Source organism: Sinohyriopsis cumingii, chromosome 4, assembly GCF_028554795.1.
Source record: "Sinohyriopsis cumingii isolate HCF-2022 chromosome 4, ASM2855479v2, whole genome shotgun sequence".
In the NCBI taxonomy this organism is placed as follows: Eukaryota; Metazoa; Mollusca; class Bivalvia; order Unionida; family Unionidae; genus Sinohyriopsis; species Sinohyriopsis cumingii.
This window is the reverse complement of record NC_142964.1, coordinates 148,457,965-148,530,053: the sequence shown is the minus strand read 5'-3', so window position 1 is coordinate 148,530,053 and position 72,089 is coordinate 148,457,965. Positions and strand designations below refer to the sequence as shown.

The 72,089-nt window shown below is 35.4% G+C and overlaps 1 protein-coding gene across 1 annotated transcript; it reads left to right on the top strand.

Annotated features, from left to right (window-relative positions):
* Positions 1–28,099: 28,099 nt before the first annotated feature.
* LOC149802308 (uncharacterized) lies at positions 28,100–64,838 on the top strand. The gene is made up of 2 exons (XM_089956735.1): positions 28,100–28,332; positions 61,872–64,838. The coding sequence occupies exons 1-2, from the start codon at positions 28,243–28,245 to the stop codon at positions 63,012–63,014; spliced, it is 1,233 nt and encodes a 410-aa protein (XP_089812861.1). The 5' UTR covers positions 28,100–28,242; the 3' UTR covers positions 63,015–64,838.
* The last annotated feature ends 7,251 nt before the right edge of the window (positions 64,839–72,089 follow it).

Here is a 72,089-nt window from a genome sequence, read left to right as displayed (position 1 = left end):
GTTTTCGAATACTTGTATCCAATTTGAAAATCCGTCTGAAATTAACTCTGATTTTTACATTAGATTAGTGATACATTTGGAGAGAAGATTGCTAAGACTGGTTGTTCACCGTTGTTTAAGGAATCATACTCAATTCAAGGTATATGTAACTACTTATACGTAAAGAAAGAAGTTTCACTCTAATACGTTTTTTCGCTATATTTAAAAATGTCACGTTAAAATACAAAAATTATGTTAGATGTGGGCATTTTCTTGATACATACAAATATTTATGTCTGAAGTGGGCATTTTATTGATACATACAAATAATCATGTCTGAAGTGGGCATTTTATTGATACATACAAAAAATCGTGTCTGAAGTGGGCATTTTATTGATACATACAAATAATCATGTCTGAAGTGGGCATTTTATTGATACATACAAATAATCATGTCTGAAGTGGGAATTTTCTTGATACATACAAATAATCATGTCTGAACTGGGCATTTTCGCGATACATATAAATAATTGGTTGAGAAGTGAGCATTTTCTTTATACATACAAATAATCATGTCTGAATAGGTATTTTCTTGATGGATACAAATAATCATGTCTGAAGTATGCATTTTCTCGATAGATACAAATAATCAATACTGATTTGGGCAATTTATTAATACATCCAAATAATCATGTCTGAAGTGGGCGTATTCTTGATGCATAGAAACAGTCATGTCAGAAGTGGTCATTTTCTTGATACATGCAAATAATCATGTCTGAATGGGCATTTTCTTAATACATACAAAAAAGTCATGTCTGAATATGTATTTTTTATACATGCAAATTATCATGTCTGAATTGGCATTTTCGTGATATATATAAATAGTTATTTGTGAATACACGTACAAATGATCATGTCTGAAGTGAGCATTTTCTTAACACATACAAAGAATTATGTCTGAATAGGCAATTTCTTGATACATGTTACATCAATACTTCTCTGAGACGAAACTATTGGACTATGGGAATTTGAAAATTTTAATTTGGAAGGAACAAAGATGTAACACACATACAGTTTGCAGCACATCTACATCTCTTGAGGAAAACTCAGTTTGAATATGAATTACTCTCAATATGTGTCTTGAGGAAAACTCAGTTTGAATATGAATTACTCTCAATATGTGACTTGAGGAAAACTCAGTTTGAATATGAATTGCTCTCAATATGTCTTGAGGAAAACTCAGTTTGAATATGAATTGTTCTCAATATGTGTCTTGAGGAAAACTCAGTTTGAATATGAATTGCTCTCAATATGTGTCTTGAGGAAAACTCAGTTTGAATATGAATTACTCTCAATATGTGTCGTGAAGAAAACTCAGTTTGAATAAGAATTACTTTTAATACATGTAGTGAGGAAAACTCAGTTTGAATATGAATTACTCTCAATATGTGCCTTGAGGAAAACTCAGTTTGAATATGAATTGCTCTCAATATGTGTCTTGAGGAAAACTCAGTTTGAATATGAATTACTCTCAATATGTGTCTTGAGGAAAACTCAGTTTGAATATGAATTACTCTCAATATGTGTCTTGAGGAAAACTCATTTTGAATATGAATTACTCTCAATATGTGTCTTGAGGAAAACTCAGTTTGAATATGAATTGCTCTCAATATGTGTCTTGAGGAAAACTCAGTTTGAATATGAATTACTCTCAATATGTGTCTTGAGGAAAACTCAGTTTGAATATGAATTACTCTCAATATGTGTCGTGAAGAAAACTCAGTTTGAATAAGAATTACTTTTAATACATGTAGTGAGGAAAACTCAGTTTGAATAAGACTTACTTTTAATACATATAGTGAGGAAAACTCAGTTTGAATATGAATTACTCTCAATATGTGTCTTGAGGAAAACTCAGTTTGAATATGAATTGCTCTCAATATGTGTCTTGAGGAAAACTCAGTTTGAATATGAATTACTCTCAATATGTGTCTTGAGGAAAACTCATTTTGAATATGAATTACTCTCAATATGTGTCTTGAGGAAAACTCATTTTGAATATGAATTGCTCTCAATATGTGTCTTGAGGAAAACTCAGTTTGAATATGAATTACTCTCAATATGTGTCGTGAAGAAAACTCAGTTTGAATAAGAATTACTTTTAATACATGTAGTGAGGAAAACTCAGTTTGAATAAGACTTACTTTTAATACATATAGTGAGGAAAACTCAGTTTGAATAAGAATTACTTTTAATACATGTAGTGAGGAAAACTCAGTTTGAATAAGACTTACTTTTAATACATATAGTGAGGAAAACTCAGTTTGAATAAGAATTACTTTTAATACATATAGTGAGGAAAACTCAGTTTGAATAAGAATTACTTTTAATACATGTAGTGAGGAAAACTCAGTTTGAATATGAATTACTTTCAATACATGTAGTGAGGAAAACTCAATTTGAATAAGAATTACTTTTAATACATGTCATGGCCTTTTTATATTCACTTGTTCCCAATTAATGACCAAATTTGTTGTATATATAGAGAGAGATTTTTTAGAGAACTTAAATCTTATAGCCAAACAAAAGGCATCTACTAGGTATTGTTTTCTGCAAGAATTTATTTCATTTTTTTCATCAGAACATCATATACGTTGTTGATTTTATAACTCCTATGATTCGTTTCGGACGCTAAGAAATATTATTTATTAGTTAACAGTTAATTATACATTGAAGTTATAAAATTAAGTAAATGTTAAGGTGATGCCATTTAAGATTTCCAAAATAATATATCTATGTTACACAGTTTATTACAATGAAAAATCTATCGACTTACTTAAAAAAGTTATAAATAAAGACTACTTAGATAAAGTCACGATAAAATTAATTAACAGTCAAACAAAGGACAGTAAATGTGAAATTTCACGCAAGATTGTATTTCACTACACATTTTATTATACTGACATATATTCGATACAATCAACTGAGTACTGTCTTCTCAATGTAAAGTAAAGGATGGTTTGAGACCACTGAGTTTTCGGGAATAATCGAATATCTGCCCTCTATTCCCGAGATTACAGAAACGCTGGATCGGTTTCCGAAATGAATATTGCATTTCTGACGTTGATTTAGAACACACATATATTTTACACAAAAACCTGTACATATTTCAATACGCGGCGATGGGATGCATTAATGCTTTCTCATATTTTGTGATTTCTACTCCACCTGTGGCCATGTTTCATTTTACTGCCAATTTACATGACAATTTTTTATAAAAAAAAAAAACAAAAAAAACACCCTGAATAAACAGCCACAAAACATAGAGTAACAAATATAAAACTGATAATATTTAAAGCAAAATAACGTTTGACTATCGTTACATTCTGAAAATGCAGGTGTATTTTTATTTTCTTGATACGGGGTTCAAATGTCAGGTAAATTACAACATTTTACGAATTGATGTCAGGGTAAAATTAGGAAATTTGCAAGCGTGTCGTTTGGACAAGAGAACCAGAAGCAGAAAAGAAACCAACACTTTCGACAGATATTTATGCCCCTCTTGTTTCTATGGATACAAACGGGCACCAGGTTTAATGGTACCCAATCTTTTTCTTTGCCTTTCTATGAATGTTAATACAAATTCACGAGTTGCAATAATCAGTGTTTCCTTAACACTCTGTCATACTCATACCTCCAATATTATATATATCTGAATAGCAGAGAAAAGGCGGGCGGAATGAATACTCTTGTTCATACAAGTTGGAAATTTAGTGTATGTAACGTCAGTAAAATTTATCTAACACAGAAACAATATATTCATAATCTGTAAAAACCGTGACAGCACAGAAAGTAGCACAGTCTACAACCAAGACAAGATGGTTGATGACCATAAAAGGCTAGAAAAGAGAGAGATACAGACAGATATACAGAGACACAGAGAGACACATACAGAGAGACAGAGACAGAGATAGACACAGACAGAAAGACAGAGAGAGATAATGGCAGAGAGAGAAGGAAAAGAAATACGATAACACTGATATATCACCAACAGTGATTTGGAAAAGACCGGAAGTAACCAGGTGTTGCTGACATGCCTGCATTTTAAGCTAGATCAGACACTCGATTATATAATGAAATTTGTTCTATGGGTATAGCAGAACGGCTAACTGCATTTCGCACGAATTTTGTAACTATTTATAAACGAAAGAAAATCATTCAAATGTCATATTCAATTTCATTTTATATATTTTATTGATAGAATCATTATACTTTACGTACGAGTACTTGTGTTATTTAATTATATATCTCTGCTTAGATCTCTTTTATTCCACCCATTATTTTCATATTTTGTTTTAGTGCTGCCTCGATCCGGGAAATACAACGTGACCGTTCATCTCCTAGATAACGATAGCCAAAACAGCATAAGGTGTGTGAGATCAAACATCACCATTCCCCACCTCGTGACATAACTCATTTCTGTGTATGAGTTTTGAAATAATACACGTTTTAATTTGTATGCCATTTCTTTAGCACATTTTATCCCATACATGGCAGTCATTATATTATGTGGAAAAAGAACCCGGGAAACCCAGGAAATACGCACTGCCCCAAAGGGAAGATACGGTAACTTTCCCACATACCCACGCTGCCAGCAGTGGCGTTAGGTAGTTTGCGTCGTAGGAAAATCTTCCTCCTCGCGCACCCCCACCCCCAGGTAAAGCTTATTATAAACATTTGGAAATGAATGCAGCATAATTTGACATTTTTCATTAGTATTAATATGCATTCGGCTTAATAACTTTATAATTTAATTTGGTATATATATTTCATGATAATAAATGGAGTAAGCCGAAGCAGTGACTAAGTCAAAATGTAAGCTCAACTACACGTTCTCTGTTTCTTTATTCATTCGCTGTCCAGCTTATACGAGAAATGCATTTGGCGCCCCATCCCCATAATCTTGGCGCCCTAGGCGTCCGCCTATTTCGCCTAGCGGTTAAACCGGGCCTGCACATCTATCTATCTATCTATCTATCTATCTATCTATCTATCTATCTATCTATCTATCTATCTTGCATTGTTTTCAGTTTGGTAAACAAACAATATATAGCTAATAGTTTCATTATGAGTGTGGTTTGAATATTAGGATCATTATCAATAGAAATGAACATATTTATAAGGGTCTCGGAAAATTATTGGAAGTCCCCCAGTAAATTTCTTAGCCTAAATGATGTTTACCACATTCTGTAGCATGATTTTAGTAACAGGATCTTCTAGAATGGAAGTTTCCATTAAGTAGAACTTTTTTGAAAATGCTAATTGTGACTTAGGTAAAGAAGATGGTTTTATGACCTTGTTTGCTGGAAAAAATATTTATTCCTGCGAGTACAGGAATCTTGTTTACAATTTGGTGTCATTTTCCATTAAGATGGCAGGTTAATTTCAGAACATGGTAATTGCGACATAGGTCAGAATATAAAGTTGTTTGTGTAGGAAATTACTCATTCTGATCTTAACATCCAAAGTGGAATCAATATCAGTGTTGTGTTCGCAATTCATTCGGAACTCTACACATTTTAACTTGTGATAGAACTTTTAAGACTATTTAGAGTTAATCCACAATATTGTAAGTTTTTGTTTAAATTGGGGACTTTATATTCTAGTCAAATACAATATTTGTTTAATTTTATAAAACTTGTATGTTTTCGCTCTTTTCTGTTACTTAGTTTCAGACTGTAGAGATGTAACAATAGACATGTGTGTGTGTGTGTGTGTGTGTGTCATTTATGTTAATCCCTACAAGGAAGGGGAGGAAAGTATGTGACAGCACAGAATGATGGATACTGAGTACCATTTGAGACCAAGGGAAATACAGGTATATCACTAAACATTAAACTGGTAACTCCACTGACCTCTTTAGATATATTGCCATTTGTATTTCTGTTTCTAGTTTGCATTTCAAGTATATCAATAGACGTTTTCATCAAAATGGCCTGTGCTCTCTACTTCAACTACTTTCCAAATGTAAACAACATAAACACTGATCTACCGTCGTATAATGTGCAGGCAGATTAGAGCCTAGTTTTTGTTGTTCGATTGTTTATACCTAAGACACTGCATACAGCTAGTTCTGCCGACGCATTATGCGAAGGCAGATCTGGTTCTCTGCTCTTTGTAGTTGGATCAAAGTTTAATTCCAGTAAAAATGGTATTTGCTCGACGTCTGTGCAATCTCAGAGACAAGGTCTGAATTTCTTCCATTTATAAAGGAACTGTAATTGTTGGAATTTCGAAAAAATCGACGTAAGAGAAACTTACGAAATCAGTGACATTGTCTTGCTCGAAATTCTTAATGTGCTAAATTTTTAGTTAAGCTAAAAATCTGTGTCTACTATGACTCAAATAAACAAAAAACACCCCATCCAATAGATAATGCATATGAAGCCTCGCACGTCATTATTAATTTTGTTAGATCACTCAATACAAGAAATGATTTCTAGAATGTGTGCTGGTGTTTGATATTAAAGGAAGACATCTCAAATTCATGTTTCTATATGATCTCTATTATGCATCAACCTTTGCTTAATTGAAATGTAAGCTAACTCATTACAGTGGGATAAAAGTCATTTCCTTCTTGAAGTTACAAATATAACGATCAGAATCCCCATAGCATACAATTAAGTACGCTAAAATGTTAGTGCTAGATGATCATCACGTTTAGAAAATCATTGTGGAGCTCTTCAGAAACTAACAAGAGATAAATCGAAAGAATGTCCTGATAAGTTTAAATATAAAACGGATGTGCCACAGTGCATTAAACTTAAAGAAATATCGTTTACTGCAACTCCTACAACTACACACACGCAACTCATGTAATTAAATCACTACAAAGAGTTTAGCGTCTCCTTTGACCCTATGCCTGCTTAGAATGCGTGTTGTACCAGTGTGTGTGACTAATAAGGTTTCAAATGATTTACTTTCACATTGATTTGTCATGGCTAGTTATTTCTTCCAAAGAAAAAGCAAAAGATCAGACCATTGAAAGTAAAACGATATAGTCTGAAAACATTCTCCCGGGATACGATAATGTTATCACAGGTTTATTCCCCCATCAAAAACGTCAGCCAGTTATGTGTATAATAAATGGCATCGTTCGCCAAAGCCGTTGTCAAACGATACTAATGGAGAACATTAGAAAGTCTTTAAGTTCATCGCCAATGTCTGGTAGCATGATGTCCCACCCTGTCACATTATTCTGACACCAGGACGACCAGTCCTAACACTAACACTAACCTTTTAATGCTGCGCGGCAAGCTAGGAAACTGTTAGTATCATTTTTATGTCTTTGGTATGACTCGTACGTGGTTAGAACCCGCGACCAGTCGCATCCATGCATGCATACAGACAGACAGACAGACAGACAGAGAAACATACATACATACATACATACATACATACATACATACATACAGATAGATTCAGAAGCAATACATGATATACCATACAGTTACTATTTTATTATAGTCCGACCCCCCCCCACCAACAAAATCGTATCATTAATTTGTTTCTTCGCCTCCCATGAGAGTTGTTACTAACAAAATGATGCGATAGACATTCGCACGAACCGAAATGACAACTGCACAAACCGAAATGACACTGTCAGTGTAATGAAAATAAACTGAGTCCAATAACTGGCCGATAATCCTCAACTGATCATTATATAGTGAAGGTGCACTGATCACATTTCAGTAATTACCCTCTTGGGATGAGTGGCAATTTTACAGACCTTTCTTGCAGCACCACACATTCGATGAACATAAATGATAGGCATGTACCTTTGAGGGTGGTACGTTCCCTATCATTTCGTCCCCATGACACTCACCACATGTGCTGCATCCAAAACGCAGAGAAATGTGTTTGGACTGAATTTTTCTGCAAACCTATTAATGATTAGATGGTGTTATCTCTTTTTTATATAAATTTGTAGCATGCATTATTTGGTCGCAACATAAATACAAGCAAATAAAATGTACAGTTTTGTGCATTTACTCTATCTTTCGCAATCCTGTTCACCATATTTGATAGACGTCGTCATAATTCATTCGGAAAGTGTCTAAACTAAGCTCAGGAAAACAACAATGACAGACATATACTAGAAGGCAACAATGTTTCCGAAATTTGTGAGGACAATTATTGATGGTATGCATGCAAATATGATAATAGAGTTTTTGCTCTCCTTTTATTTACAAAATCCATATGAACTGACCGATAAACAAATTTAAGCTTTAGCAAGGTTTGCATAATTGCTGTTGTTCCTTCGAATTCTCCAAAATTACAATCTTACAAGCTTTGAATACAATAAATCCAGAACAAGGCAAATTTTGTAGTTGAATTTGTTTTGTGTGATATTGATTTTAAAAAATGTTAAATTAAAACCGTATTCCTCGCCAAAACGTTTGCCAACAGATGGGATCGTTTTATTCCTACAAGGTACTGTTTAAAATTAACTCGACCTAATAAAAATAAACATCTTTATATTTGATGCAGCTTTGGAACATTGGAGGCAAATCCATTTGATTAATTTTTAGGTTATAATCAAACCGTCATCGTTAAGATGATCTAAGAGCTATTATCTGATAGGATACATCTAAGTGCCACATACAGGCCGATATCAAACTTTATCATCTTCATGCCATATTCAGGTTGATAGCAAACATTATCATCTTCATGCCATATTCAGGTTGATAGCAAACATTATCATCTTCATGCCATATACAGGCTGATAGCAAACATTATCATCTTCATGCCAGATACAGGCTGATAGCAAACTTTATCATCTTCATGCCAGATACAGGCTGATAGCAAACATTATCATCTTCATGCCATATACAGGCTGGTAGCAAACATTATCACCTTCATGCCAGATACAGGCTGATAGCAAACATTATCATTTGCATGCCATATACAGGCTGATAGCAAACATTATCATCTTCATGTCACCTACAGGCTGATAGCAAACTTTACCATATTCATGCCACATACAGGCTGATAGCAAACTTTACTATCTTCATGCCATATACAGGCTGATAGCAAACAGTATCATCTCATTGCCATATACAGACTGATAGCAAACTTTATCATCTTCATGCCATATACAGACTGATAGCAAACTTTACCATCTTCATGCCATATACAGGCTGATAGCAAACATTATCATCTCATTGCCATATACAGACTGATAGCAAACTTTATCATCTTCATGCCATATACAGACTGATAGCAACCTTAATCATCTTCATGCCATATACAGACTGATAGCAAACTTTATCATCGTCATGCCATATACAGGCTGATAGCAAACATTATCATCTTCATGCCATGTACAGGCTGATAGCAAACTTTATCATCTTCATTCCATATACAGGCTGAGAGCAAACATTATCATTTGCATGCCATATACAGGCTGATAGCAAACATTATCATCTTCATGTCACCTACAGGCTGATAGCAAACTTTACCATATTCATGCCACATACAGGCTGATAGCAAACTTTACTATCTTCATGCCATATACAGGCTGATAGCAAACAGTATCATCTCATTGCCATATACAGACTGATAGCAAACTTTATCATCTTCATGCCATATACAGACTGATAGCAAACTTTACCATCTTCATGCCATATACAGGCTGATAGCAAACATTATCATCTCATTGCCATATACAGACTGATAGCAAACTTTATCATCTTCATGCCATATACAGACTGATAGCAACCTTAATCATCTTCATGCCATATACAGACTGATAGCAAACTTTATCATCGTCATGCCATATACAGGCTGATAGCAAACATTATCATCTTCATGCCATGTACAGGCTGATAGCAAACTTTATCATCTTCATTCCATATACAGGCTGAGAGCAAACATTATCATAGTTATGCCATATACAGGCTGATAGCAAGCTTTACCATCTTCATGCCATGTACAGACTGATAGCAAACTTTACGATCTTCATGCCATATACAGGCTGAAAGCAAACTTTACCACCGTCATGCCATATACAGGCTGATAGCAAGCATTATCATAGTTATGCCATATACAGGCAGATAGCAAACTTTACCATCTTCATGCCATATACAGGCTGAGAGCAAACTTTACCACCGTCATGCCATATACAGGCTGATAGCAAGCATTATCATAGTCATGCCAGATACAGACTGATAGCAAACTTTATCATCTTCATGCCATATACAGGCTGATAGCAAACATTATCATAGTATGCCATATACAGGCTCATAGCAAGCTTTACCATCTTCATGCCATGTACAGGCTGATAGCAAACTTTACCATCTTCATGCCATATACAGACTGATAGCAAACTTTACCATCTTCATGCCATATACAGGCTGAGAGCAAACTTTATCATCTTTGTGCAGCTCGAGTTGTTTTTAGATCTTAAAACTCTATCATCGATAGTTTATTAGTGCTTTTAGTAAAAATTAAACTGGTTTGAAGCAATCCGATTCTTACATACACCGAATCGTTTTATCTCTAAAGTGTAACACCTTACGTAGATTTATCTATTCACTGTATATGACTCAGACAAAGATGTTCGACCGAGACATCTTTGCATGCTATTAAACATTCATCTTTTGCATGTTTATGTATTATAGTATAGCACAAATGTTATAGCGACATGGTATTTTGGAAGGTTTGTCACAAATATGCTTATGTATGGTAAAATACTTGTTCGATGTGCATTGTCGTTGTCATTGTCAGGATTGAAGTTTCAGATACTGCACCAGAATCACAATTTTCAGTGCCTTTATCTTGTTGTTTTAAGTTCACAGAAGACTCCTCAAACTTTAGAAAGAAAATTGTTCTGCCATGAACTAATGAAACACAACTTTTGCAAATGAATACTAACCAATCTGAGATTTAATAATTACCGTCATGTTCGTCCAACGAGGCAACAAGTGTCACTTTTTTAGCACAAATTGCTATTCACACGGCAAGCATAGAAACAAGTAGGTTTAACTTTTTCATTCGTTGTATTAGTAAATTAGAGACGATGAAAGGTCCTTCCCGGGTGAGAAGTAATTTCCGAACTCGTTATATTTTATCGACTTAAAAAAAACTAGGAAAATAAAATAAATGACAACCCAATTATCTGGAATGGTATTGTGGTTAATAAAACTTACTAATCTTTGCCTTCCTTCTTTCGTAGGCTGCAATTTTAGTATGTGCCCGATGCCTTGTTGCTATATAATACATTTTAAAGCTTATTTTATGAGTTTGCTAATAGGATCACCTTAAAAGGAATGCAATAATACTTAAAATGTAAACTTCTTTGACATAATGATTTGAGTAATTTGGAGAGAAGATCGGTTTGAGAAAGTGTTATGCCACATGCAGACTACAAGGCCAAATTATACTGCATATTTAATTTGTATTGTGTTTTGACTTTTCTCCATGGATATCTGGAATGTCAGTTTTTATTATGTGACTGACCTTGGTCAGTAATGCAGTGCCGGGCCGATCTGAATAAAAATCTTGTTGTTTTGTTAACAACACATTAAATAACTAATATTTCCTCTGTGATCTTGGATTGTATGTTTAGATCATTATCACTGCAGGTAAAAATAATTAGTTTTTCACTTGAAAATTTCTGATCTCGTTGACAACTTAGAATATTCTGGAAGCAAATTGTTTACAAATTTGATTTCTAAGTTAACCCTCATCGCGATTCTATTGTTGTGTCTTAGCATATTATATTAATGCTGTTTACTTATAAAATATTACCCATTTCTACCTTAAAATCAGTAGCGGAATCAGTCTTATTGTTGTGTTCGGTTTTAATTTGAGAGGATATATTTATTTACATTATTCAGTGGAATTACCTAATTGTTTTTGATTTTAGAATTTAAGGATTTTAAACAAACAAAGCAATTGTCCTTCATTAAATATCGATCTTCTTTTTCTGGCTTTTGATGTGGTCACGTTTACTCCTTGCTTGGATCAATCAAAAGGTATTGGTCACAGTGATCCTCTTTTAACTATTCATTCGCTTACTTGCAATCAGGGTAACAAATGACAATCAATTGTCCTCGAACAGGAAAATGATTCTGGGAGATTATGTTTGTTTTAGAAGGCTATTAGTGAAATTGAATCCACAGAAGTATTTGTAATTTTGTTAAGAATGGGGTCCTTATGAGAAAATGGAGACCACCTGAGGTACCTGCCGGTGACGAGTGGTGGGTGAACTATCAAATTAAAGCTCCAAAATCGTATAGACAGGAAATACTTAGTCTGATCTATGAAGCTTCTTTGGCTGGTCATTTAAGGGTCAGTAAGACATATCACAAGATCTTTAATCACTTTTGCTGGCCAAAGAATTGAATGTGATGTTTGCAAATACTCTTCATCTGGTCACACTTATCAAATGGTATGAAAACCCAATCAGAATATATCTACGGCTCATCTGCAATCTACTCCTGCATTTGGCAAACCATTTAGCAGAATAAAGATATATTGTGTCGGTCTCTTACCTAAGAAGAATCAGGCAACCAATACTTTTTGACCATAATATGTACGTCTACAAGATTCTCAAAGGCAATTCCTTTGAGGACTAATAAAACTAAAATAATAGTAAAAGGTTTAAAAAAGTTGTTTAATACACATTTTGGCCTTCCCAAATCTGTCCAATCTGATCAAAAGTCTAATTTTGTGTCTAAAATTTTCCAGCACGTGTTATGCATGAATTAAGCATCCAGCAATTCAAGTCTTCTAATTATCACCCTGAAAGCCAGATGGGCTTTGGAAAGATTTCATCGAGCATTAAAAACTAGGATTCGGTCACATTGTTTTGATACTCAAAAGAATAGTGGGATTAAGGTGGTCATTTACTGTTGTTTGCTGTATGGGAATTTGTTCAAAAATCTCTATGATTTAGTCCCTTTGAACTAGTTTTTGACATTCTATCCTTGGACCATTGAAGATGTTAATAGAAAAACTTCTTTCAAATGAAGATACAGAGATTTATCTTCTCGAATATGTTTCTAATTTGAAATATAAGTTGTCAAAGGCTTGTGAAGTTGCAAAAACCAATATGCACTCTAGTCAGTCCAAAATGAAATTAAGGTATGACAAAAATACAAGGGTAAGGAGAGTTTCTATCCTGGTGATAGAGTTCTGGCTCTCTTGCCCATACCACAAAATCCTGTTCAGGCTAAACATATATGGCCCTTAAATTATATCAAAAATACTCATGGGAGTTTTTTGTTTTTTTTAAACTTTGCCATATAAGCATGTTAAAGCAGTATCTTGATAGAAATAGCCAGAGTAATCTTGCAATTAATTTAGCTGTACCTGTCCCACATATTGAGGATTTAAGCAAAGGAATGCAATCGGACTGTAGTGACGTTGGAGTAACCTATCTTCGGAATTCAGAAATTATAAACAATCTGGACCAGAAACTTTAACATCTGCAACAACAAGAAAATAATGAACTAAAACAGATGTTACTTGGAAATAAGCATTTGTTTCCAAATGTTCCTACACGAACAAATAAATCGACCATGACGTCGAAATTGTAAATTCCACACCTGTGAAACAGCATCCGTACAGCATCAATAAGTGTCGTAACGATACGGCCTAAATGACCGTACCGGCCTACTTGCACCATTGAACCAGAAAAAAAGATGGCACTAACCCTCATTCAAGGTAAATTATACGGATCATACCTCGACTGTATATCGATAGCTTCCATCCCGACAGAAATAACCGACGTAGTTCCGAATGCACTATTACTCTGATAATTAGATTTAATGAAATTCCAAAGTGAGTTAACAGCATAAGGAAACATAAGACAGCAAATACACTGAAGGCGCAAATTCTGACTAACAGTGAGTTGGGAAAGAAACAAGGGCCAGCAGGCAACTGAGTATTATATTAACTTATACTCTCCATTTGAATAAATGCATATACTCGTGAACAGCATATGTTACGTGTTTTTACTTAGACTTATCATTTCAATATTTGTGAAAAAGTACGTCTGCATAATTCCTGTTGGAACTAAGGTGGTCACACATTAATTTATTTACCAGCTGTGGTTTTGTCTAATTTATCCCTTGAATTTGATATAATAGGCTGCGACATACGAGATGTAATTAGGTTTTCTTTAAATCTAGCAGCGACGTTTCCTTCGTTTTTGAATAGTTCAAATACTTATTAGCTCTAATATATTGCAACCAGATGAGTGCGGGGTCTTCTAGCAGAGGAACTCGGCACCAGATGGATGTGGATCGACCAGACATGGTTTGGTGGAACACCATGTTGTGTCTCTGGGGATGGACCCTCACTACGATTGTTTCAACACGATATAACCTTTCATCTGTTTACGTGGGTTTATGTAATGTTACGTACCGAAGAAACAATGAACATATCAGGGTATGTGAGAAGATAAACATCGTATAATGCACTGGCAGATCTGGGTCTTTTTAATTTGCTTGAGGTAATCACCAGAAAAACGACATATGACCCAGTCTGCCAGCGCATCCTGGTTTATGTTGTTTGCAGTTGGACTTAAGTTATAAGCGATTATATATTGTAATTATTACAATGATGTAATGGAGGATACACATGGACCAAAATTTAAGATGGAGAAAAGGTATTCAAAATGTGATGACTGGTAACTGGTGCAGTTATCTCTCAATACATGCACGTAGTATGTCGCCATGCAACAAGGCACATAATGATGAAGCATTGGCTTATTGTTCTCGTCTTTCTCTTGTTTTTTATTTTTTATTTTATTTGGTGAGTAAAACAGAATATGCAGTGATGTTTCGGGTCAAAAGGAGATAAGCAAGACGATCTGACACATCCTGTCAATAGATCAGTCAGTGTTCTCAAAAAATTGTGAAATTTGTTGAAGATTAGCATGGTCGTAAAATAATTATGATCGACCCGATTAACTTCAAAGGGCCACGGCTTCTTATAATGTAAGTAATTGGACGACTTTTGTCTCTGAAATATAACTGCCGTAAATTCTCAGGTGTCTATAATAGTACAATTATTAGTTCTTGAAAGATTTTCACATAGAAAATTAAGTTAGTCTCTTGAGAAAATGGTCATGTTATCACATGGAATCGCAATCGAAATGATCGTATGTAGAATTAATGAAAGACAGTTTTCGATATGATAGGAGCAGAGGGCAGATGGCCTACTTGTTAGTGGTGTACTTTATACAAATGTAATTCCTGAAGCATATTATGTTGTGCCCTGGGATATTTAGTTAATAATACGAGCTGGAACTGAAGCAAAACTCAGAAAACAAATTTAAATAATGGATCCATACAAGTTCATAAATCTACAATAGTTATAAGCAATAAGTTAATAATTACAATGGCTTCCACTCTCGCTTTTGTAACATTCTTTTCCTGTTAACATTAATTTTTAATGTTTTCATAAAAACTCTCTAACGATACTACTACTACTACTACTACTACAATGAATAATAATAATAAAAATAATAATAACAACAACAAAAATAATAATAATAACACAGTAACCGATAGTATGATGATAATATAATTTCTAAATAAACGCTAAAAAATTATTATTATTATTATTATTATTATTATTGTGTATATTTGAATTAACTATATCTGATTTTATATATATATATATATATATATATATATATATATATATATATATATATATATATATATATATATATATATATATATATATATATATATATATACACACACACACACACACGGACATATATATTTATTTCAATTTAATTGTTTGTCAGTTTTAAAAATTTTATTTTTCATTACATGATATTGTAAAGTAAAATTTATTCACTAGAGATGATATTTTTTTAGAAAATAGTTTGACCTTGACTGTTAGTTTGTAAACACCAGGTGTTAATCTAAATTCTGACCTTGTTTCAGACTTTGTAGCAACCTTCGTAAACAAGTTCTATTTTATTTTATAATGATTGGTTGTTTCCAAGGTCATGACGGGACCTTGTCTTTAAGATATAAACACTTTTTTAAATTTTATTTCTTAAGTAAAAACTGATTGGTTTTCGTCAGGGTCACACTGGTTAAACGTGAGCTGTAACAAGTATTTGCTTCGATAAACTTCTAGAAGATGATCACGTGATCCTTTTTTACATTTTAGAAAGCCCATATAACCCATATTTTGGAGAATTATTCAGTAGAAATTGCGCTGTTAAATTGTTAGTTGTATGTTGTGCTGTTTGGAGTTATTTCAAATTACTTGGTTTGGAGTTGTTTCAAATTACTTGGATTCAAGAGGATTAATTCTATTATTTTTCTGGAAAATACGTGTGCTCATGTAATATTGTGGAACAAGGCCAGTTTGTTTATAAAAATGTATTCAGCTATCAGAAACCGGAGTGATAATTCTTATTTCTACAAGGAACTGCAGACTTAAACAATACAGATTGTAGCATCGTCTTCCATCTTGGATTCTTCGTCAGGATTCGAACGCGAAATTTTATTCTCGGATTATTTTTGGATCATTTTTGGACTTGATTTTATAAAACCGTAAGTTCATATTTTTTTTCAATATTTAAAAAGTTATCCAGAGACATAAATTATTGTAATTTTAAAAGTTTGTTGTTTTCACTCTTTCTTGTGTTACTGTTTATTCGAGCCTAAACAAGTAACAAAAGATTATTATTATCGGTAGAAGTAGTCAATTGAGGATGAATGTGATTCTGATGATAAGTTTCTGTTATGATTCTTAGTCTGATTAATGCCTTGCTAAAATAAAACAAATGTCAAATTATGGGACGAGGTTATGGTCCTCATCAAGACCTATGTCAAATTATGGGACGAGGTTATAGTCCTCATCAAGACCTATGTCAAATTATGGGACGAGGTTATGGTCCTCATGAAGACCTATGTCAAATTATGGGACGAGGTTATAGTCCTCATCAAGACCTATGTCAAATTATGGGACGAGGTTATGGTCCTCATGAAGACCTATGTCAAATTATGGGACGAGGTTATGGTCCTCATCAAGACCTATGTCAAATTATGGGACGAGGTTATAGTCCTCATCAAGACCTATGTCAAATTATGGAACGAGGTTATGGTCCTGATGAAGACCTATGTCAAATTATGGGACGAGGTTATGGTCCTCATCAAGACCTATGTCAAATTATGGGACGAGGTTATGGTCCTCATCAAGACCTATGTCAAATTATGGGACGAGGTTATAGTCCTCATCAAGACCTATGTCAAATTATGGGACGAGGTTATGGTCCTCATCAAGACCTATGTCAAATTATGGGACGAGGTTATGGTCCTCATCAAGACCTATGTCAAATTATGGGACGAGGTTATAGTCCTCATCAAGACCTATGTCAAATTATGGGACGAGGTTATAGTCCTCATCAAGACCTATGTCAAATTATGGGACGAGGTTATGGTCCTCATCAAGACCTATGTCAAATTATGGGACGAGGTTATAGTCCTCATCAAGACCTATGTCAAATTATGGGACGAGGTTATGGTCCTCATCAAGACCTATGTCAAATTATGGGACGAGGTTATGGTCCTCATCAAGACCTATGTCAAATTATGGGACGAGGTTATGGTCCTCATCAAGACCTATGTCAAATTATGGGACGAGGTTATAGTCCTCATCAAGACCTATGTCAAATTATGGGACGAGGTTATAGTCCTCATCAAGACCTATGTCAAATTATGGGACGAGGTTATGGTCCTCATCAAGACCTATGTCAAATTATGGGACGAGGTTATGGTCCTCATCAAGACCTATGTCAAATTATGGGACGAGGTTATGGTCCTCATCAAGACCTATGTCAAATTATAGGACGAGGTTATGGTCCTCATCAAGACCTATGTCAAATTATGGGACGAGGTTATGGTCCTCATCAAGACCTATGTCAGATTATGGGACGAGGTTATAGTCCTCATCAAGACCTATGTCAGATTATGGGACGAGGTTATGGTCCTCATCAAAACCTATGTCAGATTATGGGACGAGGTTATAGTCCTCATCAAAACCTATGTCAGATTATGGGACGAGGTTATAGTCCTCATCAAAACCTATGTCAGATTATGGGACGAGGTTATAGTCCTCATCAAGACCTATGTCAAATTATGGGACGAGGTTATAGTCCTCATCAAGACCTATGTCAGATTATGGGACGAGGTTATGGTCCTCATCAAAACCTATGTCAGATTATGGGACGAGGTTATAGTCCTCATCAAAACCTATGTCAGATTATGGGACGAGGTTATAGTCCTCATCAAAACCTATGTCAGATTATGGGACGAGGTTATAGTCCTCATCAAAACCTAAGCACAAGAATGGAAAACTTAACTTATGACATTAAATCGACGTGAACTAATACAGCCAACAAATGCATAAAATGTCAAAAATCAATAATATTTTTAAAATGCTGTTTCTTTGACTAAGTTATTCATTACAGAGTTAAACATTAATTTGTTTGCTTATGTTCCACTGAGCATATTATCGGAATGTCTTTGTAGTCACCTTTACATTTACATTAAAGCCATGTCATCAATTGTATTTCATAGCATTAACTGCACTTTGCTATCTTTATACATTAAAAAAGAATAAGTATCAGAAGAAAAGACGATATATAATCTTTCCTATATCTAACCATAAATATTGACCAGTAAATCTATGAAATGTACAGTGGATAAACGAATCGAGTCTCATAAATCTCAATCCTTTCTGGTGTTGGTATGCCCTTTACTTAGAACTTTATTATCTTATCTTGTTGAGATACATACAACCAATATTGTGACACATGTTATAACTCTATCAGGAATGACGAACACTTATCGGAATAACCCGTCTTCTTAATTTCAATATGACTCCACGGTATATCACTTCATTTCCATTCAATTTTCTAGTTGTCACACAATGCATGCAATATCCAATATGTTCTTCACAATCTTTTATATCGACTCAATATGCGTTTTGTTTTGCTTGAATATACTCTTTGTTTTTACTCTCAACATGGAGACCGACAATCCAGACTTAATACAGGTGTACTCTAATATTTTGTCCCGGTCTAAAATCATCCAGAGTCTGATTATGCAAGCTTAACACCTGACTGCATATCGAATACAATATGGCTGCATCAAACATATCGTTAGAACAGTCACTTAGTGACTTTGGACAAGCACCATATCATTTCTTCAGTAGTTTGCCGACAAAATGCAATTGACTTGACATTTGGTCGCAAAGCCCACGTTTTATAAAAGGTCTCGAACACTGGAGTTTGATCATTAATCTTAAAGCAGGAAAAAATGCCAACTCCTCTAGCAGGAGCAAAACTGAAAATCATTACTTTGCAAAACTAGAAAACAAACATTATGAATTTTCTTTCAGTTATAAATCAAAGATTCGTCAGATTCAATAGTTGAATTTAACATATTTATATTCGGATATTATTAAGTTGCAACTATTTATGATCGGATAAATAGATTACATGTCTCATGAAGAAAAATCCACATTCTTCTCTCATCGTAATCCCCTTCAGTTGAATCTACTCAATAAAAAAGAACTCTTAAATCTCGTGATATCCTTTATAAGAATAAAGAGCTGACCTGTATGGATTTAGCCACATTATGACTGACTATATGTGGTCATTAAGTCGATTATCTTAATCCAATCTAATTTCTTTAGCATTTAACGATGAGAGGAATTTCTTCTTAATTATGTTAAATACTTTTCCACAGTATAATCCTTTTCCATTTCGTTAGGTCCAGCCTGGTATTGTTGTTCACATAAACATTTCATGCTAACAGGCTGTTGATACCTCGTACACTTAACTTTAAAGTATATCAAAATGGGGGTAATAAGAGAGTCGATAATTTTGTTAATTTTGTCTGGAGATCTCCAAATTAGGTGATGATGGACACCCACCTGAATATCTCTCTCTCTCTCTCTCTCTCTCTCTCTGTAGACAGACATACAGACAGACAGACAGTATAACAGCGCAAATTAAAAATTTACCCAACGTTTCGGGCTCTTCGTCAGGGGAAAAAACAACATACTTATACAAAACATAGAGCTAACACAAAATCCACGAACATTTCTCGATTCCTACATGTTAGAATCAGTAGGGTCAATTTACGAAAAAAGATATCACAATGCCATGTTGCACACAAATATTAGACGAGCGATTTCTTGTGTCTAGCACACAACAAACTAAATCGTTTTGACTAGATCCTATGTTGCAAACAAAAGACTGAAACACAGTGTGGCGAGACATCAACTACACGCTTAGTTAAAGAAATTATATCCCAGCAGAGTCATACAAGGATGTTCAAAAGGAAATATGTTAAGATAATTGTCTATCGCGATAATTACAACAAGAGCAACAACAACAATAATAATAATAATAATATTCTTTTATTATTATCATAATTATTATTGTAACAATTATTTTAATAATAATCATAAAAATGTATATATATATATATATATATATATATATATATATATATATATATATATATATATATATATATATATATATATATATATATATGTATATATATATATATATATATATATATATATATATATATATATATATATATATATATATATATATATATATATATATATATATATATATATATATATATATATATATATATATATATATATATATATGTGTGTGTGTGTGTGTGTGTGTGTGTGTGTGTGTGGAAAGGAAATAACCTGGTTCAGTTGACACAGTCATAGTGACCTTAAACATTGTATATTTTCACAAATTCCGTTCATTTTTAGAAATCCCCCTCGTCAAAAAATGGAGATCTTACTTGCAACAAGTTACAGCTTTGACATATTTAATATTGTGGTATTAGCGCTTCAAGGTCGGTGTGTGAGGTTTGTATATTTCACTTGAGACAACTTGAGTTATAAATAATAAATCTAACGAACCTATATCTCGGTAGAATGTGATTCCTGGAGAAAATATCAATTTGAACACTGTTTAGCTAGCATATATTTTGCGGTTTTGTTGCCATTTGACTACTAAATGGTACTAGATCTTCCAGTCAAAGAGTTAGTGTGTTGTCCACTTTTTTGTCGTAGTTGAAACCGACTTGAGCTTAGTGTGATACCGTTCCATTGAAATAAAGATAAATTTATTTGCGCGTCATCCTTTCCGAAACTTTCCAGACATTATGTGCTGTTGAGCTGAAGTTCCAAGTCCATTCAACGCCCGAGGGATATGAATAAAAGACGCCAAAATGCTTTGAGTAGAGTGCTTTTCTGATAGCTGGATTCTAAATTGTAATTCGTGTTCTGGAGTTAATGTACAAAAAGGTTGTAGTTATATTATACTGCAATTGTGTTTCTTCTTTCTAGAAAGTGATAAAGTCATGGGGATTACCAGTTTCATCCACTGAGAACTTGTATTTAATTGATATCAGATTTTTAAAATACTAAAATCGATAAAACAATGAATTATAGCTTAAAAATTGAATTTTTTATCAGCAAATGCATCTTCCTCTCGAAAGTGTATTAAAGCTGAAAGTACAAAGATAAATCCAATTATTGGGAAGAGAGCACTAACATGCGATTGTAGTAAAAAGCGTTGCCTGTCTATATTAAATAAATAACATGGCTATGAAACTGGCAGAACATTTGAAGTGCTTTTTATGTAAGAATACCAAGCTGAGTCCAAATCATGTTCCCTAACAATGGCTTATTTATTTTTGTACGGTGGTTAAAGTATATTCAGATGGTAATGTAATTTGAGTGTTATCAGAAAGCTATAAAATCGGAGTCAACATTTTCAATTTATGCAATTTATCGTTATTACTTCGATTTGCATGATGATAAATATTCAAGGGTTTTGCCACAACAAATTAGCAGCTAGCTAAATAGGATTTCTTTTTATTCCTATAATGAAATGAAACATATTTATTGCTTATTTGCTCGAAACAAATTTGATCAGATGTAATTATCGTTTTCAGATGATTTGCTGATAGCACACTCACCAAATTTGAATTTTATAGATTTTCAGACAAAAAGGCGCTTTTCAAGACCTGATGTTCAAGTCTGGTTCGGAAAAAAATGTCGGTGACAATTTCAGAGTAAGACTATTGGTATAATAGATATTGGTTTATACAATGTTTTGCATGGTTGACCACTCCCTTTCTTTTTTGTGTAAGGTGCTGAGAATGCCAATGGCTTCTCTAATCTATCTCCTCTTTGACATTCTAGCGTAGAGATGTCAAAACTGATTTATTCTAAGTTTCAACGTCTGAATGCTGGCTATGAGTTGGAATGATCAAACGATGGACAGATAATTAGGAAAATCATTTTTAATACAATGCCGAGCCACTCATAATTTGAAGGATAATTTTTTTAAAAAGCACGCAAAATACTTCGCCACCCAGAATTACTTGTTATTGCATTTTTCTGCAAGTCATTTGATTACTTTCTTTTTATAGGTCGATTTGAGTCCTTTTAATTTTACATCTTTTATAGTTTACTAAGTTTACCTGTTTTCAAAAGTTTTGCTATTTGTCATGTTTACCCCGACCCAGAGTAGCCCCAGTTGAAACATGTATAATCAAGGTAATTCTGACAGGCCATTGTTTGATGTCAAACATTGCCGAAGGCTAGCACTAATCCGTTACGTAAGATTGTTGTGGCTAGAATTGAAGAGCCGGACATAGGAGTTGTGAGGCCGCCCGATAGCCAATTATCACCTAGGTGTCGAAATGTTTCCAAGATCAAAAGAAGTTGCCTGAAGAAGTGGGAGTGTCTTAACTTCTTTCCCTGCAAACAGACAGACAGGTTGAACTGGTAGCTAAGACGACTGGACAGGGGCACAGCACCACCCAATCAGAATCGAGATAGGGGAGAGACCTTGATTTGGGTAGAATGATATCCCCGCGTCTTCCGGCAAGAGTTAGTTCGCTGAGAGAAATTACCCAGAGTGGAGGTTAGCGTAACTCCGAATAGGCCATTCGTTATTGGCGGGAAAATCTTAGAGCGGGAAATTCTAAGTACAGAGAGATTCAAATAAGGAAGCTTTGAGGGACAGACCAGTTATAGTTTGGTCCCGTAGTCTCAGATAGAGAGACGGAGGAAAAGAGAAGAAAGGAGAGAACTCAGGACAAGTTGAAGTCTAGGAGCGAATTGGAGGAGGAGATCGTAGAGACGGAAGAAAGGAGAAGAAAGGAGAGAAGTCAGGAGAAGTTGAAGTCTGGGAGCGAAATTGTAGGAGGAGATAGTAGAGAGGGAAACGGAGACAAAGGAGGAGTTAGAGGAACGGAAAGAAGGAAGGAATCAGCGGGAAAGAAATAGATGAGTAGATGCAAAGACAGGGGGAAAATCGAACTCACACTGTAAATCACGGGATGAATTAGGCTGTCACTTGGTCGAGGTAAAGACGAGTGATTGGAAGTTATCGTTTTTAAATTATCAAATTTATTAAATTGTTATTGATTGAATTTCATCTTCGTGTTCTCTATAATTTAACCGTCGGCATTGCTGACTGGGGGCTCAGAGCTGTAAAACTACCTCGTCACTAATTTAACCTTCTAACCTCACGAGCCAGGGTGGAACTTTCATCATAATTTAATTAAATTATATTGGAAGAACCCTACCCCAATACGTGCAAACGTCACACTATTGGTGCCAAAAATGCCCATTGTTAATCAAACTAATATTGTCGCACAGATAGAAAAATAATTTTCGAACAAACGCAAATTTAATACATTTTCCATTTTCATTTACAATCAAGTAATTTGCTCCCCCTGCTAATTGTTTTAACGATAACAGTTCATTGATTCCTTACTTGAACAGGAACTAGTATCTCCACCAGAAAACTGGATGCAATAAAGTTAATTATTAATCTTTAACGAAAGAGCAAGTTCCTTTTCCTTTACATTTTCTATGACTTTCTTTTCCTTTCATTTTTAGCAACACACCTCCTAAAGTCGAAACAAATTGCATTTTTACTGAAAACCGAACGATGTTTCATTTTGACTGAATGGTACAGAATTTGTAATAAGTATGCAATACAAGCTTATTTTGAGCCCTTTCACATCAAAAACACAAAAATGCGGTTCTCTGTGATGAATATATACACAACAAACAATTTAATAATTACATGCATAAAAATCACAGCGCATACAAATGAGAATCATAATTAAGTATGCAAGCAACATTAAATGCATTTAAACATGAATAAAGCATTTAACAAATGACAGCAACATTTTCTTCCTTTGACATCTACATGAAAGGGATGATTTGGGCTTGAGAGTTCACAGCTAATCCTTACTTTTGATCAATTGCAACATCCTCGACTATTTATGTGAGACCCTTAACTTGAAATATGAGAACGATGGAAAATCAAACTTATAACCCAACAGTTCGTTTTTTTATCATTATGGAACTTCAGTACTGCTCAAAACAAATTGTTAATACATGTTTAACGTCAATACAATGAAGCGATTCAGAGAAAATCTTAAAATCGGTACAAATGTGAAATCCCATTAAAGATATTTCCTGTTGAATCAAAGGTTTGCTCTGTGGATTTTCAAACTTCGCCTTCCGAGCATTTTTTTTTAAAGATTACTCGCATACTCACAGTGCGTGATTTTTTATGGATGAATTCGAAGCGTCTTAGAGGTTGTGAAACCGGGGAAGTACTCTTCAAATGTCGATCATAATTGCTGCTAATGATATACTTAGAACTATTTTTAGAATCTGATGATCCATCAAGATCTTGATGAAACAAACATTTTTGCTGAATAGATTACGCATTCCAGTCATTAGTATAATCCGGGTGTAAAATGCCATATCCGGTAAACTGCAACCACTTACACTGACACCGTTAGAGGGAAACAAAAATAACACGTATCAACAAAACAAACATTAACACAAAAGACTAGAGAAAATCTGGATTATTACCATTTCTGAATGATAGGGGGATGCAGCAAATAAAATGTTATATAATAGATTAAGTAAAGAAGGAAAAAACATGTGGAAATCATTTTCTAAATAAGTAAACTGCATGTATATTGTTGTGTTGCAGTCTGATTATAAATATTCAGAAATTGGGTCATCTGTGTGTTTATGTGTTTATGGAACGGAGAACAGCATTGTTTTGACCATATTCACGCCTAAGGACAATAGATGGTAAAAGCAGTCAAAACCAGTTTCTACAATATATGATCAATATATGATATCATGGTACATGTATACCTGGATAAGGTAACAACGGACATCTGTCATGATCATGTTGAAGTAGGATATAAAACAAAAGATGAAAAATATAGTATTAATTCACGTAAAGAGTAAGGACTATTCACTTCGGTAAACAGTGTCGCAAGATTTATGTACCTGCGCTGAACTGATGCCTGATAGAAAATGGGGTAAGACTGTTTTGAAAGGCGAGATTGTTGGGGGGGGGGGGTGTAATAAGGGCAGTTGAGTTCTGATGGTTGACGAATTGACAAGTTCTCTTATCATATTCATTCGTTTCTACAAATAACGTTTTCATCAGCTGTAATTCTACACAGTTTGCCATCGAGTTATTGGTAATATATCTGACATCATCTGTTGCCAGTCTTCAATATTTTTTTATCATTGTCTACACCGTTAACATCACAGGATAAAACTTATTTATAAATAAAACGCGCGACCGTCGAGGATACGATGTGTGTGTGTGAGAGAGAGAGAGGGACAGACAGAGAGAGAAAAAAGAGAAATATCTGACTACCGTAGGTTCAACTAGTCTTTTGCGGTGGTATAAGGAATGAATGTCTTTATATCACATTTGTTTTGTGATAGGGATACGAATGGGACTGTATCAATTACACGAATATACATGTATCAAATACACGAATATACATGATCTAATCCACGAATATACATGTATCTAATACAAGAATATACATGTACGATCGGGATATTAATTACCAAGAGATTGACATTAAAATCCCCATCGTAGATTATGTCTACACTACAGTCATGTCTTTAACCATCGAATTACAGTGAAAAGAAAGTGCTTGCTGTTTGGAAAAGATAAGATCTGATCACACATGGCTATAAAAAGAATTTTTTTAAAAAAAATTCGCTTTGATCAAATAAAATTATAATTTGACTTACAGCATTTATGGAAACGGATGCAATATTAACATCTATTATCACCAAGTAGACGAAGATCGACATGAAAGGCAAACCAACACGTGACAGTCATTGCTATTTTAAGGACTTGTTTTCATTTATCAATGTCGACTCATGCCTCGGACTGTTTTTTCATCGCACAGTAATATTTTTGGATAGCCAAAGAGGTAGCAGTAAATATTATTGAACATCATCTATTCTTCCGTAGATTTATTGATTGATGTTTAACTCTTAAAATAGCAATCACGTGATGTGTTGTTTAGGGTAATACAACCGTATCATTTTTGTTCTGTATGTAACACGTATAAATAAAACCTAATTACATCACAGTCGAATTTCATGACATTATGTTAGGCACAGGCATCATGACAGAGGCACCCTAATGTATTTCAAAGTCATAGGAATAGGTTAGACTGGATGTTTCAGATTCCGGAAGCCTTGGCATGAAAGAGAGGTTGTTGGAAATCAAATAAAAAATAAAGATGTATTCAGCCTTTTATAATTTTTTTTAAAATTAATTATAATATTGTTAGCTATGCTGTATTAAATCTTCAACTGTACATACTGTTCCACCGTATCAATTGAATTGTATTGAAATTATGTGACCTTTGTGTTTAAGGTTCCTATTTTATTCTTGTTATGTATCTTTGATTTAATTATATCTGATTTAATTGTTTTTAAGTTTTAAAATCGTTTCCTTTTATTTTTTAAATGTCATTATATGTCAAAATAATGTGGTTCTGGTTGTTAGGAACTTAATTATTCTTTTAGAAAATAGTTAACCGTGGCTGTTCGTTTTAGTAAACATCAGGTGTTTACCTAGATCCTGACCTTGATTCAGAATTAGTAGTAACCACGTAAATAAGTTCTTTTTTATTTTAAAATGATTAGTTGTTGTCAAGGTCATGATAGGACAACGTGATTAAGAAGCAAACAATTTTTTTTATTTTTTTTTCTTAAAGTACACCACATAAACATGATCATGTGACCCCCCTTTTTTGTTTCGATTTAGCAACTTGGGGATTTTCGCAACTGAGTTTTAGAATACAAAATAACCTTTGTTTTGGAGAAATAATCTCAGTTGTGCTTTTTCTTTACACTGGAAGGTGTTGTGTCGTTTGGAGTTATTTCAATTTGTTTGATTCAAAAGGATTAATTCTTTTCTCCTGGAAAATACGTGTGCGCATGCGAGATTCTTGAAAAAAGCGAGCTCTTATAAAAAAAAAAATTATTCGGATTTCCAAAACCGGAGTTATGTTTCTGTTTCTACAAGGAACTGTTGACTTCAACACTAGAGGACTTGAAATCAGTTGAACAATTTGTTATTAGGACTTCTAGAATTTTATTCGTGGATTATTCTTGGATTATTTTTTAATATCATTCTTAAAACTGCAATTCCATATTTGTATTTCATTATTTTACAGAATTTTTCCAGGGAAATAAATTATTATATTATTTCAAAGCTTGCTTTCACTCTTTATTTGTGTTACGGTGTGTCCTAGCCTAAACACGACACGTGACATAAGATTCTACACGTGCCACCTTTTGCTCTCATAGGCTGAATTAAGGCGGTAGGTGGCCCTAGATCAATATCAAAAGCTCACCCCTCCCATAAAAATTAATTTAAAACTTAATCTTTTTGTATCAAAAAATCAACATTATATTGCATTGCATCTGCTGCATTTTCTCGATTTAATTCCGACCTACCAATAAAATCTAACTTTAAATTGTAATATATTTTTCTGTGACTGATGACGTCAGTAGATTTTATAAAAAAAAATTTCTTAGAAAACATCAAATGAAAGCGATTATTCAATATTTGATTATTTTAGGTTTTATAATCAAGATTTTTCTCACTTTATGAACTATTAGTAGGAGGAAGTAGAAATAAATAAGCCCACGATCAAGTCCCGTGGACAGTGTTCAACACATTGCTGTTCCTATTGATTGGAGAACCGATTCACGCAACACTGTACCTAACAACACACCAAAGCTTAGGACGTAGACAATGTAGTACGGAGAAGTAAGGGTTACAAGCAGTTGTGCATGGAAACAAGTCTAACCATCGTACAGTCGTCTTCAGGAATACTTGGTACATGGTATTTAGAAACAGCGACTTCGACTTCCATGAAAAAGGTAAAAGCATCTTTGCACTTTTGTTTGATAGAAGATATCACAACTTATATTTTAAATACGATATTTGACCGTCCATTTCATAAATGTATGAAGACTGGTTGATACGTTAGCTTACTTGGTATTTTCACAGAGACGGTTAACTTATTTCTATTGAATTTGAAAGTATGACAGAAACTTTGTTACCTTTGTAATGCACTGTATCAAGTTAGAGGCTTTGTGATAATTAAACAAATGTAAAAAATATCTAGTAATACTCCGTTGCAAAAATTGTATTAATTATAAATTTTAAAAAATTATAGCTACTGTTTTCCCAACTGAGGTTGAATGTTAATATTAATACAGCGTTTTCGCTCCGAACAGACATTAAACTTTTTAGCATGTGTAACCTCGTTCGAGAGGTGGTTAGAGTTTATTGGCAAAAAGAGAATGATGTAAATGGATACTGAACAAGTTGAATACAGAGTGCAGACAATGAACAACATAATATTTACTGTATTGTGTGCATTATACCGGTAAATCCTTCTTTTGGTCGAGCGTGCTGTGTATGCATCGTTGTTGTTACTTTTTCCGCTAGTAGAGTTACTCATTTTATCTACGTACCCGACTTAAGTCTAAACAAAATTAGGTACATTTTTCTACCCTAACTAGTTATATTTTTCATCTTCTGAGTGCCGTAAATTTTATACGATGTATTTTACAATTGTATAACAAATATACTTCATAGTTGTGATGGATCTGTTTGCATGAGAAAGATTTATTTAAATATCTCGATTTAGGTAAACAAGACTCAAATCATATAACGTGAACTTTAAGATAAATATATGAACAAATAATCAAGCTTAATGTCACATGTAGCTGTGCCGCCTTAAATTCGAAAGAAATATTTATATTCTTCTTCTTTTTGATAATAATAATAATAATAATAATAATAATAATAATAATAACAATGGTGTATTTATTACCCTTGACGTTTCGTGTACACTTGCATGGATCATAAAAGAGTATCTGAATAATTTTAACTCCATATATATATATATATATATATATATATATATATATATATATATATATATATATATATATATATATATATATATATATATATATATATATATATATATATATATATATATATATATATATATATGGGGGTGGGGGTTAATATTAATATTCATTATGAACTTCTGAGAAAATGAGACTGTTGGTATACCTCTGTGTTACTTTTATGTATTGTGGCTGAACTTTCTTTGGATATTGTGCTTTTGGAAATTTAGATGATTTTGTGAACACACAGCAAACCAAAATTATTCCTCCTATGTGCTCGAAAAATCAGTCTGAAATATTGTAAAGCAGACTATCTTTAGTAGTTATTAAAATAGGGAAAACGACTTTTGCCAGACTCGTCAATAAGGCTTCTGAAAGTGCAACGAATGAATTATCAAATATATACAATGTAGAATGGTTATAGGATCTTATTTTTAAAATTTATCTGTAAATCCACGAAGTGAAAATGACCAAGAAGAACTAGCATTGTTTTGATACTTGCATATCTTAAGTAAGGCGAAGCTGCATAATATATAACCCATATTGCCCACATCAATTATCCACAAAAAAAAAACATGTACACGTTTTGTAATAATACCTAAGATATACAAGGTCTTTTTCAAACAACCTGTAAAACCAGTGAGGAAAACCGGGCACATTCTTTTCCGGAAAATGTAATACGGAACTGTAGAGCTCCACCAAAACAACAACACAGACACTGCTATATTTGTCCGACTAGTTTCTTATTTTCTGTATGCTTCTTCATGCACAACATAGTTTGAAGAAAAGAAAACGAATAACATCCATATGTTTATAAACAATTACGTCATTGAAATAACGTAATATGCATTGTATAACAGGATCAGAACTGTATACAGGGGATATATAATTGTGAAGTGGTAACATTTCATATTGCCACTCCTGACTTCGCCACTCGTAACAATACAACGTTTCCACTTCACTCGTGATATTCATCCTATATCTACTAAAGAAAAACGTAGATATTTTTTATCATATATTTTTAAATGTATATATCTTCTATTTGCATAAATTTCCTCCATTCTGTATCAGTGCGAATAACAGCTACATTACTACGTCAATAAAAAGAAATTACTAAATTTTACAATAATTTTGGGATAGAGACATTCAACGAATTTAGCTTGTACATATCATATTTTAAATTATGCATTTTGTTAAATTAATAACTGTATCCGTACAAAGCAGAAGAGGTTCCTACTATTGTTTACACATTTCAAGCGCGGATTGATACTGTTGGGGTCGAGTAATGTAGACACATCACATCGCGTTTGCATATGAGAATTTCATAGCATAACATCTCTATACAACATAATCTAATGACCGAGTTTACTTGCAAAGATTTTCATTCTTTGTTTTGTTTATTTCTATATCCAAATGTGAATTTTGTGTGTGACTAGGCCCAGATTGCCATCTAGTTCGATAGCGGGCGCTGTATCAAGTTTAGATTTTCACTTTATTTCGGCTTGCAATGAACATGAACTAAAATATCAATTGTACAAACTAAATTTGTAAAACGTCTCCATCCCAAGTTTGGATTCAAACAAAAATTGCAATTTTCCTATAGGTATTTTATAAGCAAGAATCTGCTTGCTTTGTTATCATGCTGTTTTTTAATTGACAAGGTCGGGAAACTCTAAGATTTATTAATTGTATGTCCTTTGTATGGTAAGGAAGGATTGGATTGTATTATGAAAGGACTTGCATTTATTCATTCATCGTACAATATGATGTTTTCAAAACAGTATTTGGAGTAAAAATAAGGGCTATTGTAGGCAGAAATAATTACAAGCATACGAGAGTTCTTGTAGTGGAAATAGTTTTTAACTCAAAGAATTTTGAAATTGACAATCATCTAAAATGATACGTTTATATTTTTCGCCCAGCTATAAGGCATACAGTTTTTACACAACATGGGATTACAACATCACACACATACGCACACACTTACACACGCACGCGCGCTCACAAACACACTTGAGTGAGGTTACTAGACTGCAGTTGAAAGTTTACAGTTTATCTTTTCTTATCACGTTCTTTTCTTCTTTGAGAACATTAAACACTTACTTAAATATTAATTCTCTTCTTACTTAAGATGTTTCAGTTTGATCCATTGCAGGCATTTTTTTGTTTTTTGTTCCAGTAAAATATGACACACGTTTTACACCATTTTAAGGAGTTGTACGTCGCTCCTGTTAAAGGAACGAATTGAGCAAAGTAACGGAAATAAACGATAAAAGGGAGAAAAGGCTATCTGAGCAATTGCTATGCAAGTCTTCATCAATACATTTACATTTTTTTTCCGACATAGATTTAACATAGTTGTGTACTTAGCATGAAATAACCAATATGTTTAAGATTTTATGTCATTTGTATATCCAAAGCAGAGTGCACTTCTGTTTTTATGCTGTTCACAATACGTGCACTTTTCAATTAGTGCGCAACAGACATTCTGCTGTGATTTAGTAGCAAATGTATGGTTACAAAATTGCAAATGGATTTATGCTGTGAGAAATAACACAGTTTATTTTGACAATAATTAGCAGAACAAAGAAAATATTAATGGACGTATTGTGCATGGGCAGATCAAGGTCAATGGTTTCTGTCGTAAGTTTCGACTTATACGAGAGTACATAAGATAGATCATCTTTATATCCTGAACGGCATGCCAAAGCAACTATAACAAACCCGAACGAAAATAATACGTTAAGAACTGTTTATTGTCACACTGAAAGATTTCCCCGATATGCAACAGACACCACATTATTATGGACACTTTCTATGTAATATATTATGTATGTAATGAGAAGGTCATAAAGTAAAACACTATGTTCTTGAATCCTCTCTTGAGTGAAGTCGAAGATAAAAGATATTGTACGTGTTCTTTAATGTTGCTTCCTGAGGGAAATGCATCAAGTTTTAATTTTGCTCATTTTCTTTCAGTCCTATCATATTATAGTATAGCACGGACAGTCACCATTGATGTCTGAGGTGGCTCTATGCTTTGAGGTATTACAAGAGCAATTCATTAGGAAGCAGCAGATGTTGATGTTTATTGATAATAACGAGAAAAAAAATCTATATTCATTTATACCAATTAATGTATCCACTTATATTAACCTTAATAGTTTCAGTGTACATTAGGCTTAGATCAATCCCAGTCTTCATTACGAGAATTCATGCATTACCTTTTATGTAACGGTAAAACATGCTGGTATTTTATAGCTGTATATGATCTTGCTTTAGCAAATCAGTTTGATTTTATCATGTAACTAGGTTCATTGATTTCTTCTGCACAGAAAAAAAGTTTTTCGTGGAAAGAATTTTTGTAAAAAATAATAGCTTTGTTTAGAAAAAAAAATCATTTTATGTGAATGAAGATTAAACAACTCCCTGTATATGGGAAATTTATTTATTCACAATAAAATCCCTGTGTTTAGAAAATTATTATTCATGCAACGATTCCCTGTGTTTTGGAAACTATTGTCTACACAACTCCCTGTGTTTGAGTAACTTTTGTCCACATAACAACTCCCTATGGTTCGGAACCTATTATCAACACAACAAATCCCTGTGACTGGGAAAATATTGTCCACACAACAACTCCCTGTGTTTGGGAAACTAATACCGACACAACAACTCCTTGTATTTGGTAAACTATTGTCTACACAACAACTCCATGTGTTTGGGAAACTGATATCCCCATAACAACTCCCTGTGTTTTTGAAGCTATTGTCCACAGAACAACTTCCCGTGTTTAGAAAACTATTGTTCACACAACAGTTTTCTGTGTGTGGAAACTATTATCCACACAACATCTCCCTGTATTTGGGAAAATATTGTCTTCACAACAATTCCCAGTGTTATGGAAACTATAATCCTTACAACAATTTCCTGTGTTGTGGAAACTATTACCCACACCATAACTCCATGCGTTTGGGAAACTGTTATTCACACAACAGCTCCCTGTGTTTCAGAAACTATTGTCCACACAACAACTCACTGTGTTTCGGAAACTAATATCCACACAAAAGCACACTGTGTTTGGGAAACTATTTCCACACAACAACTCCCCGTGTTAGGGAAACTATTATTCACGCAACAGCTCCCTGTGTTTCTGAAACTATTGTCCACATCACTATTCCTTGCATTAAGGCAACATTTGTTTACGGCCGCCGTAACAAAAGCGCGCAAGAAAGAAGCGAGCCGACATAAGCGCGCTGACAAAAGTGTGCCGACAACTGCGCGCAATGATAAACAACCCGACAATTATGCGCAAGAAAAAAGCGCCCATGTATACAAAGATAAGGTTGAGAAGACAATAGAACGGTTAACTGAGAAGACACTACCAAGATCTGGTAATCGACAACCTGCCACGCACCATGAACTCAGTTGAAGTCTGGCAGCGTTCATTTCAGCAGACGATAGATTGTCATCATCCATCAGTATTCAAGCGAATCGAACACTTTCGTAAAGAACAAGATCACTACGAATTGAAATTTGACAGATTTCGTTCTGGCATCAGACAATCAGAGGCATCTAAATCAAAGTACGTTCGTCTTAATCGCCGTCTCCAGGCTTTGGTCCCAACATATGGAACAGTACCGTTAGAAGATTACTTGCGATGAATAGCTCATAACATTAACAATATTTCTTCGAGCTAGTTTTACACAATACTTTCCTTATTTACAACATTTTAATAAGTCAATAACAGGTTTGTTAACAGTTCACAACGTGTGTGTAAAAGGCTCCCGCCGTGCATATAGTAATAAACATTCTAAGTAAACAAACCAACATTGTTTTAGCAAATTTATCTATTTTAATTATTTAATGCATTATATTGTAAGAACATTTGTTCACACGTTCTTAGGCTCGCGTTTGACTACGCCCTTATGTCGGCGCGCATTTGTCGCTGCGCGCTTTTGTCGGGTCACCTTTGTTTACACAACAACACAGTAAATCAATGTGTTAAGGAAACTATTGCTCACCTAACAATTCCCTGTGTTAGGGCAACTACTAACCACACAACTCCTTGTGTTTCGGAAACTATTGTCATCTCCAGCAATCCCTATATTAGGGAAACTATTGTCCACACAAGAAATCGATGTGTTAGAGAATTTAGTGTCCACACAACAACTCACTGTATTAGGTTAAATATTGCTGACACAAAAACTCGATGTGTTAGGAAACTATTGTGCGCAAAGCATCGTTTGGTGTAAAGGTAAAAATTATCTAACGTTAGAAATTCAGAGTGTTTGAAAATAAACATCAGGATAGAACAAAGACCTTTTAAAAACAATTGTATTATTCAGACATGTGCTGTATGGGCTTGAACAAAACACGTTGGTGTAGTGGCATTGGTTTCACATACTCAGTTTTCTCCTCTTGTAACTTCCTAACAAAATAGGACATTTTCTTAAAAAGAAACTCATATGAAGACATTCTCTAACTTTTAAAAAATGTATCTAACCCTTATGTACCCGACAACTTGCCAACCTGATCTATATATATGTGTGTGTGTATGTGTGTGCCAGTCTAAATAGGTTTGATGGGTATTCTAGACTTCAAAACAAAATTCCAATAAAGTCTGCTAATTTTTTTTATTTTTATCACTAACGTCAAAAAAATATTAAGTAAAGGCAATGAACATAACTGAAAATGGTTCATTAACACAGAACAATCATTAGACCGAGCAAAATTTCATCTGAACGTAATGACAGTATGATGAAAAACTTGGAAACTGTCTTGGTGGAGAAGTTTTACCTTTGTCTATTTTGCCACATTCGTAAAAATTTGCATCTTTTTATATGACACAGCTTCGTGGTGGCGATTTTCACGATATCGGTTACGACTTCTGCTGACATCCTTCAGATCAAGGTCTGAAAGGTGTATTATGTGTATTATGTGCAGCTTTTGTTTAGATATATTTAGACATCGATTTCTAAAAGCAATTATTAGTTATAGAGAGTAATACAATTGTCGGTGCTCCTATAATACATGTATTTTTTATGTTATGGGTGGTTCATCTAGGTCCTTTAAGTAAAGTCCACAGTAATATTTCTCGCTATGTTATGGCATGATTAAAGACAACTAAACAGGGCAAAACAAAAATAATAAAAATGTAGTTTGAAACCCATGGTAAAACTTCCTATTAATTTAAAATGTGAAGTGTCAGTGTGTGTATATATCAAAGCAATGCGACCTTGATTGCCAGGTCACGTAAAGTTGTCAACATAAAAGTAAATCCGCATTATTACGAAACTCGATGATGCCGACAACATAACGTGATCTAGCTATAAAGATCAAATTATTATGATAACGATATTTTACATACCTATAAATTTTCACAAAATTAATAAAATCACCAAATATAACTGAGAAAAGATAGAACTATTGTTTAAGATCTAAACCTTTCTGATAGGGACCCCAGTTTTCCGAGAAGTCTAAAGCGCTTACCTTTTCCCGATCACTGCCATCTCAATTTTGCCCAAAGGCCGCGGACAGGGTAGGACAACTAGAACAAAATTTAGAGGTTTATCGAGGTCACAGTTTGTAATTCACAGGGACCTACTGGAGACTTTTCCCTTGGACCCACAAATCCTCTCTGCGGCCCTGCTCTGTCCGCTTGGGTTAGAGTCTCGGACTTGGCCAATGTGGATATGTGACAAACCTTGTCAGTATCGTCCCGTGAGTCGTGGATCTAACCGAGGTTTTGCCGCGTTCTTCAACCACCAGTTAGACCCGCCTACATGTAAATAATAATGGCGCTAGACCCAAAACAACAAACACCTTTCTGGTATTAACTTATTCTATAGTCACAAACCGAATTTCATTTTTAACAGCTCATATGCGAATGAATATCAGTTTTATAAATGAAGCGTGTATAACAAGTTACTCATTTTCACTATGATCATTGTTAATAACGCTAGTTCTTCGACACATGGGGATGCAAGGGACCTATATATGTGATTTACAGCCACTTTCCAATTGTCAAATTCTGCATTGCGGAAGGTACCATCAGCTGAATAACTAGGAAAGTTTATATCCGGGGCCCAGAATAAAGAGTTTGAACTTTTTCTAACGTGATATTATGAGAGGCTCCGATAGGGATTTTACATCGGAATGACCGTATGACTTCGATAGTTACTGAGGGCGGGATTGAACAAGTTATTGGAACTTGATATTACAGGTGTGTCAAACAGAATGCAGCTCGCTTATATTTGTATGTCAAGTGAGGTTAAGCATTGTTATTCACGCTTGCTTGTTCATTTATTTAAAAAAATCTCGGGGAAAAATAGTTCCAGCCTAGTTTGATGTTAATACAGAATCAGAAGACGACAGTATCGTTTTCCTACTTTTCGGATTTGACGGTAAACATTCTGGCTCATTCAGGGAAGAAGATCGATAGATTTAGAATAAATATGTATATTTCTCTTCACCATATTTATGTTCAAATATTCTTAAATGCACTTTATGTCCTGGAAATATATTATTATTTTTTTCGTTCTTCTGTCCTTCGCACAGAGGAGCATTTGTTATCTTTCTGTTTTAAAATACAACTGATTTCAACTTTCTTTGTTCTGTTAAATTCCTCGAACTACACCCTAGTGTAATTAACCACTCAGTTGCTGTGTGTTAATTAGTTATTCAAAAAGTTTGTTTTTACTCCATTAGTTCTCTATCTCTCAGTGCGAAAGATGCTTTATCAACAGGTACCTTTGCTTTACAAAGGCAGCACGAAGGCATAACAAAAGTAATGAAAACAATATTTACTGTAAGCTATGATTCCATATGTATATGAACATGGATATGGCAAAAATCGCGATAACTGTAAATGTTGAGTGTGATTTCACATGGATGGATACGAACACGATATTGTATGCTAATGCGTGTTACGTTTTCTTTCGCTCTCTGTAGCGATTCCAGGCGTATTTGCACACGAATCTGATGTGGAAATCACTCAAATGAAGTCATGCATTAGGTATATGGCAGACCTCTAACCACGTGAGGCAGATGGCAGTTAAAAAGCAGCCGAAACATGGCTCAGCCATTTCCGTCTGGTCGTTAAATAACATCACAATTTGTTATAGGAATACACATTACTTAGATATGTTTGGTGATTCGCGTCTCGTCTGGAGGAGTGCAACATATATGTTACTACAGCAAAGGTGAACGGTGTTCCGATTTGTGACTTTGTTTCGTTCCATAGTCATTTGGTTCCAACTGATCCAAAGTAGTCCACAATATAACTTCTAGTGGCGACGAATTACACTGGACAACAAATTTTTACAAAAGTCATGTTACTGAAATAAAATTAGTCAATTCTTATCAATTTTTATGTGCTGAACACGAATATGACAGTCAAATTGCAAAATTGGCTCTAGTTTTTTTGTAATCTGCAAGAAATTAATGTTTACATAACGAAATGCATTCCAATAGTAAAAGGTCAACTGTAATAGCCTACCTATAAAAAATCAAGTCATTGACTACATCTTAGATTTCTTCGCCTGTCTCTTGTACAGCTGTTCGGGAGCATCTCTGAGGAGTGTCCAGCAGTAGTCAGCCAGCATTGTAGTGGACCATTTTCCCTGGTATCTTTGTTCCATTGTTGCGATATCTTGATGAAAACGTTCGCCGTGTTCATCACTAACAATACCACAGTTGCTAGGAAAGAAATCCAAATGGGAATGAAGGAAGTGAATCTTTAGAGACATATTGCAGCCAAGTTTCTTATACTTCATCAACATGTCTTCTACTAGTTCCTTATAGTTTTCTGCCCTAACATTTCCGAGGAAGTTTGTAGAAACTAGGCGAAAAGCATTCCATGCTTGTTTCGCGTCACCTTCCAGCAAGTTGTTGAACCGGTCATCTTTGAAAAGCTCTCGAATCTGAGGACCCACAAAAACTCCCTCTTTAATCTTTGCTTCGCTGAGTCGAGGGAATTTTTCATGCAGGTATCGGAATGCTGGCAAAGTCCGGTCAATGGCTTTCACGAAGTTCTTCATCAAACCTAGTTTGATGTGAAGGGGTGGTAGCAAGATTTTCTGAGCCTCAACCAGAGCTGGGTGTTGGATATTCTTCTCTCCAATGGCTACATTCTGCCTGTGAGTCCATTCCTTCCTCATGTAGTGCATTTCCCTTGCTCGGCTATCCCACTCGCATAAGAAACACATGTATTTTGTATATCCTTGCTGCAGTCCCATTAAAAGGGCAACTACCTTCAAATCACCACAGAGGTGCCAGCTGTACTTGTTATACTCAATGGAATTCAGTAGCTGCCTTAAGTTATCGTATGTCTCTTTCATGTGGACAGCATACGCTACTGGAATAGATGGAAGAATGTTTCCATTGTGCAAAAGCACAGCCTTGAGACTCAGTTTCGAAGAGTCCACAAATAGTCTCCATTCTTGTGGGTCATGAGTGATTTTTAAAGCATTCATGAGGCCCTCAATATCGGAACAGAATATCAGATTACTTTCCTTTCTGAAGAAAGGCTCCAATTGCTGGTGGCGCTTTCGATATGCAGTAATTGTGACATCTTCTTCTAGAAGATTCCATTGTTGAAGTCTTGATCCTAGCAATTCTGCCTTGTTCTTTGATAAGTCCAAATCACGAATCAGGTCATTTAGTTCTTCCTGTGTTATTCTGTGTGGGGTTGATGATGCACCACAGTGAAAATCTGGATCACTGCATGCTGATGGACCAGGAGAAGAACAGGTCGACTCACCTTTGTCTTCGTCAGATGAATCAAGAGAATATTCTGCTGGAGGTTCTGGAATAGGAAGTCCCTCACCATGTGGAACTGGTCTCAATGCAGACGGAATGTTTGGGTAGACTATTCTCGACTTCTTTCGCTTCGTTATTCCGCTGGAAAGAGGAGGAACCAAGCAGAAGTAACAGTCATTTAGGTGGTTGCTTGGCTCTCTCCACACCATTGGGACTGCAAACGGCATTGATGACCTTTTGCAATTCAACCACTGTGAAAGCTGTGTTGTACATGTAGCACAGCATATATGCGGAGCCCAAGGCTTGTCTTGGTCACCAACCTTGCATCCGAAGTAAAGATGATATGCCTTCTTCACTTGAGAATTGATACTTTTCTTCTGGTTGGCAAATGTCACTTCCCCACAAATATAGCAAAAATTGTCCGCGGTATTAACACACTTTCGAGTCATTACTGTTCTTTATTGTACGTAAATGGATAAAATAATAAGTTTTATGTAACAGTAGCTTGAACTGTCTCGCACAACGTCTAAAATATTTTAAATGCTGAACCTATCTGATTGGGCTTTATATAGTACACTGCTTACGTCAGCTTCAGCAGCCGCCTGGCATTAGTATAATAGGCCTACACATGTATAGTACACTGCTGACGTCAACTTACTTCAGCAGCCGCATGGCATTAGTATTGCATTGCATCAGAAAATGATGCAATCAACTGTGGATGATGTGAGCATGATGGTATTATGCAATGTTACATCATTATTCCGGATGTTGCTGCAGTCCTACTGGAGAAATTTACACAGTGAAACATAGAAAATGAGGTATATGAATATCTTCAAAACGAGAGCCAATACAAATTTTTCACGGTTATATTCGTGTTCGGCACACCAAAATACTACAGATTAGGGCCTTTTCAAGTCAGTAATGATTTCACTGTTGACCAGTGTTATAGTTGAAGTTTCTTTCTCCACTTGACGGAAAAGACAGAGGATGTGCTGATTTCTTCAAGGTTACAACTAAACAAGATTCCACACCGTATCTATGGAATCACAAGAACAATACGTCCGCAAAGGCCCGGCCCTAGCATGTGCGGGTCCCAAGGTAGCAAGCGATGAGCGGGGCCCCAAGCCAAAATTTTGCATTGCGGAGTTGATTTCCTGAAAGCGAGGAGCCCAAGGCGGTTGCCTCAATCGCCTTGCCTTAGGGACGGGCCTGCGGGCGTATTCCGCATCCACGTGCATATACATTGCCACATGCGCATTTGTGTATATTAGCTTGATGTATAAAATGAAGGTACAAGACAACAGCTGCAATGCAACAAGCGCGAGAGCTTTGTTTTGAATAAAAATGGTAATGTGTCAAGCCTGTCTGATATATTTTTTCGTGTCTAAAACTGTTCAGATCAAAATTCATTTCAATAAACATAATACATCTGGTGACTGATTTTTTTTAACTGTGTTATTTTCTGCGGAACGTTTTACTTAAAGTCGCTGACGTCTGCTAGTGTAAAGTAAAAAGGCATGATTAGGTTTTAAAAATTTAAAAAAGAAAATAAAAGAGAGAAAGAACAATTATGTTAATAATCGGTAATGACTTAGTTGAATAAGAGCCATATAACAGAACGAAAGGTTCCACAGGACAGCACTTTTTCTGGTACAACAACTAATTCGATTATATCATAATTTGTTAGAACCAAATTGACGATTATTTGGGACATTTTAGCACCAACCTATTATGTATACACACACACACACACACACAGATATATATATATATATATATATATATATATATATATATATATATATATATATATATATATATATATATATATATATATATATATATATATATATATATATATATATATATATATATATATATATATGTGTGTGTGTGTGTGTGTGTGTGTGTGTGTGTGTGTGTGTGTTAGGTTGATCTGAGGCAAGCATTATGTCCTTTCATAGATGATTTATGTGTTATCCAGATCCATGATATCATTACTTTGAATACTTATTATCGTTGATCACACTCAGTATTGATTTGTTTACTTCAGACTCAGATGGCACTGACGTTAGTATAAATCTATCTGTATAACCTGTACATATACCAATTTTCAAGCTATAACAATATATGGATGATACATCTTTATAGATGGACTGGTCGCATTCCCGTATCATCAATTAGTGACTATTATTTTTTCAATGTATTCAATTTGTTCAACATGCCCACGTTAGCTTTCAGATCATATGGTACCTTCTTAGGTTAAGTGACATATGCTAAGGCCTGGGGAGACACAGTGGGGAAGACAAATACAGAAGTGTACTAGTTCCTTGTATTTATAAAGGAAATAGTATTTGTGTAAAATGACTTGATAAGACTATCTGCCTTCATGTTTGTAGTCATATTCTCGGGGATTTAATGGACTGACTACCAATGGGTCTACATATAAGCTCTATTAAAATGAACGAATGAATGTTCATTAGAAACATTCCTGCCTGAAGCTTAATAAGGATATATCACAAAAGTCCTGGCCCCTCTCCTGCGTTTGGGAATGAACTGGGTCATAGAATCAATAATTACTGTCCTTTTTAAACGGACCGAAATCAGAATATTTAATCTCTGGATACATGCTGGACTATTGAAACTAATTTGCCCCAAGACGTTTACCGACACTGCACCAATCCGGTGGGTGATTTATTCTATGTCTATTAGCTGGAAGTCGCTAACACAACGCACACATAACGCCTAAGGAGGTTTCTTCTTGAGCTGACGCAGCCCTTGCCTTTATCCAGTAAAGTACGATAGTGTATGAGAAACCTGTGAAAATAACTGCAGTATATCAAAAGCCACCGTGATCCTCTTGCCATCTAGAGACAGTCACAACTCAGTAAAGAAACTGGTGAACAGTCATAGAACGATAATATTGACTGTCCCCTATAGTTAGCATTCTTCAGGCAACCCTCTAGTGTTTATACTAAACCAACTCAAGCTTAGCTTCACTGGTTTACATCAGAGACGCACAACACATTTTGTGGTTTGGTTGGCTAAGCCTACTTAAAGGTGATTTGTCTGTTTTGTTTTGTTTGGAAATGAGGTGAAGTGACGTCATAAAAAGATATAGCACGACATCCCTTTCGGTCTGGTTTGGGAATCGAGCTCTGTATTCACGTGTAGGAGTTTAGCACGCTCTCCACTGAGCGTCATTTTCTAGCTCTACAGCCAAAGATTGAATAAAATGCACACCGACCGCCTGTATGCTGAAATTGTCTTCGATGAATAAGCTCAGATTTTAGTTGTCTGGTGCAGGATCAAAGGAAAAGAAAATCATAGAAGTGATCTCATGTTATTTGATTGACAAACAGTAAAACAAATAGTTTGATTCGCTTTCTGGCGACCAGATCAAGATGTGCTAGAAACAACAAGCGATATCGATCTGGATCAAGCTATTACAAGTGTAACTGGGATCTGGATCAAGCTATTACATGTGTAACTGGGATCTGGATCAAGCTATTACGCATGTAACTGGGACTTTCCAAAACAAAATTTGGCAGAAATAATGACAACTGTAATCAGATGATTGAGTTTGCTTGTTTCAGGATTTCACAAAACAGCAACACTTTCAAGGTTATATCATGCAGCGGCAAGTAGACTAAAATTTATTTCACCATAATTGGTTTACTTGCGGATGCTGTTTTAATTACATGTCTGGCATGTCGATCCATTATTTGTTTAACCTGAATATGATAGTGACTGTACCGTGGCATTTATGCATCTTGCTATCAAAGTGTTTGTTTCCATACATTGTAATACGCATTGTTGGTGCCATACGTATTGTGACGAGATTGTTTCAATTTAGTAGTGTTCGAGTAAAAAAAGTAATATATATTTGATTCTGCTGATAATCTGATATTTTGATTTTTGGGGGAGTACCCCGTAGATCATTGTCCGTGATAAAGATTATAGCTAGGTGCCTATGACTAGGATTATACCTCATCAAATACAAAACAATATTTCGTTAAAACCAATTGAAATTGCTGATTTCTTAGGCCTTTGCTGGATGCAACGTGTAAACGTGCTGATGTTAATTTCTAAGGTAAAATGGATGGCATTAATAAAATTACGTAAGCGATAATACATACACGCGTTGCTGAACTTAGACATATTCAAAGACTGTTGAACAATACTTCATTACCTTTATTTGGTTGATTCAAAGTTAGTAACATTCAAAAGGAGTTAAAGATGCTAAATGTTCTGAAATATAAAATAAGTAAAATGACATGAAGAACACATCCAGAGCTTGTACCTTATTTTAAACATTAATTTGTGGTTGGAGATTAAAAGAGATACGATACAGAAAGTAAAGCATTATAACAAAAGCCAATGGCTTATAATGTTTTCTCCTCTGACAATTTATAATACAGTGTATATACAATTTTGATCTTGAACCGTATTACACTATAATAAATATTCTTTTTCATCATCAGCTTCTAAGAAGTCTCGCATATACTCTGCATGGGCGATAAAATAGCATGCCTTTTTAAAGCAATATTTTCATGGGGGAGGCACATACTGAAAACTTTTTAAAGCGACCGGATAATTTAACCTTTCAATCGCATACACAACAATAGAGAGAACGCTAACCTGAAGCATTCGTCCACAGACAAAGGACTTTAAAAGCAGACTGATTTAATCTCTACTGACCGATCGCTCGATGGAATGGTGAGCCATGTTAACAGATTGTCCCAGATATGCGGCAGGTTGTAATGGCCCCCTTCTCTGATCAACGTCGGTTTGTGCGCTCGGATGTAGATCGATTCCTTAACACCCAGCTCAAACCAGGCTTGTTCTCGATCTAGGTTTTAACTGTTCCAAGTCACAATATTGGCAGGACAGATATTGTGTATGTGCCGTGATACTTCAGACGAGCTTGAACGATGTTAACAGTCAGTAGAGAATAAATAGTCTGCTGATGAAGACCTTTTGCGTTAGGACAAAAACTTCACGTTAGCTTTCCCTATAAATTTATAAACACTGTCAAATATGAATAATAATACTACACAGATAAGGTTTCACCCCACTCGCATGAATGACTTTTGATACTCTGTGATTTAAATGCCAATGGAGTATCTCCAAAGACTTGTTTTCCTGCGATAACATTTCAGTTTATAATCTGATAGAAAAGTGCCAATTTTCGTCAACTTTCTTGAAAATACCCCACAAGAAGATACTGTGAACTTAAATCGCTGATTAGATACAAATTTTCACAATTTGATATTTCTAGAAAAATTCCGTAGTAACGCTCATTATATAAGTAATGTAATCAAATTGATACAAATTACCTATGGTTTCTCTTCACACATCATGTGCCTACTTTCAAAATTGATTATCCATTAGTAATATCTAGGAACTCGACCATTTTTAACTGACTTTTCTTTTTTTATTAAAGCTACTCGTTTTAGTCTACGACATGCAACTGGATTCGTTTTCGTTATAATGATTGAATTACACAGTCCAGTATACGTAAATTGTACTGCGCTAAGAAACGTTTGTTAGGTTTTGAAAAATGTTTTTCGAAATTAATCTGTCTTCTGTCTAGTAAATCGCCAAACACTAAACAGCACGTGAAATTTTAACGGGTAAAGCCTTTCTTTCCGCTTCCCTGCAATAATACTTTCTAGGTTGCAGTTTTGTTACGAGGAATTAACTTCATGAGAAATCATCGTCCCAGTACACACTCTATTGTCAAGTTGACAAACACCTGGAAAATTTTTGGACAATTAATCGATAGTTCCTGTCATCTCTAAGCTAGATATGGATGTGTTTTGTACAATACAATACAATAAGATACGACACAATACACTTCAACACAATACAATACATTACAATACAATACAATACAATACAATACAATACAATACAATACAGTACAATACAATACAATACAATACAATACAATACAATACAATACAATACAAATAAAGTCATTTTTCTGGATTTGTTGGTGTCATTTAGGCATATTGATTGAGAATCCGTTGCTAATCAAGATTCATTATGGTCTGATATTGGTCTCCACAAACATGTCGTAATATTTTGCTTTAATACTGCATGTCTAAACATAATGAGAACGTGAGGATTTTCTTTAGTAAAAAGGAAATATATGCTGCATTATTGGCAAACACACATATTATTTTAGAAATTAACTGAACATTTGTAATATAGTCTTGTCTCCAAACACTGCTTAGAACCTATGTTACGCTGTAACATTATTTGAATAAACTTTCATCAACTTTTTTGTTTTAGCACAACGAGTGCCCCAATTAGAATTCGAGAAACCTGGAGGTCTTTTGGGATTTTTAATCCTTTGTTTAACCCTTTCTACCATAAATGCATTTTACATTAATGGTTAGTCTGTGGAAGGTGGGCATGAAACACCTAATTTCTCCAATATAGAAATAAATACAACTTTTCTTTGAAAACAATTTCTATTTTGCAAGTAGTTTACTTTTATTGTTCTAATACCGGCATTATTTTAAGGCAAAAAATCGGCTAAATGATTCCTCATGCAATGTCCCAAATTAAAGTAATCGTTTCACTCCATGGGTGGTGGTCTAACGTATGTAGTTCAATAGCAAAAATTATATCTGAAATCACAAATTATTGCTTTTTCTTATGCTCGTATGGATCAAAGCTTCATTTATCTTTAGCGTCTGCATTAATATTGAAAATCGTTTCGCATATCTGTACATTATAATTGTGCGAATTTTAAAATTAACATAAATGTGAACATAATCATTAGGTCTCTTGATGTAACATTGATACAAAATATAGAAGAGTATGATACTGGAATATAACGGGTCAGCTGCTAAAAGTTTAATTCCGTTTCTGAATACTTTCGAGTTGCCCATATAATTTAAAATCATAACTTGAAGAGAGATATATACCTTGATAAGTAAAACCCGTTTTTTACTTTTACAGTTGTAAAAATGAATTTTTGAAACAAGCTGGTTTAAAATAAATATGTATTTTCAAGTCATTATTTCAATTTATACACTAAAGATTAGAACATTCGGCCTGTTTCCACCAATTTAATTATGTGGTATGGTATAGCCATGCTTCCAAATCAACGATTGGCTCAACATTCTTGTGGCATGTTGCAACTTACATCATTTCAAAAATTACCTGACACGAGCATCCAAAGCAGGTATTTTTCGTGCAAGGAAATTACTTCTTTTTCTCATTGCGTTATAAGGAAAGAAAAAATGTAAATGTGCCGGAGTCTAAACACATTTGCTTTTCATCGTTTTGATGTTCAAGAGTCTACATATATTTACATATGATAATCTTGTAAATATGCTAGTCATACACACATTTGCTTCTGATAATCGTATCGATGTGCCAGTCTACACAAATTTGCTTCTGATAATCGTATCGATGTGCCAGAGTCTACACAAATTTGCTTCTGATAATCGTATCGATGTGCCAGAGTCTACACAAATTTGCCTCTGATAATCGTATAGATGTGCCAGAGGCTACACAAATTTGCTTCTGATAATCATATCGATGTGCCAGAGTCTACACAAATTTGTTTCTGATAATCGTATCGATGTGCCAGAGTCGACACAAATTTGCTTCTGATAATCTTATAGATGTGCCAGAGTCTACACAAATTTGCTTCTGATAATCATGTTGATGTGCTAGTGTCTACAAAAATTACTTCTGATAAGCATGTTGATGGATGTGCTAGAATCTACACAAACTGGTTTCTGATAATCATGTTGATGTACCTTTGTATACACATAGTTGCTTCTGACTGATTTCATTTTCACGTATTCTCTGTGTACCGTATAGAAATTTGGAAGACAGTGAACCAAATTAAAGTTTAGTTTTACTACTATAGATGAAATATGGCCGACTATCTCCAAAAAGCTTGATACATATACTAATTAAAGGACTTCTTCCGTAAACCATAGAGTCAGGCGAATTGTTTGGTATGTTTTCTTTGAACAGAGAAAGTAATTTTTCCATCCCGCCTTGATATATGCTATCAACAGTGACGTGTCATTTACATCTTTCAAAATGACGCGTTCAATGTGGTGAATTTTAAAATTTATGGATAAGTGTTTTGCTTGAAATGAAAAGAGAAATTCAGTTCGTAAAAATTATCCCGTTGCAAGATGAAAGCAAACATTAATCTAAGATATATATCTGACTAATTGATGATGCAAAACTACTTTCTCAAAGGAGGCGTTTAACGTTTGTAGAACATTTCCAAGTAACTGTACAGAGCCCACACAATATCTTTACATTGATTAGTTTCAACCAATGTTTTCAAAAAGTATTCGGTACTACTTTTTTTTCCTGTTTCTTTGTCGAAGTCCTAAAGATGATAAATTGTTTGACAGAACGTGATGTCCCTCCTGTGAACGGCACTATAATGATACAGGCTGGATGCCTATAATTTTGCCATATTGAGGTACAGTCTTTAGTCGTATAGTGATATTTTAGTCAGTTGAATATAGCAACTGATGCACAAGTTATTTGACTTGGCAAAACGTGAAAACAAATCCTTTACATTGTTGACGCTGACACAGCCGTCGCAGTCCCTTTCAAAAATGTGATATGTATGTCGCCATAGAAGATTGGATAATGTCATTCACACATGTAGTATGTAATTGTCTTGAATACATTTTATCTCTGCAATAAATGATTTCACCGAAATCCCTTTCTACTTAAATTGATAAATTTCGAAGTTTCTTTAACCGTAGTCGTTTGTATTGATTGCAGAATAATGAATGAACATTGCGTGGTTATATTATCTCTCTCCTTCGGAACATAAGTAAGTTTTATTTTAAAGACATTTTGTTTAGAAATCGGTCGTTTGCGTTCGGTGATATTGATTATCTATCATGTCACAAATAACACGTAAAATCCTGAGAAAAAAAAATCCACCTTTTAAATGTTGTTTTCAGACTGAAAGCCGAAATAAAGAGCTATTTTATCACTCAAAAACCGACCCCAACTCCGTTCTTGCATGTGACATTCTAGTATCAATTCCTCAGTCTTTGAGGGTACTCTAGAAGAAATGGCTAAATATAATATTCATTAATAAATAAAAGGCAGAAAATTTACCGTCAGTTAACAAAATAAATACGCAAGCTTAGTGATGAACCTTTCATTAATTTGTACAGCAGTTTTATGGCTGATTTCAAGGAATTCATACACCTCGTTACTTTAGAGGCTCCGTGCTTAGTCAGCAATCAATCAAAGAAAACTATTAAACAGTGTGTGTGTGTGTGTGTGTGTGTGTGTGTGTTTAAAAGGTCATATCTTGGACAATCGATCGGATAAATCTATACTTGTAAGTAGATTTTTAACATTTTTCTGGTAATGCAAAGTTTAATTCAACAAAGATTTATCAGGGTTTTTTTTGTAAACCAGATGTACAAATTTATGCCAAGGTCTCTTAACAATGTTGCATTTTAGGCGCTGTGAGCTGGTAGTAAATTGCAGTGGGCAAGCAGCGCAATGTTGCTGTCATGTTTTGGCTTCTTAGTGTATATATTAATTGGATCATGTACCCAAGGTCAGAATGCGTACTGCGATGGAGATTAATATCTTTTCAACACTATATTACATAATGCCAATATGCAGCAGTGAGATATAATAAAGACTGACTAATATGTAAAGCGATACACGCCGAGTTATTCCAATAGTAGGCATCTACATACAACAGTAATATGACATCATAGGACCATGGTCTGGCCGTCTTTTTATGGGAACAAGTTTGATGTTGTCCTCCTTTATAAGCATGTACCATACCATATATTGTTTGTCTACAATCCATCATTAAATGGTATCAGTTCTTTTTCAAAATGACTCTAGTGTGCACCTGAATACGTGTTTTTAAAAAATATAAAATCATCTCCACATAAAATGTATTTCTATAAAATTAAGCTGGAGAAAATATAAATTGATTTCTATCAGAGACTCCATTCGGTTCTGACTGCAATTCGATGTTTCAAAAATATTTAATATATTCAGTATTTTCTAAGGTTCCAAAATATTACATTTTCTGAAACTTTCATTTACTTCGATTCAAAACCGTCTTTGTATAAGAAGCAAACATATTTCAGTTTCGCTTGCTTTGTCACCATGATTGTACGGTGTTTCTTCGTTCTCCATTATAATATTCCATTTCCCCACGCAAAATAATTCAATTACTGCTAAGGCAAGCGTTTTTGTTGCATCAATACTTAGAACTATTTGTCGTTAGTATTTTCTAAGCATTTACACAGCCTATATATGAAAATTTAATGGAATGAAATCCGGGACAATAGTTAAAATTACACCCCAAAACCAGGGGTGTATGCATATCTTGTAAGTTGATAAAAGTCACTAGGATGTTCATATTCGTATGGATGCATGATTTCTGCTTGTCTGCTTGTTTTTCATTAAAATATACTGAGACTATATTCTTAAGCAAGAGAAGGGACTGATTCATATATCTGCCTGTCTGCTTACTTATCCCTTTGTCGATTTGTCTATATATCTAATTATCTGTCTATCTGTATTTCCCCTGTCTATATGTGGTATAACTTAACCATCAGCATGTATATATAATATTAAAACTGCATTCGGTGACTTCATATAAGTACTGGCTGAAATGATTGGAATACAATTTTAAGCCTAAATATTACTTTTTCCCAACGTTATTGTCACAGTCACTAAATGCCCTAAGATAGGAATCTGTATACTGATATATAGAGTTGTTCAACCACACCTTATTTTATTGGTTGGGACATATTCATCGTTACAACTTACAGGCTTAAATTAAGTAACAGAAAAGAGTAAAAACCAACAAGTTTTGTTCAGTTAAATATAGAATTTATTTCCCTAAAATATGAAGTTAAAAGGTTTAAATAGCTTACATTATGTTGAATGAAAACCTAAAATATCCTAAAAGGCCTACCACAAGTCAAAACATAACGAGTATTCTAAATGAGTTCAAGTATTAATCATAATACAGTTCAATCTATGGTACTGATTTTCAAATAATCTTGATACATCACAATGAAATAATCCAAAATGTTTTAAAAAGCATTCACATTAATTAAATACAGCTACTAAGGCTAAGAAGTTTGTAATTCCAATGAATAATTTAGATTTTTTTAAAAAATACTCTCAAATGATTACAACTATTTTTTTCCTCTTTTTAAGGCTGATGTAAACACTACGAATAACTAAATTTCAGTAAAAAGGTGTACATAAAATCATTCCCAGGTGCCGTTTTAATACCTCGTTCAGGACGAATGGCCATAAGTCCTTCTCTCCAGTTTAGAAACTTTAGATACTGATATTTTCAGAACCCCAGGTAATCTATGAAATTTACCAATTCTGTTGGTAAACTAGACTAATATAAATAATACAGTATTAAAGCTGATATCCATGTTATTCAAGTGTAAGGATGAATACTTAGATCCTATAAGAGGTAGTGATTTTGTTTGCTACACATATATTCTAAGCTGTATCCGATTCACACTTTTTAACTACAATTATTAAAGCACAAACAAATGAAGTTTGGCCCATTGATATTCATTAAAGATAGTTATCTTGGTGTGTTTGTATCCAGTGCACACAAACACTTAATAGGCTATAAAATGGACAAGGTCACAAGAAACAACCGCTTAGTAAAGAAAGTAAGAAGACGTTGCTTAAAGGTCGATGAAAGTTAAACAAAAGAATTAATGAGTGATGCAGTGAATATATCATGCTCAAATTAATCATTGTAATACATCGGCAATAGGCGATATTGGAAATATATATCGTGTAGAATGATAATAATTAGATAGACCTGCAATTATTACAATGTAATGTCATTTATTTTCTACATTGTTCTAATCGCTGTGCTTCGATTTAATATCTGACACATATATGCTAAAAACATACCGTCTTTCATTTCATATCTTGCGACTACACTGAAAAACGTGCAGCGGACTCCCAAAATCAATCAATCACTTTTTGTTTTTTTCGCAGGTATGTACTCTGAACAGGTTATGTATGTATGTATGTATGTATGTATGTATGTATGTATGTATGTATGTATGTATGTATGTATTTATGCATACGTACACACACATACACATATATATGGTGCCACAATAATTTACTGAATTCTGAATTATGTCTCTTTTTTATTAATATTGATGCCAAATGATCTAGTTTTTCTTCTGTTGCTCGTTCACAGATAAAATAATCTATAAAAGAAGCGTGGAACCTGTTGCCACAGAATATATCTCGTAGACCGCAACTTTGCCCTTTAATTAGGCTCATTGAATTCTAAATTATATCGAGCTTTTACTTTAGCAATCCCATCTCGCTCAGAGACCAAGGGTAATGGCGTTTCGCAAAGGAAATGCGACGTTGCTATAGTATTGAACATCAACTAGCCGTAGGCATCATCGTAGTTCACGATGTCATCAGAACCTCTTGAACGTATATGCTTACATTTTATTTGTTCCTATTTAGAAATTTAGTTATGCTATTGCTTGACATCATTTTTATTCATGTTTTATTAGTTGCAACAACTATAGCATATACCAACTGCTCATGTTCACTTACATACGACTGAATTTATATGTTTAATATATGTCGGCCACATGTATATGAATACAAACGATTGCCTTTTCAAATTTGTTTTCAATTACATCATCCATCCATCATCCAAGTTATACAAATTTCATCAAATCACTTACTGACTTTTGTTAATCAACAGACACAACATATTTTGCTGTTTTAACTATAAATATACATGAATGTGTCTTTTCCACTTTGTCCGTCAATAATAACATTCACGATATACACGTACATTTATAATACATCATTTCGCTTCTAATAAAATCAACGACGAGAAACATATTGTATTTGACATAACATGTAACAGTTGACAACCTGGAAAAAAGCGATTTAAACGCAGCTGACTCATCCAGTGTGTCGTTGCCTGTGTGGTTGCCATCGACGTTTCCCTACTCAGTCAAATTATTCAATCGTCTTTAACTTCAATCAATAGCAGTTTTGTTTCACAAGAGGCGTTTCAATCTTAACAATGATTAAATTAATTTGCTAAGCACGTCTTCGGGCAGACAACACTTTTTAACAATACTGCCATTCACACATTCATTTTGCTTTGCTCTTGAAAGTGCTAAAACCTAAAAGGCAAACATATTTAGGTAAAACGTCAATGTGTATGTGGTTAGATACCTTTAGAACAGCTGTTCTGGATATCATAGGTTATGATAACACTTAAACGCATAATAATTTTCTCTGACTGATAAGGTTACATGTTAATGGACAGGGAGTTTACTCCATTGATTGTGTTCACCTGTTCCAAAGTTAATTGCACTAATTATGATGTTAGAGGTTTTATTCAATATCCATTCTCACTGTCATCTTCCATTAAATATAAAAAATAGAAATTAATTAATATCTTCTCCCACTGTCTTATTCCATTAAATGTACAGCCTTTGTATTTATTATTGTATGCTAGGTGAATCCTCATTACAAACAATTTCTTTCTTTTTGTTGTGGTTTTTCTCGGTTTTTATTTTATTTTTTCTATTTTCTATGTACCAATTTTAAACGTTTGTATTTCCGCTTTCTAGCTTGGCATGTGATACATAATGGAAATAATGTTCAGTTTGTACCTATTCCTGTTGCAAAATCCGGCAAAAATTATTAAGAAAAGAAATGTACCTTTATTTATTCGTGTATCGTTGGTTGAATCAGGATTGTGTTGAACAAACAACTGTACCTATATGGCCTCATAAAACATTAGTTCAATGAGGATAATGTTAAGTAAACAGCTATATCTATATGTCAACATATTGTCATGGGTCGGGGAGTATATATTGCATATTAAGCTGTTTTAAGATGATATGTACAAAAATATAATCAAAAGAGAAAATTCAAGATGGTATAGGCATCAACTAATTTTCATAATTATATACAAATCATTTCAATTAAAAGACAAAAACTGATTGTACTATACTACTAAATTATTAAACAGGAGCCATTCAATTTCAGAACATTTTAGCTTACTGTTTATTTTGGCTAATTCCATCTCACAAATGCAATTTTGTTAAACAATTATACGAAGGCAGGGATTTAGGTTTTATTATATGGCGCATATTAAATATGTACCTTTAGACATCAACAATATAGAATCAATTACATAACCTGTTTCTAACACACCGACAATTATTCCAGTAAGTTACAATATATACAGGTAATAAATATTGTTTCGAATCTGCTTGGTGAAATCATTCCAAATCTGTTTTACAGTTGCACTGTCCCAAAAAGATGAATTAATGTTTCAGGTGAATCCATACAAAAGGAATAATTTTTATTATTTGCCATTTCAATTTTTCTTAAAAGAATGTGTTGCAAGAACTCTGTGCATTAATTTATTCTGAAACCAAATTAGATGAACATCTTTTGTAATATTTATGAAAAGACAAAATATCTTGACCAATCCAATTGAATTGTATATTAAGATGCGTTGTCCGTTTAATTAGTGCTTTAGTTTCTAATATTTACCAAGATACTATAAATATTTCTGTGATATTATTAGAACCATGGCTAATTTCTTGGAAGAAAAGAAAATTGAAAGAAAAATATTTTATTTTAAACAAATAATTTATTTTAAAACAATTTAACGTGGAGGATCTTTTGCAGTACGAAACTAAGCAAATTATGCTGAAAGGCCAAGCATGGGATTCGCATGTTTCACAATATACTTTCAAGATATTTAAATTTGTCGTTATATTATTTTACTACAGTGAATTACATAACTTTATTATTCATGTCAACTTATTTCTTAATTTCTATATGTTCCTGTATCATGTTCGTAGTCGATGCCCCTTATCTGCACAAAAACCTATTAGCTTGCTTGAAAAATAATTCATAGGTTATAGCGAAAAATTTGTCTTAAAAGACTTGTAGAAACAAAATTTAAATAGACCCCATTCTGGAAGTAAAATGGGATCTATTTTATTCAATAGATTGCTTTCTGGAAGTAGCATTTAAATAAAAAAGGAACCATATGTATTAGTTAATACAAGGGAAAAGTCCAATCATTTGACTTTGAGTTGTGTTCAATACCATACAGTGGAATACTATTGAATCTGTGACTCTTTTTAAGTTTGCTAATCAACTATTAGTTAACCCTCTTTGCCAAGCTATACCTGGTATTATTCCTTGTTTCCAATCACACAGCTAGGTTCTTTTACCTTTATCTGTCTGAAGTTTCTCGAATGACATATTCTTCTTTTGCCAGTATCTCTGTTTCTATTTTCATAGGACCTGGCAGGTCAGTCACTAGTCTCTTCTTGGAGTCTTGCAAATTTTATCACAGGACTACGCCAGTTCATTATCATCCCAGCAGGTGAATCATATTATACTGGGTGTTTGACCAGGAGCTTTAGTAGGAGTTTTATGTGCTTTTACACACCAAATATCGTGTAATCTTTGTTTAAGATGGCCGCTATCACTTAACCGGCTTGAAGCAGCTGTTCCATTTTTTGTGCCGTTTTCCTGATATATGTTCTTGTTGTCTGTCTTCGACTACGTTATTGTGTTCATGATGTATTGGCTGTTCAGTTCTTATGTGTTTCTTCATCTCCTTGTTTTGGAAACGAGCACAATCAAACTTTTTCTCGGCTGTCTTGCTCCGCTGCTACAACTTTCTTTGTTTTTGAACAAACCGCCATCACGTGACACTCGCCAGTCAACCCGTTTATGCTATGATGGACCCTCATTAATTGCTTTAAATGACCACCTTTTGGCTCTCCACACTACATTGTGCTCTAGACTAAACGAACTGGGACTACATTCATCATTACATAAATGTAAACAGAAGCGAAAAAATAACGTTGTTTCAAAGCTGGCCGGCGTAGAACAGGAAGAAGAATTCCAGTTATCTCCCTTATACCCTTTCCGGCTCAACAATTTCAAAATTCGACCGTTAATTTAGATAACCTAATTCAAATCCCTATTAAATCGTCAACCTTTGTGTCAGCTATCCAAGAGATACCTCTGCGTATTGCATTATTCAATGCCCAATCAGTAGGACCACCGGAAAAGCAGACAGAAATAGTTAATTTTATCAACGACTAGAATATCGACGTCTTTTTCCTGACAGAAACATGGCTAAAAGCAGGCGATGAGCCCAAGTGCGCGGATCTGACACCCACTGGTTACTCCATCAAATCGTTCCCTCGCCACTCTCGCTGAGGTGGAATTGCTGTCATCACAAAGAACTCCATGACCAAACCTCTTAACCACACCACAACAGTCAACTTCGACCACACATCGTTTGAACTAGTCCAAACCCCACTCACACAGGAGCAAAGGTCATTCCATTTTTACTGCCGATACCGCCCTCCTCCTAGTAAAAAAAAACAAGCTGACAGAATCTCTCTTTTTGGAGCAGTTTCCGAATCTCCTGGAGTATGGAAATTCGATAGGTGGCAAACTGATTATTTTTGGAGATTTCAACTTTCACTTTGACTGTCCCGGAAACCCAAACACATCAAAACTCCTAGATTCCATTAATGTTTTTTAACTTCAAACAGTCAGTTAACCAACCCACCCATAAACATGGTCACATTTTAGACTGGAATCTTCATAGATCTGATTATAACATTCTACGGTCCTCCCTGGTATCCCACGAACTTGCATCAGATCACCTCTGCACTATATGCCATCTTGACATATCAGTCCCTAACCCTCCACCTTTATCTTCTACGAAGAGAAACCTCCGTATGATAAATAGAACCAAACTAAAGCATGACATCCAAGCAAACCTAACAACTTGCTTACCTCCAACAGCAGAACAACTCGATAACTGCCTGCGTTCATTACTCAACAAACATGCCGCAGCTACCAAGTGCAGAGAATCAATTCAAAAGTGTTCTCCCTGGTATAGCAGTGTTAGGGACCGGCTTTGCATTGCTAAAAGTGACCGCCGTAAAGCTGAGAGGCTTTGGCTCTCCACCAGACTCACTATTCATAAGCAAATCTATGAAGCCGCTAAGAAGAATGTTACAAATATAGTCCATGCAGCGAAATCAGCCCACTACACTACTAAGATCATGGAAAGTTCCAGAGGCAAAGAGCTCTTCGAGATTGCTAACAATTCTTCCGTGACAAAGTACAAACCATTAGCGATAAGCTTGACACCACAATTTCAATTAAAGAACTACCGCCCAGTTTCTAATCTCCCATTCAAATCAAAAATATTAGAAAAGGTTGTTCTATCACAGCTTGTATCTCATCTAAATTCAAACAGTCTTTTTAGCAACGTACAATCTGCATATCACCCTTGCCACAGTGCTGAAACTACTCTTCTAAAAGTAGTTAATGACATTCTGTCTGCTTTGGATAGTGGAAAGATTACAGTCCTCACCCTCCTTGATTTGTCTGCAGCATTTGACACAATATACCATGATATATTACTTCACCATCTCCAGCATGTATTTGGCATTCATGATACAGCCTTACTGTGGTTCAAGTCCTACTTGGTCAACAGGACACAAATTGTATCTGCAAATGGAATAAACTTCAGCCCAGTTGATCTATGTTGTGGTGTTCCACAGGGGCCTGTTCTCTTCATTGTATACACTCAGCCGCTCTCAAGTGTCATAGATCATCATCCAGTGTCTCACCAATTGTACGCTGACGACACCCAAATATACAAATCTAGCCACCCAACTGAAGTTGATGCTACCATCCAAGGTGTAGAGAGGTGCATTTCTGATGTAAAATCATGGATAACATGTAACAAGCTATAGATGAATGATGATAAAACTGAGGCCATTCTGATCACAACACAAAGACTTTCTCATTTATATCCTTTACCTCAAACAATAAATATCAGCAACACCAACATTAAATTCACACAGTCACTAAGAAACCTAGGTGTTACTCTAAACAGTACTCTCACACTGCACCAACATGTTATGAACATATGCAAGGCTGCATATCTTGAGCTAAGACACATCAGCTCCATTTGGAAATATCTTTCAGTTGATGCCACTAAAACACTTGTGTGTTCATTAGTACTTTCAAGACTGGACTATTGTAACTCAGTTCTGTCTGGTTCATCACAATATCTACTCCAGAAACTTCAAAAAGTTCAAAACACAGTTGCTCGGATCATACTTAGAGTACCATGATCAGAGCACACCTTCCCAGCTGCTCTGTACTCTACACTGGCTATCCATTCGATCCAGAATCAAACACAAAATTTGTTCTCTGTCTACGTTTCACTGACGGACTCCAGTCCAACATACCTATCCGACCTCACCCATGTGTACACACCAGCAAGATACTTACGCTCCTCTTCTGACAATCGTAAACTCATTATTCCCACTATGAAACCAAAGTCATATAGACAACGTTCTTTTGCATACCAGGGCCCAGCAATGTGGAATGAATTGCCCACTGAACTTAGACAGAAAGACACAGTGATCCCATTCAAGGGTGCTCTTAAAACTCACTTATTTTGACTGCAAGAACAAACTTAAAGACCTAATAATGTTTCCTACCTTAAATATTTTCAGCATGTTTTTATGTTTTCTAATTTCATGGTATTTTTTTTTTGTAATCATATCATTATATATATTTGTTATGTTATAGGTGTTGTCTAATGTTGTAAAGCACTTAAAGCTTCTAAAGATTAGGCGCTATACAAAGTTCTCATTATTATTATTATTATTATTATTATTATTATTATTGATACCCAGATCTTTCTCTAATACCACTTTGACCACTTGAAAGATGCCTCACCCAGTACAACAGAAGGATTTTTTTTCTTTCATACTTTTCCATGAGGAGAATGTTTCCTCCAGAGTTTTAACTGACCACGTTATCTTCTTATCCTGGGCCTGGAATTCTTACTTACTATCGTTCTGCAGTTTTGTCACACTCATCGCCAAAATTAGGCTCTCCACTTTATCTGTGATTTGTTTTACTGTTTTAGTCTCCTACTGAAGTTCTGACCCCAAAGTGTCTCACACTACCTCTTGTATCATCCTGAAGTTCTGACCCCAAAGTGTCTCACACTACCTCTTGTATCATTCAGAAGTTCTGACCCCAAAGTGTCTCACACTACTTCTTGTATCATCCTGAAGTTCTGACCCCAAAGTGTCTTACACTACCTCTTGTAGCATCCTAAAGTTCTGACCCCAAAGTGTCTCACACTACCTCTTGTATCATCCTAAAGTTCTGACCCCAAAGTGTCTTACACTACCTCTTGTATCATCCTAAAGTTCTGACCCCAAAGTGTCTCACACTACTTCTTGTATCATCCTAAAGTTCTGACCCCAAAGTGTCTTACACTACCTCTTGTATCATCCTAAAGTTCTGACCCCAAAGTGTCTCACACTACTTCTTGTATCATCCTGAAGTTCTGACCCCAAAGTGTCTTACACTACCTCTTGTAGCATCCTAAAGTTCTGACCCCAAAGTGTCTCACACTACTTCTTGTATCATCCTAAAGTTCTGACCCCAAAGTGTCTTACACTACCTCTTGTATCATCCTAAAGTTCTGACCCCAAAGTGTCTCACACTACTTCTTGTATCATCCTGAAGTTCTGACCCCAAAGTGTCTCACACTACTTCTTGTATCATCCTGAAGTTCTGACCCCAAAGTGTCTTACACTACCTCTTGTATCATCCTGAAGTTCTGACCCCAAAGTGTCTCACACTACCTCTTGTATCATTCAGAAGTTCTGACCCCAAAGTGTCTCACACTACTTCTTGTATCATCCTGAAGTTCTGACCCCAAAGTGTCTCACACTACCTCTTGTATCATCCTGAAGTTCTGACCCCAAAGTGTCTCACACTGCTTCTTGTATCATCCTGAAGTTCTGACCCCAAAGTGTCTTACACTACCTCTTGTATCATCCTGAAGTTCTGACCCCAAAGTGTCTCACACTACCTCTTGTAGCATCCTGAAGTTCTGACCCCAAAGTGTCTTACACTACCTCTTGTAGCATCCTGAAGTTCTGACCCCAAAGTGTCTTACACTACCTCTTGTATCATCCTGAAGTTCTGACCCCAAAGTGTCTCACACTACCTCTTGTATCATCCTGAAGTTCTGACCCCAAAGTGTCTTACACTACCTCTTGTATCATCCTGAAGTTCTGACCCCAAAGTGTCTTACACTACCTCTTGTATCATCCTGAAGTTCTGACCCCAAAGTGTCTTACACTACCTCTTGTATCATCCTGAAGTTCTGACCCCAAAGTGTCTCACACTACTTCTTGTATCATCCTGAAGTTCTGACCCCAAAGTGTCTTACACTACCTCTTGTAGCATCCTAAAGTTCTGACCCCAAAGTGTCTCACACTACTTCTTGTATCATCCTAAAGTTCTGACCCCAAAGTGTCTTACACTACCTCTTGTATCATCCTGAAGTTCTGAACCCAAAGTGTCTTACACTACCTCTTGTATCATCCTGAAGTTCTGACCCCAAAGTGTCTCACACTACCTCTTGTATCATCCTGAAGTTCTGACCCCAAAGTGTCTTACACTACCTCTTGTATCATCCTGAAGTTCTGACCCCAAAGTGTCTCACACTACTTCTTGTATCATCCTGAAGTTCTGACCCCAAAGTGTCTTACACTACCTCTTGTATCATCCTAAAGTTCTGACCCCAAAGTGTCTCACACTACTTCTTGTATCATCCTAAAGTTCTGACCCCAAAGTGTCTTACACTACCTCTTGTATCATCCTAAAGTTCTGACCCCAAAGTGTCTCACACTACTTCTTGTATCATCCTGAAGTTCTGACCCCAAAGTGTCTTACACTACCTCTTGTATCATCCTGAAGTTCTGACCCCAAAGTGTCTCACACTGCTTCTTGTATCATCCTTAAGTTCTGACCCCAAAGTGTCTTACACTACGTCTTGTAGCATCCTGAAGTTCTGACCCCAAAGTGTCTTACACTACCTCTTGTATCATCCTGAAGTTCTGATCCCAAAGTGTCTCACACTACTTCTTGTATCATCCTGAAGTTCTGACCCCAAAGTGTCTTACACTACCTCTTGTATCATCCTGAAGTTCTGACCCCAAAGTGTCTCACACTACTTCTTGTATCATCCTGAAGTTCTGACCCCAAAGTGTCTTACACTACCTCTTGTATCATCCTGAAGTTCTGACCCCAAAGTGTCTCACACTACTTCTTGTATCATTCAAAATTGAACTTCCAGTCCATAACGTGATATCTTTCTTCTGCTTTCTTATTAAGTTTATCACACACTTCTACAGTAACGGCTTATCTATGAACATCTCTGCGTCAGCTTCAGGCTTGCACTCTTTGCTCACATTAAACACACCCATCAGATTACTCGGTGACACTTTCTCCCACCCCCACCCCCTCCCACCCCCCACCCCCCAAACTGGTTGCCGCCATGGCAAAAACCGGACGTCCGATTATTGGAAAAACGTTTGCAGAGGTTTGTTTTCACCATCTGCAGATTGCTGTCTTTTATTCAATATAGCAACACACAATATGAGGCTGAATGTATACATAGAAAAGCGTTGATTAAAATGTCACAATAGGTGCGTTTTATTTTGGAGTTAATAATTCTTTGTTCAGGTAAATGCAGTACAGTACGACATAACATTATTTAAACTTCTGTCATGTAAATATAAATTGAGAACGCTTTATTGACCATCTTTTTTCCAGGTTTTGTTGATGAGTTAGATGCGTTGTACATATGGATTTACGAAGGACATAACTAAAAGTCTGTGCTGTTACATATATTTTTTTCGTTAATTCGAGACCAACAATTGCATTGGTCTGCATACGACAAGCAGATAGAATATTAAGACCCCAACCGATTTATGAAGTTTTCACATTTAAAAAATCTGTACAAATAAGTAAGGCTTTCCTCCTTATTCCACGTAACAGATAGTTAGATTGCCCTTATCAAATTGTGTGTTCGTGTATATGATTTAATACATATACTAACGAAAAACGGACGTTAAACCACTTAGTTAATTGAACTACATCTATCCTACCACACCACATCCTCGGTTTTTGCTCGCGTATAAGTCGAATCTTGCTGCAAATAACATTGATATTCATCTGCTGACGCAAAATGAGTCGGCAGACCAGATTATGTTGTTTATTTATTGATTACTTATAGCAAACTGCATAGACCCAAATATACAATTTTGCTTTATGTGACCTCAGATTTGGGTCTCTGTAATTTGCAGCTGGTCTCGACTTACAAGCGAGTACATAAAGTACTCGACTTACAAACGAGTAATAAAATACTCGACTGCAAGCATTAAGATCATTAGAGTTATCACATTTTATCACATTTTTTTTTACATTTCTTAAGCATTCTTTTCTTAATAGAACTACGCCAGAAAACCGATGGAATGGGGACAACTAGCTTCACTACTAATTGCACATATGTCGACTCTTCTGGGAAACTTACAACAATGAAAGATAATGCTTGGTATGTATCACGAGAAGCACTGAGAGCTATTTGGCAACTCATTCCACAAACAGATCATGTTATTATAGTCCAATTCTTGATACTAATGTCATTTTATTTTTCTGTCAGATAGCAAAATATAAATTTTGACAGGAGGCCTAAGCGAGTAAGTATGAGACCAAGATTCGATAATATACTTATTTTATCAATATTTTTTCCATTTCAGCTACATGCCATCATGGAAAACAATTCATCTACCCAAGATGGTAATCAATCTCTCTCCATTCCGTTTGCAAGTCCTGTAGAGGCTTTCCAAGTGGCAGCCCCTACCGCCGTTATGATTGACCGTATTATAACCCCTATCTGGTATGCAATTGGTCTCATCGGCAACCCCATCTGCACGAAAATATGGCTAGACCGCAAAATGAGGAAAAGTAACTCCTCGGCGATTTATCTTGGATCCATAGCAATCGTACATCTGAGTTTCATCTGCCTTCACATTTGGGTGGAGCTTCTGTTTGCGTACAATGTTTCTACGTACAACTTCAATATTGGCTGTGAAATTTTTAACATCTTATACATGACTCCACAGTGTGCTGCGCCTCTTCTAATTCTAGGTTTCACCGTAGAAAGATACATTGCAATATGCCACCCATTCACCAAAGAGAAATACTGCACCGTGACAAGAGCAGTAAAAGTAGTGGCTTTCTTGCTAGCAATAGCTTTATGCTTCAGTTCTGTACAAGCATACATATGGACTTTCCGTCCAACACTTCCACGAGGCTGCGATATTCGCTCTACTGCCACTGATTTCAACCTGGTCTGGACATGGTTATCAGAGACTCTAATATTTGGTGTAGTTCCATTTTCCGTGCTGATATTTAATATGTTAGTCATCAAGGAAATCAAGAAGATAAGTCTCAACAATACTTTAGTCGGAGGTTGCAAGGAGCATGGATCTGGATCGAATCAAACGTCAACAATAACTCTGTTGTCCGTGTCATTCTATCTGATATGCACACTGTTACCAGCAACTCTTGTTTATGCCATCCAGCCCCTGACGTCACAAGGGAGTTTAAACATACCCCCTCACCTATGGGCGACCGATCCAGTTTGGAGCCGATATCTCATCTATTACACTATACGAAAATTTGTGGAGGAGATATGCCTCTCTAACTATGCTTGTTACATTTTTATTTATTACATTACGAGTGCCTACTTCAGGGAAGAGTGTAAGAGAATGTTTCTTGAACCGTTTCTTAATAGGGAACCACGCCAGAAGACCCATGGAATAATAAGGACAACTAGTTTCACTACTAATTGCACAGTTGTCGACTCTGCTGGGAAAACTACAATAATCAAAGACTAATGCTTGCTGTGTACTATGTAATGTACTAAGAGTTATTAAACAACTCATTCCACAAACAACCCATACTATGTAATTCATTAGAATAAATTTAGAAACGTTTCATGCCACGCAATACATTTCAGAGCGTTGTAAATTTCGCTTGACATAGATATTGTTTAATACAAACAAGTGGTTTTCTTTTGAAACAGGACGAAATGATTAAAATTGCTTCAAGACTGGGCAGATGCCAAATTTATCTGTTTGGACATATTATGTATGCATCTAGTCTGACCGGAAATTTAAACACAAAAATTTCAAAGGTGGTGTCTAAAATGCCATATACATAACTATTCTTGTCACGTCTGCCGTCTAAAATAGAGTTGCAGAACAGTTCAAAGATTAATCAATATTAAAACCCATTTTATCAGTGGAGATGGAACAGCAGGATGCTGGCGATACTTTGTCTGAAAATCTACTTTATTTTATAGAGATTTCTTTTGACTATAATGAGCACGTGGTGAACATTTTGTAATTAAGACATGTGTTTATGTGTAATGCAAGTGGATTGTCGGAGAAACCCTAGTTAGTGTTCTCATCAGATATATAGCAAAGCGGAGGACTATCCACACTTCATTCTCACATGGAACAAGACAGTTCCGGGACAAACCGACACATTGCTCATTTACAGAGAATGTTCTTTGCATTTATTCAACCATGATCTAAATCCCTCAGAAACGTTTCTCGCAAAGAAGACAGCATTCTTGTTAAAAACAAATCATTGTCATTAATTTAGATTTCTTCCCATGAATGTAAAATTTGATTCGTTATACTGAATTGCACATATATCGACGTTTTCTCTTTGCTATGAAACAAATATTGTATCTTAATGTTGCAATACGTAAAGGAATCAGAACAACATATAGTACATAACGGAAGTATGGTGTCTGCCAGTTTTAAGGGTAAAGACCAAGAAAAGTAAACGAAACAACCGTCATCAAGTGAATGCATATGATTGCTCTTACGCATTACATAAATCATTTATTCACTTTTCTCTTTAAAGTCAATTTTTATTCTAACTATGATGGAGCCATCAGATATTTGTACTGACGTCGTACTAAAGTATCTTGCAAAACCTTTGCATGATATTCATGACAGTACGGGATACTCGAGCCTTTGCTTGATTTAGTATGCCCTTAATTTAGATGGCTTTTTTTATGCTTCTCAGTATATTTATATTTCATTACACCAACCTGACGCGTTTGATACCTACTATAATAGGACAAAATTGTTACTTATATCTTAACTACTAGCAATAATAATAATAATAATAATAATAACAATAATAATAACAATAATAATAATAATAATAATAATAATAATAATAATAATAATAATAATAATAATAATTAATAAATAAATAAATATATAAATAAGCAATGAAAGACGTGTAGTTAACACATGCCGACACAGAGACATATAATCTTGATGCTTTGATATATTGCCTTTTTTGACAAAAGCAATATGTGAATTCAACAAACTCTGATATGTTTGAGTTTTGGCTAAACATGTAGAGTCTGAGATGGCCTTGTTCAAATTGTGCTTCCGATTGCAAGGCATATGTTTCCTGTAACATGTGGGAGGCAAGAAAACTATTCTATTATCGGAGCTGACTTTTGAAAGATTCTGAAATGCCTTTGATAATATTGTGATTTTCTTTGTGTAGCATAATGTGTTAAGGAATCTTAAAAGTGCAGGAAATGGTTTTGATGCAAGCGCTTGTTTCTCAATGTTGCTATTATTGCATCCAATTCAAAACACACACACACACACACACACACACACACACAAACACACAAACAAACACACACATACAGATACATATATGTGGTAGTTTTGTTTTAATAGGTAAGCAGCAGGCATCTTGATAGATCAAGATCGAAACATGTAATTTTTTTAGATACATCCTATACAGACGTTTTTATTGTTTAGCAGATTTATAAACCGAGCATTGACCAAAAAAGAGATTTCAATGATTCAAAGAGTTTCATACCACTGTATTTGAAATGAGAATGAATTAAAAAATATTTATTTCATGGCAAAATAAACAGCTAACAATGTAGTGAAATGACTTTGAAATATATTTGGATGCTTTAGTATTTATGCCTTTATCTTCCATGGATTCATTCGACTTAATTGTACGTGTTAAAAGTTGATTATTTTAATATAAGAATCTCGTGTAAGTTGTTAAAATTTGATGATTCTGTGCGAAATGTGCTCATCATGGGCTGTCTGTTTCATATTTTGGTTGTAGTTTACGTGATACTGTGATTTAATTTACACAATATAAGTCCATATATCTACTTTGGTATGCATGAAATCTCTTGTGTGGAAGATTTAAGTTCACAAAATTTTCCGTTTGCTTGACAGTGGCCATTTGATATACTTGGATCTGAAGGTATTGTGTTATTTTATCGTTTCACGTACAAGGCTATTATTTACAGGATGGTCTTGTGATTATACACTAATATAAGCCAGATGCATTTTAAAGATGTATTGACTAAGCTTTATGCAGTTTTGAATCTACTGAGTTTAAATGGATGTAAACAAACATGCATAAGAAAATACATATTCACGTTATATTCACATCGATTTGGATTTTATCATTGCAAAACAAATTCTACTGCTTCCATTTGAAAGAAAGCTAACAGGACAGCTTCTCTACTGTATTCGTTAGCCATTGTCGTAAAATAGCTGGATTATTTTTTATACAAATTTTGTTTATCACGTGATGTCGTAAAGAAGACGTTGCTTTTCCTGTTTATATTTGTTCCATGGTCTAGTGTGATATCACGTCATGCACGATGACAATGTCAAATCGTCACTTCAAAATAGATAAAAGCGCAATGTTAGAAGCGACAGTTCAACTCAATGACTATAGCAAGTTTCTAAAAGAAATTGGAAAAAAGATCAACTGCTTTTTCATTTATAAATATTGTGTTAGATATATGTTTTATGCACTGTATGCAATATATCATTAAAATTGCAACTTGTTTAATAAATGTTATATGAAAAAAACATTAATGCCCATCCATTTATCTACCCATCTATGTATTTATAGAGATTGAGAGCAAAGATGGCAGATTTTCAGCTGCTGTTGTAATGAAGACATTTCTGCAATTTTCCTGACTTATTTATAAATTGACAACTCTGGCCCATAATTTCAGATACATCTGTATATATCTGATGCCTTTCTAATATCGCACTTTTCGCATTTCACAAAACGTCGAAGGGATACGAATGTAGCTGTCTGCCAAGCTGCTATCCTCGATATGACATGGCATTAGTTAAGTGGGGCACCCTAGGGACAATGGGACTTAGCATTAAAAAGACCCCTGGGCAACTCTAGGGACAATGGAAATTTAACATGGAGAAAAATCGTGGGCAACTCTAGGGACAATGGGAATTTAACAGAGTTTGGGTCTGTCTAGGGACAAGGGGAAATTAACATGGGAATAGAGTTTGGGCTTGTCTAGGGAAAAGGGGAATTGAATATGGGATTTTTTTTTTTTTTTTAAATTTTTTTAAATTTAAATTTAAATTTAGGCAATGGAAAGGCTATCTCTTTTCGAGAAATATGGCTGGCCCTGAAAAGGGCCTTTGGGTTTTCTTCTGCTTCTAGTTTCTTCTTTTTCTCCACCAAGTTCTTATTTTATCTCCAACACTCTTTCTCTTCTTTTCTTTCTTTTTTTTCTCCTGCTCTTCTTTCTTCTTCTCTTCCTCCTCTTCTTTCTTCCTCTTCTCATTTTCTTCTTCTTTTTCAATCTTTTCGTTCCATTTGCTTATTCTTATTCTTTCCTCTTCATCCTCCTTCTCCTCCTTTATCTCTTTCATGACACCACTAATCTTGTCCTTTACCTTTTTTAAGTTATTAATTTCCATCTTTACACGATGGGGACTATAGGAATAATGGTCTTCAACCAGTCTTATCAACATCTGCTCCATCATTCCTAAGTTGTCTAAAACGTCTTGTAATGTTTGTATTTTGTCCATTTGGTTAGAAGCCATCTTCTTTTTTTATTCTTTGCAGAATGGTTTGAACGACGAATACTGTGGGTTCTTATACTTAAAGCGCGTACGTGAAGGAAAACATCCCCCTAAAACGTAAAATTGATCTTACCTAGATCATGACCAAACAACGCGCGGACGTGAAGGAAAACATCCCCTACTTTTTCATTTCATATAATAAAACCCAAACTATACTCTCCACATACGCTAAGAAACAATAAACAAATCCATAATCTACTATCCACACAATCGTACGTGATCGGGTACAAACACAAACACACAAACACATACGCTAAGAAGCAATAAACAAATCCATAATCTACTATCCACACAATCGTACGTGAGCGGGTACAAACACAAACACACAAACACAAACACACAAACACATACGCTAAGAAACAATAAACAAAATCCATAATCTACTATCCACACAATCGTACGTAAGCGCTTACAAAACCCAAACTATACTCTTCACATACGCTAAGAACAATAAACAAATCCATAATCTACTATCCACACAATCGTACGTGAGCGGGTACAAACACAAACACACAAACACAAACACACAAACACATACGCTAAGAAACAATAAACAAAATCCATAATCTACTATCCACACAATCGTACGTGAGCGCTTACAAAACCCAAACTATACTCTTCACATACGCTAAGAACAATAAACAAATCCATAATCTACTATTCACACAATCGTACGTGAGCGGGTACAAACACAAACACACAAACACATACCCTCACACTATCTTAAAAAAGAGTTAGTGTTTATATTCACACTACTCTACCTACACATTGGCAAATTGATGGTTATTTCTTTTCTAGAGTATTGGGTAGCCCTGAAAAGGGCTGTTTTTTTTTTGGAACTTCATGGACACCTGGTTAATGGTGGCACCTTCCAGGCCTGGCGCCACATACACATCTTATCCCCCAGTTACTTTTTACTTTTTTGGGGGAGAGAGCAGAGGCAGGATATGTCGCTTCAGAATCCCAATTTCGCTCTCTGGGATTCTGAAATTTATTCTTCTTCTCTTCTTTTCCTTCTCCTCCTCCTCTTCTTCTTTGTTTCTTCTCTCCTCCTCTTTGTATCTTCTTTCCTCTTCTTCTTCTTCTTTATATCTTCTCTCCTCCTCTTCTTTTTTTCTTCTTTCCTCCTCCTCTCTTATCCTTCCCTCCTCCACAATGGCTTCCGCGGCCAGTTCAATCAACAGGCGCCTGGCATATTCCAGATGCACATGAAGTTCCAACAGTTTAGACAGTCTCGTGTTCATTTTTGGTGTTGATCAATCAACAAGGGTAGCTAGACTGCCCAGCGAGTTTCAATTTATAGTGAAAGCGCGGACGTGAAGGAAAACATCCCCCTAAAAAACATAAAATTGATGTTACCTACATCATGACCAAAAACAACAACGCGCGGACCTAAAAGAAACACTCACTCACTTTTTTATGCTACCCATCACTATTTTTAAATTTTTTATAAATCACTTCAATAGACTATCCACATACGCAAAGCAATCCAATCTAACCTCAAATCTACACCTCAAACACCAAATAAAGACATCATTTTAATCTACTATCCACACCAATGTACGTGAGCACTTACAAACACACAAACACATACACTCTCACTATCAATAAAGAGTTAGTGTTTATATTCACACTACTCTACCTACAGACATTGGCAAATCGATCGTTATTTCTTTTCTAGAGTATTTGGGTAGCCCTGAAAAGGGCTGTTTTTTTGTTTGCTATGGCATTCTTTTTTAGTTTCTAAGAATGCGATGTCCTCTGAGGATAGACTTTCTGGCGATAGGTCTGCTTCTTCGGAAAGAGAAGAAGAACTCTTTGGTGTCGATACGGCAATCGACAAAGCCTCTGTCAGCTTCAGGTTGCTGCTGTTGTTGCTGCTGTTGCTGCTGTTGCTGCTGTCTCTGAAGTCTGTACTTCTCTGTCCATTCTTCTTTCTCCCTGTTCATTTCTTCTCTGAAGAGCTCTTCTATCAGGTCTTCAGTGACTTTTAACGTTCTCACATTCTCTATTTCTTCTGGCTTCGGTATCAGACTGTGTCTGACCCTATGCAAATTCACGTAGGCTTCGTTGAGTTTAGCTAGTTTGGAACACATCTTCTTAGGAGGATGAGTCGACAATGGATGGTTAGACTGGAAACAACCCGGTTCTTAAAGTCAAAGCGCGGACGTGAAGGAAAACATCCCCCACACGGTTTTTGAGTCGCAACGTTTAGTGAGTGTCATGAGAGGGATAGTAAGAAATGAAAGAGCATCAATTCAACATTCTTATAGCTAAACAAAAGACAAAGGCATTTTTTCAAAACACAACATTTTTTATTCAAAAATCACTTAACACTAAACAACAACTCTAACATTTTTAACAATAATCCAACATCATAACATCAAACAATTTATTTCAAAATACAACATTTTTTCCACAGTCTCATCACATTCCATCTTTAAAGTTTCTCCACTAGGTAAAGAGGGATAACAGTCTTCCATGGTTTCTAGTAATCTAGGATGACTTCTCTCAAACTGTTGATTTCTATGGTATTATCGAATTCTGCATACAGGATGACGTTCACCGTTTCATCAGGGTCTCGGTCTTTAAACTGAATTTCCACACGAATCTGACCGGATTTTATAGGGTGGAAATGTCCCTCGTCGCTGCCTTGGTCTGGAGTGAAATCGAAAGCCCACAGATCGTAGCCTCCTGGATAATCCTCGTACATAATACCGTGACTGGTATTGGTTCCTAACTGTCCGGTGGCTTCGTACAGGGACAAGTACGATCTCAAGTAATTCTTCTTGGTAAAGTCAGGTTCGAAAGGTCGGGTACACAAGGTCTTGCCATCGCGACTGACTTCGATTTTGGACACGCCAAAGTGTTGAAAGTAGAAAGGATTTTTTTCGGCAGCTCCGTTGAAGGCTGTATTCTCGACGATACCAACGATCAAACGTTTGGGTAACTGTCCTTGGAACAGATGATCTTCGATCATGGATCGCTGTCCTGCGGGAATGGTGAAGGTTTTCACTTCCACGCGTCGTATGGGATACTTCGCGGTCGTTCTGCTCAACGTCTGACTGATGTCGTTTCCCACTTTAGGTAACACTTCCACACGGCGTACGTAGAGTCTGGCTTCTAGGATTTTGGTTTTGTAACCGTCACTATCAGCCATCAAATGGAAAGCGGCACTGCTACGATTCAGTCTCAGGCGGACATCCACCCCGTTCAGCAAATACTTTTCTTGCAACCACATGTCCAAATGCAAACGATCCATCAGTTCTAAACTTGTGTCGGCTCCCGTGATTCTCTTTCTTCGTTCTAGAAATCCATCATTGTTGTCTTTCTTTTCATCAGTTTCCAATATTTCAAACTTGGTAGGTTCGTCAGCTTCCCATACCACACAGGCATTGAGATGAGTGTTCTTGGCATCTATTCCGTACGTCAAGAGATTTTCCAGGTAGGCACGATAAGGGTAAGTATCCATGCTGCTACTGACCAGTTTGTTATTCAAGTACAAGTCCACTCCACTGAACAAGGAATGCATGAAATTGTTGACGGGAGCTACTGCTTCATCGTCTATAGCACCTCCAGTCTTATCTAGAATTTTGACTTTCAGGTACAAGTAACTGCTATTCAGATCGATGTAATCTTCGGCCTGTCCTTTGATTTCAAACTCGATGGGAGCGGAATCGGTCAGTGAGGAGACGGGGTGAAATTCCACCCACTGGGATTCTTGTATGGTCATCATGGTGGGGGGCATGGCAAACAGATCCAGTTCCGTCTTGGAACAAGCGCAAGATTCTCGGTGCATCATTTTTTTGTCTCTTTTCTCAATAATCGAAAACGTCTAAGTCTCGAACGGTTCTTCTTTTCTTGGCCTTTCTCGCTTGAAGTCTGGTGAAAGGGTGTTTTCTTCGTCGTCTCTTTCTGCCTTGTCCTTGCTGAATGCCTGACTCGGTAGCGTGCAGGGCATTTATAGGTGTTTCTCGTTGGCTTAAAATGTCTTTGCCCGTTTGCAGCAAGATATTTTTGCCTGCCCTCATGAAGGCTTCTTTAGGGTTTTGTTTGTCGATGATGACATTTTGGAGAAATTCTTTGCCTTGCGTCAGTGCCGCATCTTTCAAGGCGTGCAATCCGCGTGTCACCATCGGTTTCAACACCGGGGCCACCGAACGAAAGGCCGATTTTAACATGTCTCCTAAGCCGTGTCCTCGCTGTCGAGCAACCCCTCGGTACACTGGATACATGACTTAAGAGTCGTGAGAGAACCGTTTTCGAAAATGGAGTTTCACCGTGACTTTTCCTTTGGTGAATGCAATATTTTGTCCCAGATCTCCTTTTATAGCAATGTTCACCGTGTCCAAATACGACTTACTGACAATGCAAATAGTGAGGATGGACAAATTCGCGGTGGACGTGGTAAGTGTTTCCACCTTCCTCGTCAGTGTTCGTGGCAGAATCCACTTTGAAAGGAATGACACGCAGTAACGGTACGGAGGTGTGTCCCACCACGTTGTACTCCACCACATCGGAATACACGAACATCAAATTCAGTCCTTGGTTCAGTTCTACCGGGGCACGAAATAACTTGCTAAAAGACTCGTTGTCGTAAACGATGGGTAATTCGTTTTTCTTGATCATGGTCTTTCTCATGTCCATGTCTCCGCCCAACATGTCATACAATTCAGGACAAAATAAAATGGACAGGATTTTACTCCGTTCAAATTTCATCAAGAAGCGACGAGCTGCTTTGTGGTACTCCATGGTGACATTTTTGTTGACATGCTCCAAAGCTTTCAGAAACACGACATTAAACCTGGAGGTTATGGTGCTGACCAAATGTTGACCACTAAAATAATAGCCTGGGGGAATGAACAAGTGATAGGTGGTGTACTTTTGTGTACGGGTTTTCTTGTCATATTTGACATTGCTATCCATCCACTGTTGCATTTGCTCGTCATGAACTTCCACATCAAAAAAATTTTGATTGGGAAGGACATTGAG

What these genes read in the sequence shown, in the direction of transcription:
- LOC149802308 (XM_089956735.1), top strand. Translation starts at nt 28,243, where the DNA reads ATGGAAACAAGTCTAACCATCGTACAGTCGTCTTCAGGAATACTTGGT. An exon ending in CTTCGACTTCCATGAAAAAG is followed by an intron (nt 28,333 to 61,871) that starts GTAAAAGCATCT and finishes TTTCCATTTCAG; the next exon opens with CTACATGCCATCATGGAAAA.